We start from the raw sequence: 72,089 nt of genomic DNA, 5'->3' as shown, positions 1-72,089 counted from the left end.
TCCAAAATTCCCCTAATAAACATGTCTGAAGGCTTTAAGGGCCCAAGAAATAGCACCCTAGTTAAGAAATATTCAAAGAATTAAGGCAGATGAAAAATAAAATATCATCCTTATAACTGGTAAATGCTGGGTTGAAGGACTTGCCTAAAAATAAGATTTCATTATTTCTTATGGCTGAGGAGTATTTCTTAGCTATATGTCCCCTTTTGCCCAATCCCAATTCTTTTTCCTCCTTCCTGAACTATTGATCTCAAGAGCACAAAATAACCTTTCTGCTCTCAGATCTCCTTCTCAAAGTCTATTTCCCAAGGAACATGACCTACAACAAGCATATGCCTTAGGCTGGGTCAAAGGAAAACATCTACTAACTTGTTTTAAGTCATGAACATATTTCCAAGGGTGCTGTTTTGCAACAGAAAGTTCATTTTGGCTGGCAATTTTGAGGTATATACTAACTAGCTTGTTACAAAACAGTTGACAGGCTATGACTTCAATTTAAAACATAAATACATACACATTTCATAATATTAGAGACTTGAGGAGATAGTCAATGAACTAATACTTTATGTACCTACTTTTTATCAGGTATTAAGTTGAGCACTACACCAAAAATATGAAAATGGTGATTATACCTGGGTGATGGAATTAAAAGTGATCTTCTTATGATCTTCTTCTTTTTAACTTATTTCCCAAATTTTGTTTTGTGAATTCCATATACAAAATTATAAAAATCATTTTATAAATAAGCATCACATAAATAAATGTTTATTATACCAAACATTTCCATAAACACTAGCTGTAATATTTATATTACATGAATAGCACATGGTACCTCTAATTCTTCTCTCCACTCTCTGAAAAGCCCAACACAAGCAATAATAAGATGAGGCAGTTCAACAAAAGTTGAGCAAGTTTTGAATTTCAAGATTTGGAATACACAGAGTTGTCATTAATTCTGTAGTACTGAAAAAAATAGCTCGAGTATTTTCTAAATCATTTTTGTTTTGAAACTGAGAAAAGGGAACTCTCAGATGCAATCAATACTTCCTACTGACCTCAGAGAGATTACACGACAAAAGAAACTTAAAGTTTTCCCAGAATTGGGTCTTTGACAAAATTGCCATCGACATCAAGAAACACAGAGCCTGGACCTAGGAGTTTGGAACCAAACCCTGATGTTTGTATCTCTCCAATCTCGAATGTGTTATCCAAAGATTATATCTGTTGCTTTTTCTTTGCCATGTGTTTATTTAGAATTCATTCTTAACTGACTATATTTGGTCTTCAATTGAGAAAGAAAAATCAATATATTGTCACTCTCAGGGTAAAAGGACAAAACATAGGCAAAATAATTTACAATGTAACTCCTTTCCCCAAAACATATTTGTTTGGCTTTTTACTTTCTTGGCTCAAATAAATATATTTTACTACCTCTCTCTGGCAAAAAACTTTTTAATGCATTCAAACAACGGTGCCTGAAGGTTCATTGGAATGTGAACATTTTTACATAAGCTTTTCCAGTCACTAATGAATTTCTGCCAAGCGAGATAAAAGGTGAGAGGTAAAGATAAGTCGATGCCTTCCAAATGAGACATCTGGCCATTGGGGTGACTCCACACCAAGTCTCATCCAGAGTGGCACTATCTGGTCTCATCGAACAAGGTGTAACTAAGGAGATGGGTTGTGAGATGCCAGGAGAGTTGACCCCTTTAAACAGTGTTCCCGACTTTCTCTAGTCTTGGACCAAACAAGAGCGGAGTAGGTACTTCCGGGAAATAGCAATTTCATTACTTTCGAGGAAATCATAGATCATTCATTAGAAAATTGTTTAACTTGGGCAACCCTGATTAGGGAAGGTGGAAATTATGGCTACAAATCACTGGAAGCTGGCTGGTTATCAGATGGCATGTGCTGGGGAAGGGAAGGCTTTGGGTACTTTGGTCCCTTGGACTGTGAGCGAAATGAGAGATCACCTTCCTTGGTGCTAATGGGTACCCCAATGGTTTTCTCTTTTACAGGGTCTCCTAGATTTCTCAGTCTATCCTACAAGCCACTGCTAGACTAATCTCCCTAAAGCAGCATTTTGTTTTCCACACATGGATGATTTATTGACACCATGGTTTAAGGATCACAGACTTTTAGAGCAAGAATGATCTTAGCAAACATCTTGTCCAGCTCCCTCATAATAGAGATGAGAAAATTGAAGCCAAGAGAAGTGAAGTGACTCACCCAAGGCCACACAGCCCTTTTCCACTGTACCTCAGTGACTTTTTGAAGTTAGTCTCCACTTATCTGCCTCCACGTGGAGATGTCTAAAGCATAAGACACGTTCTTCTTACGAACTGGAAGTGTTTCTACCCCTGAAGAGATAATGTGTGAAAAATCGAGGGAAGCCAGTGGCCCAAAAGAGTCTCGATGACCTTGTGGAGGGCTGGGAACTGGTTATAGAGAGTTGGCCTTTTCCAGCTAGAGCTGCGTTGGCTGATTTCTTAATGAGATGTGCTTCAGGGAGACAGCTAAAGAGGCGAGGACTGCCTGTGGTTGGGGGTGAAGGGCTGCCCTGCCCTCTCTCCCTTCAAGTTAATTTTTCCTTCACTCTGGACTTTTCAAGATATGAGACTAACTTAGGGATTAGGTGGAAATTAACAAGGAAAAGGATTACTAGGTCTGCATCCTCACTGCACCCAACCTCCATATTCCACAACCTTGGCCTCCCAGGTTTCATGGACTAGCAAAGGCCCCCGACAAGGACATAACAGTGAGATGACATGAAACAACCCAGAGAGAAAAAGAAAGGGAGCATCTGCCTGTGCCCCTGACTAGACTCACAGCTAGCTGTTTGCTGCCGAGGATGTGTCTCATTCACCTCTCTACCCATCGCCCCTGAGCTCCATGCCTGGCATGCAGAAAATGCCTGGTAAATATTTGTTCACTAGAGAGTAGCAGAGTTTGAAAAAGGTCCAGGAGTAGGAAAACGATTCTCTGGTTCATTAGGCCACTGCCCTGCCTGACTCAAGGAAGGCACATGTGTGATGTAGTCCACGTAAGGGCAGCTCGGATGACAACATCTCCCTGTTGAGTGCCCTCTGGTGCCTGCATTGGAACTCTGGGCTCTGCAGTTGGCTCCCTTGACCCTGGAATCTATCTCTAATTTGGGTCTTACCTTTATCAGATAATAGCATTAATATCAAGAATCATGGAGTATCAGAAATGGATGAAGAAATGAATTTGGGAGTCAAACAGACTTGGGTTTGAATGCCAGCTATGCCCCTGGGTTTTATTTTTTGTAAGTCATTTAAGTTCTCAGAATCCCATTCCCTCATCTGCAAGGGGGAGAGTAGCCTGCTGTGTCTGATCACAATGAGGACTGAATGGGGTGGCAGTAAATTTTTATGGGTCAACTTGATGGGGCTGCAGGGTTCCCGCCATTCGGCCAAACAACATTTTGACTGTTTCTGAGAGAGTGGTTTTTGTAAAGGAGATTAACGTTGCAACCGGTGGACTTAGAGTAAAACAGATGGCCCTCTCCAAGGTGGATGGGCTGCATGTAATCGGTCAGAGGTCTGAACAGAACAAAGACCGAGCTCCCCTGAACAGAGGAATCCTGCCAGCAGACAACCTTCAGGCGTGAACCGTACCATCAGCGATCCTGGGGTCTCCAGCCTGCTGGCCCAGCCTGCAGATGTTAGGCTCGCCAGCCTAAGCAATCACAGAAGCCAATTCCTTACATTAAAAGAAAAAATACCAGTATGTGATAATTTCTTAAAAAATATATATCATAAGAAGTCAGATCAAGTTCAGTGTTGAGAGAGAGATGAGAATACAACCAAAAAGATGAGTATATACATCCTGTTGTTCTGTTTCTCTGGAGAGTCCTGGCTGACATGTCATATGATAGGCATGACACATGACAAGTCCTTGACATATAACAGGTAAGTATATTAGCTTCATTCCCCCTCCCCCAGAGGCCACTTCATTGTACAGGTAAGTAGGTGTTGGCCCCAGAAGTCCTGGCCCAGGACTTGTCCACTCTCCCAATGAAATCTTGAAAAGTTCTGAAAAGATAAACCAGATAATTGGCTTCAAGCCTCATAGTTTAAGGGACCATTTTGTTTTCCACAAATAACCCTTACAGGGACTTCAGAGTTCATCTGATCCGAAAATCACAGGGTGTTGGCCTCAGGGCCACATACTGGTATGTTGTGGTTTATGAAATTTAAGATTTGAAAAAAAGTCACACGGAGCTGTATTCCTGGCTCTTCTTGAAGAGTTGAAAGATCAGGTAACCTCTAGCCTGCACACCTACCTGGCAACATTGAGCTGGAGGTGAAGGGTCACTGCTGTCACAGAGAGGACACAAGGCATCAAGCCATTTTACTCTTTTGTGTTGCGCATCAACTCCTGTAGACTTTTGAGTCTGTGATTCTCTGTGTCTTCCTGCTCCTTCAATTTAGAAATGACTTGATCCTGTTGTGTGGCTGGATCGACACGGCAGGTCCGAAGCCAGGGTTCCTTCTCTCCTGGGCAACTTAGAATACTCGCTTACCAAATGACACAACTGCTTGTATTGACAAATGACGTGATTCCAAAGGGCCTTTGATTCTTCAATAAGCTTTTTTATTTCAGAAGTCAGATCAAGTTCAGTATCACACGTGAAGACAGTGCTTTAGGATGGGACTAAAAGGTTGTATATTGACTTGCCTTACTGTGATTATAAGCCCTGCTCCAGGGTCAGGCCAAACCTAGCTCTGCCATTACCTCGGGCAAGTTTGTCACTGTTTTAATAACAATCACACGTGTCACACAGTGTAACAGTGAGGATTAAATGAAATAGATCATGTGAAGTGCTTGGTGCAGTGTCTGGAATGTGCCAAACATGGAACTAATGTTGTTGAATTAGATGTCAGAGGAGTTAAAATAAATATAGCAAAATAGCAAAGTAGCTAAATGACTTTGCACCTGCAAATATGGATGAATTCCTGGTGACCCCCCCCCCCCAATTCAAATCCAACACAACAGTGTTTTTCTCATCAGCTCCCTTTGTATATGTGTGTTCTATGTACTCATTTAGCCTAACCTTCCAGAGGTGAAATATGTCAATACGAACTATTAAGTACAGTTCAGGATTTATTTGTGGATATTTTTGCCCTTGTACCACCATCATAGTGCACAGTCAGGGTGTTATGCTCAGACAAGGCTTGAGTTTGTTCCCTGTGTCTGGGGCTTGAGTCATCAATATGATATGCAGTTGGATTAATTTGCTGCTGTTTGTATTGATTTTAGGATCTGTTTTTTCTTATTCTTAATGACTTAATTTTGCTTTATTAGTACGTTATACTTAAGTTTCAACCAATGATCACTATGTTATTTGAATTAAAGTAATGAAAATAACAGAGCGACTGTCTTCTAAAAGCCTAGACGCCCCAGCTGGTGTGGCTCAGTGGACTGAGTGCTGGCTTGTGAACCAAAGGGTCGCCGGTTTGATTCCCAGGCACATGCCTGGGTTGCAGGCCAGGTCCCCAGCACGGGGAGCACAGGATGCAACCACGCATTGATGTTTCTCTCCCTCCCTTTCTCCCACTCTAAAAATAAATAAATAAAATCGTTAAAAAAAAAAAAAAAGCAGAGATGGTAGAAGAGATGTGTAAAGAGACAATTATTCTAAACGGGGTCTTGGAGGAGGGAACCAGAACTTGCATCCCAGTGAGGGAGGCAGACAATAAGTAAGTAAATGCTGCACTACTGTGTCCCATGTGCTGGGTGCAAGGAGAGGCAGTGAGGCAGAGGTAGGAGGGGGGTGCCAAGCAAGACCCCACCTGACACTAACTCTGGAACTTGGCCAAGCTGCCTACTTTTCTGTCCCTTAGTTTCCTCATCCTCATGAAACTCAAATAACAATAAAGTCTGCCTCATGTGGATTTTTTGTGAGAATTAAGCAAGAGACTTTGAAAGCACTCAGGATTGTATGCGGCACACAGGAAGCACCATGAAAGTTTTAAATTAATAAACATGTGATGCAGAGAAAAAAATGTAATGCAGAGAAGGGCCAGAGGCTGTAGGAAGCATGGAGGGGTACAGCGTATATAGGGTGGTCAAGGAAGACATTGCCTGACAAGAGACATTTAAGCCAAAACATGAGGAGGGAAGAGACCCACCATGTAGAGAGATATCTGGGGAGGCGTTCCAGGTGCAAGGAGAAGGCAGTGCAAGGCCTCGGATGGGGAACATCATGCAGCGAGGAGGCCAGCGTGACCAGAGAAGATGGCTGAAGGAGAGAAGGGAGGAGATGACGGAAGGGAGGTGTGCACTGGGGAGGGAGCAGGCCCTCCCAGGGCTTGTCAACCATTTCAGCCTGAGTGCCCTGGGAGGCCCTTGGAGAGCATTGACCTGGAGTATGTATGATGTGGTGTGTGTTGTGGTTCAAAAATTCCGTTCTTGGCTGCTTTGGGGAAACTATACCACAAGAGGGGAAGGAGCAGGAAACTGATCAGGAGGCCTTTGCAAGAATATGAGGAAATTAGGGGCTTGCCCATGGTGGCGAGATGTGTTCAGATTCTGGGTATATTTTGGAAGTTGAGCCATGGGATTTTCTGTTGGTTTGGATGTGACGTAGAGAGAGGGGTCAAGGGTCGTAGTAGAGGAGATGTGCTGGGCACTAGGATGGCATGAAAGAGTTCTGGAGAAAGCAGAATGGGGAAGAACCCCAGGGCAGGAATTAGTGAAGAAAAGCAGTTGAACTATGGCACTAACATAGGTGACTTACCCATTTAAACAGTGTCCCTTCAAATCAGTTAGTGTTTATATATGAGGTCTGTCTGGAAAAAATCCAGCCATTGTTAATGTAACAAGAACCGTTTGCATGACATTGATGTAACCTGGCAGCCAAGGAGAGTGGACTGGGATGTGCATGTGTGAACAATGATGACTCCATTGTACTATTGAGTGGGAGCAGTAGATGCCACTGAGGAAGCATGTGTACTGTGTGGCCCTCACATTCAAAATGACTGAGTAAAGCAACAAATCTGCATCAAATTTTGCTTTAAGCTTGAACATTCCTCCATGGAAACTATTTGGATGATTCAGAAGGCAGCAGCTATGGGCAACTGATGACTGGCAGCTTCATCACAACAACACGCCCACTTATGCATCACATCTTGTGTAGTTTTTCGACAAAACATCAACTCACCCAAGTGACTTAGCCCTCTATAGCCCTGATTTGGCTCCCTGAGACTTCTGGCTTTTCCCAAAACTAAAATTACCTTTAAAAAGGAAGAGATTTCAGACCATTGATGAGATTCAAGAAAATACAATGGGGCAGCTGATGGTGACTGGGAGAACTGCGTGAGGTCCCAAAGTGCCTACTTTGAAGGGGACTGAGGTACCATTGTCCTATGTACAGTGTTTCTTGTATCTTGTATCTTCTTCAGTAAATGTCTCTATTTTCCATATTGCATGGCTGGATACCTTCTGGACAGACCTTGTATTTAACCCATTGAATCCCAAGAACCCACAGGACATGAATCAGATCCAGCCTATAAATGCTGTAGTATCTATACCTGGTGAAATTGTCAAGTCCGCTCTGGGGAGGTAAGAAAACAGACTACTGTCTCCTCCTGCTGGCTGTCCTTGTGTTTCAGTTTACACACGGGCTGTTAACAATACTTTCTAGGTATTCTGGTATTTTATTGACCTTGAATATATGCTGTAGCTTTCTTTTACATACAGTTTTTAGAAGGGCATTTTAAATAGTCAAGTGTATAAAAGTTCTATTTTTGCCTCAAAATACATGATAATTGAAAAAAATCATAATGTCGTCACCATCACCACACCAATAATTCCCCTTTGCCCCATGCTTCCGCTAACATTTTCTGCATTGTCTCACTCACTCACTCACATATCCTTCCTGTGAGGTAAGTAAAATGTCATTCCCATTACAGGCAAGAGCAAAAGGAAGCTCAGAAGGGTGATGTGACTTGCTTCCTGCAGGACTCAGGTAGAATGTTTTGCCATGAACCCTGTCTTTTTGTCATTGAGAAATATGCCCCATGTGACTAAGAACCTTGGGTAATATGAAGACCAAGCTAAAGATCACCATAACACTTTATATCTTATGTAATAGTTTTCTAATCTCCCCTAATAGTGGGGACAATTTATTGCCTTCTAACCCCACACCAGGTGAAAGCAGTAAGTGCACCACGCCCTGTCCTACGTGTCATTACTAACTCCTTTTTACTTGTGCGTTCTCTGAGAACTATACAGGAAAGGCTGGCCCATGGTCCCCAAGAGCTTCAGTAAATGCCAGAGCTTAGATTTGAACCAAGTTCCAGGGTCCACGCTGTTTTCTTTTTCTTTCTGATTAACTCTTTTTTATTTAAATTTTATTTTTAAATCATATTTATTCTATTACAGTTGTCTCAATTTTCCCCCCTTTGCCCTCCTCCACCCATCCCACCCCACTCCCCTCTCCCACAGTCAGTTCCCACTCTGTTGTCCATGTCCATGGGTCATTCATACATGTTCTTTGTTTACTCCCTTTTCTTTCTTTACACCATTGTCCTCATTCCCCCTCCCCTCTGGTCACTTTTAGTCTGCTCGATGTTTCTGTGCCTGTGGTTTATTTTGTTCATTAGTTAATTTTATTGATTAGATTCCACTTATAGGTGAGATCATATGATATTTGTCTTTCATTGACCGGCTTATTTCACTTAGCATAATATTCTTCCAGTTCCATCTGTGATGTTGCAAAGGGAGGAGTTCTTTCTTTCTTTCCTCTTTTTTTTTAATGCAGATTGATTTTATTTATTTATTTTTTAAATTTCAAGATCCATTATAAAATATTAAAAAATTTAAATCCATTAAAACAACATGACACCAGCACAGAAATAATCAAGTAGATCAAGGAAATAAAATGAGCTTTCTAGAAATAAATATATATATCTAACAATGTAATATATGATTAAATTAATATTTTAAATCAATGGGGAAAATAAGGCTTATTCAACAAATAAGGTGCATGAACCACTATTACTTGAAATAAAACACATATAGAGCCTTATTTCATACATTATACAAAAAACTTCAGGTGAGTTAAAAATCAGTATGTAAAATCTAAGGAGTTTTAGGAGAAAATACAAACTAATGTTTTTCTTTCCCTGAAGTAACATATTCAAACCCAGAAGCTATATAATAAAATATTAACAATATGACTATATTAAACATTTAAAGCTATATAGTAATATACATATAAAAAAAGTTAAAGGACAAGTAATAGAACAGGAAAGTATTTGCGACATATCTAAAAGAGGGTTAATAGTTTTTTTTTAGGGAAAAAAATTCTACATTTAATCAAAAAATGGATAAAAAACACCAAAAAGTCATTTAAAGCTTTTTAAAAATAATAGAAATAGGCAAGAAATACACTAAAACAGGTTTAGTTTCAACAAATAGTAAAGGAACAATTAAAATATCATTGTCACAATCAGATTAATGAGTATTAAAAATATTGGTAATATCAAGTATTGGTGACTGTGAGAGGAAATGGATATTCATAGAAACTTTTTCTTCATCTTCTTAAAGCAGTCCCTTTAGCATATTTTGCAGTGCTGGTTTGGTGGAGCTGTAGTCTTTTAGCCTTCTTTTGTCTGGGAAATTCCTTATTTCATCTTCTATTTTAATTGAGAGCCTTGCTGGGTAGAGCAGTCTTGGTTGCAAATGTTTGCTTTTCATGACTTGGAATATTTCTTGCCAGTCCCTTCTGGCTTGTAGTGTTTCTGTTGAGAAGTCAGCTGCTAGCCTTATTGGGGCTCACTTGTAGGTTACTACCTCTTTCTCCCTTGCTTCCTTTAGGATTCTCTGTTTGTCTTTGATATTTGCCATTTGAATTATAATGAGTCTTGGAGTGGGTCTCATTGGGTTCCTATTGAATGGGACCCTCTGTCCTTCCTGGACTTGTGTGACTCTTTCTCTCCTCCAATTAGGGAAGTTTTCCATCATGACTTTTTCAAACAGGTTCTCTATCCCTTGCTCCTTTTCTTCTCCTTCTGGTATCCCTATCATATGGATGTTATTACGTTTCAGGTTGTCCTGCATTTTCCTCAATGCCTCTTCATTCTTTTTGAGTCTTTTTTCATGTTCTGGCTCTTTCTTGGAGCTTTTTTCTACCTTGTCCTCCAGCTCACTGATTCAATCCTCAGCTTCATCTAGCCTACTTTTAATTCCTTCTACTGTGTTCTTCAGTTCAGGAGTTGTAGTCTTCATTTCCTCTTGTCGCTTATTGATAGTTTGTATGTCCTTTTTCATACTGATATAGCTTGCAGTAATTTCCTTGTGGTTTCCCTGTAGTTTTTGGTGATTCTCTCTGAGTTCACTGAGCTCATTGAGCTCCCTTAGAACTGTAGTTTTGAACTCAATATCTGATAGTTTACTTGCTTCTATTTCATTTATTTTTCTTTCTTGGGATTCCTCCTTTCTTTTTGACTGGGGGCTGTTTCTTTGTCTTCATGTTATTTCTGAGTCTCTTCTTTTTTGCTTCTGCTTCTTAAATTTATCTGTCTTGATTTCCTGACTTTGTGATATGAACTTCTATGGTAGGAGACTGCTGTTTTTATTTTCTGGGTCTGCCTCTGATGTTATCAGATCCAGACTGAAGGCAGTCTGTTTGAGACTTTCAGGAATCTACTGTCTGTGGCTGTCTCCTTCAGTTGTTAATCTAGTCACTCTGCACTCAGCAGTCAGGCTGAGACACCACAGGGCAGAGCAGAGTCCTTCCTTGTGTCCTCTCACACTGCTGCTGCTCAGGGGCGTGGTATGCCTGAGCAAGATGGTTGCTGCTGTCTGGGGGATGCGTCAGCACAGGGATCCCACTGGCTACTCTCTCAGTTCTCTACCCAAATTCTCCTCCCCCAGTCTCTCCTCAGGCATCTCTAGCCCACTCTGCCCCCTCCTCTGCTGGAGACCAGGATAAATGGCTGCAAATAAAAGTTTATGCGTTGGCCCTTTAAAAGGCTCTTTGTGTCTACAGCCGCCTGTCTCTGGCAGAGAGCAATCCTGCTGCTCTTCTCAGCTGGCTGTTATCTGTGTGCTTTTTGGGCTCTGGTGCTGTAGGCTGGGGATCGCTGCTTATGGTTTAGACCCTGCTCTGCTCAGGGGGGACCAAACAAGCTGTTTCAATATCCTTCTGGTGGTACCACCCTTGGGTGCTCTGCCCACCTTCTTGAGTCTCTACCACACTCCTTACCAGTTAGGTTGTACTGAAGCGATTCCTCTGTCTGTCTGAGGTTATAAGGCTCCTCTCTAACTACTGTTCAGTTGTTTGTTCTAGGTGATTTCTCCACAGTTTAGTTATAATTCCAGGTTGGTCCTGGGAGGAGGTCAGTGTGACTTCCACTCACTCTCCCGCCATCTTGATTCCCACACCTTTTACTCCCCCACCCTCCACACTGCTTTCTCTTTCTTTCTGGATGTGTGGGTCTACATCCACCATGACCATTTAGAACATGACCCTTCAGAGCATGACTTGGAGCCTTCCTCTCTCTCTCCCCCTCAGAAAATTATTGTACCACCTCCTTCCATCAGTCTTCAACTTTAAAAACTTCAAATGCCAGTTTTTGAAGTTTTGGGAAGCTTGCATGGACCCATGGGACCTCTTGTTTTTAGTGTACTATGTTCTGGGATAGAAGTGTTACAGTTGTTAGGTTGGTACGTTTGTAAGGTAGATACTGTCTTCTCTTTACAAGTGAGGAACCTGAAGCTCCCCTAACTTCTGGCTGAGAAATTTCCCTCAACTAAGCACCAGAAGGCTCACGTCTCCTTAAATTTCATGCCCTCAGTAACTCTTAATGTACCTAAGTCCTGACTCTGCTGAATGGAACAGACATGGAGGAACATACTTTACCTGGCTCTCTAGTTTCAAATTCTCATTCAAGTTTCTGACTCAAAACACACATGTGTGTGCCCAACCTGGTGACCTCTCATGAACCTAACGTTTTACTCAAGTTACATTAACTGAAGAGGAAAACACCATGTTACCCTACATTGTCAAACACTTTATTATTATCATTTATAAATGATATATTATCATTTATGCAACATTCCATCCAATTCTACCCATTTTTTTCCTTCCATACATAATTTATTCAGATAAAATATATTTCTGTCACGTATTTTTAAAACTACACATTGACCTTTCTTTCCCTTCAATTCAAAGACGAGATTCTATCCAAGAAAAGGATTAATTAGTATTGGTGATGGAATGAATAATCAGAAAATAAGTTATTTCAGAGTGAGGCTGAAGCAGTCAGGAAAGCCAAATATGGAGGAAGGAGCTGAGGTGTAGAGGCAAGAATGAAACTGGGTGTCATGGCGACAGGGGCTCTGGGGACAAATACACTCTGAGCTTCTACTATGCATCTGCGGTTCAGGATAAAGCAATGAGTGAAACAAACCAAGTCTTGCCAGCATGGGGTGGAGATTCTGGGCAACAGTGACTCAGGATAGGGGAAGGGTGGGAGAAGTCTCCTCTATGACCCGTCAGATTTGCCATCCATGAGCTATGGCTTCATTTCCAGGTCTCAGGCTGGTCCTGGAGTTTGTTGTTCATCCAAGGGAAGGAGAAAAGGGAAATCGGGGCAGCGTCTTTGTCTTTAAAGTAACCTGGCACCCTGGCTGGTGTGGCTCATGGATGGAACACTGGTTTACAAACTGAAAAGTCATTGGTTTAAAGTAACCAGAAGCCCTAGACTGGGTTGCAGGCCAGGTCCTCAGTTGGGAATGTGCGAGAGGCAACCAATCGATGTATCTCTCCCTCTCTTTCTCCCTCCCTTCCGCTCTCTCTAAAAGTAAATAAAAGTCTTTAAAAAAATAAAATAAAATAGCCAGGCTATTGCACTAATCATGCTGACTCACATTCCATTGACCAGACCCCACTGTAGAACTGAGAAGGTATTCTCTGGCCTGGAAACCAGGTTTCCAGTGTAAAATGGGGAGTATGATGGGATTATTATTACAATAATAAATATACTATTTATTTAAAAAGAATAACATGAAAATAATAGATACTAAGCAACAGTCAGTAATGTCCACTACTTCCATCTGTGGAATCTTAGGCTTTGTGATATGAAAGAGAGACACCGAGCAAGGAAACCTTCGAAACTGCCACCCACAGCTCAACACCCGCCCTCTGTGACTCCCAGGGGAAGGATTCCATGTCCTCCCCTGTCAAGTGAAGAAGATGAGTTACTGCCCTGCAGCCATAATGCTCTACAATTCTTTCATGGTTCAGTCATAAATTATTACAGAAATGTCTATTTTGTAAATTTAAAGTGAACGTACTTGACATGTTAATGGTTGTGGGTGACACTTAAAAAACAACACATCTCTAAAATAACCCAGTCAGACAGCACACGCGCAAGCCCTCTTGCCCATGTTCTAGAAGCTGGCAGCAGGAGCGATGCTTACCTACGGCCCCTTCCTCCCAGCTCACCAGACCAGGCATGCCGTGCGGGGGAAGCTCGGCTTTCGTGGCCCAGAGGCAGATGGTCATTAACTCTGAGCAACCAAGAGTGATCCGAGACTAAGTGGCTCCCAAAGGGCCCTCTCTCCCTCTCACAGTCACCTTGAATCTGATGACTCCACCCACTCAGGGAAATTTCCTGGGAAGCAGCTCTGTGGAAACTGAACTGATGATTAAGTAGCATCCACAAAGGGAGATTTGTTCTTGCACCAAAGGCTTGGGTTAGCAACCCCATTCCTTCTCAGTCTTACCTTCTTCAATGTTCTTTCAGGGCTGCTTCCAGCCCATCATGTCCTTTGATTTCTTTCTACTCAGGAGAGCTGCACACCTTTACTGTCACCGGAGTGCTGCACCCTGGTCACCAAGCGGGGCTTGGACTGTCCCTGCCAGGGGCAGCTGTTGAACTCATGGTGGGAAGCAGAATGACAACTACAAATGTTAAATTCTTAAATTTGGTGTTGAGGTGGGGTGAGGGGTGAAGGCATCACCTGTGGATAGCATTTGTCAACAATCAGCTTGGAAGAGAAGTTAGCACTTAGTGAGAGGTCTCAGGAGAATACCTGGCCCAATCCACTCAGGTGGGGAAGCCCTAACCATCCAAGGCCATCCAAACCTTGGGAGAGAGCGTGGCTGACCCCCTTGACTGTCAGCAGCCACCCCTTACCCGCCTCTCCATTACTCCCAGGGTCTCAGCTGCTAAACCAACTAAGCTTCTCAGGGAGTTTCCTCTAGAATAAAAACAGATTCCAACATTTTTTTTAATTAAGAAAATTAACCTTAATAGAGCTCTTCCTATGTACCAAGCACTACCCTGAGATTCATATATTTTGCTTAATGTCTGAGGCAACCCAGAGGTGGGCATTATCATCACCGCATTTCACAGGTAAACACTGAGCTCTATTCTAAGACTTTCCATGTATCAGGTCCTGCACATCAGGTGGATCTCTGCAGCCATGAACCTGAGGCTTAATGTGTCATCCACCATGAACTGTGCACCATCTACTTTGCTTACATCTAGTACCAGAAACAGCAGTGGCTATGTCTCACAGTGACAAAGTGACAATTAAGTGTCCTCGGGACAGGAACGACTTCTCTAAGAAGCATCTAAACTTGCATTGCTCTCCTGGAGAACCTATAAGCTCCTGATATTCTCTGGAAAATGTATTTCCAGCTAGAGTTGTATCCTGTCATTGCAGCTGAGGTTGCTGGCTGACACCTGTGTGCAGTGCCTGGTATGATACATGTTAGGTTTCCGTCTTTGCATGTCTGCATTTTGCATCATGACCTCAAATGTCTCACATTTATGTACCAGTTGAGACTCACACTGCATCATCCTAGACTCCTGGGGGGGTCTCAAGGTGAGTTTTCTGAGTAGAGGACAGAGGTGTGTTGTGTGATTCTGAAAGCTGAGATTCTTTAAAAAAAAATTTTATTTATTTATTTATTTATTTATTTATTTATTTATTTTTAGAGAGAGGGGAAGGGAGGGAGAGAGAGGAAGAGAAACATTGACAAGAGAGAGAACTATCGATCAATTGCCTCTTGCACAAGCCCTGAGCAGGGACCAAACCCACAACCCAGGCATGTGCCCTGACTGGGAATTGAACCACCAACTTTTCACTATATAGGACAATGTCCTACCAACTGAGCCACACTGGTCAGGGCTGAGATTCTTAATAAAAAGCAAACAGTCTTAATCCTCCTTCGATGTCTCAATGGATAAAGAGGAGTTAGCAAGAATTTTGGGGTCTTCAATAGACTGTAAGTTTGGGCCATCTCCTCCTCCCGTAAGACATGCCCAGGACAATGACCCGTTGTCTCTCCAGCTGCCCAACCCACTTCATCTTGGGGTCGGGGTAGGTGAGAGGACCTTTGGCCTTTGGCACTTCATCACCAACTTACTTAATTCTTCCTTCAACTCCGGAGATAACTGTTGTAAGGTTTTTTCCCCATCTTTATTGACAAACAAATATATAGTGAAGGTGTACAAAGTGACATTTTCATATATGTATACTGTGAAAAGATTATAAAAATTAAGCTAATTAACATATCCATCACTTCACATAGCTGCCTGTGGTGAGAGCACTGAGATCTACCTTTCTAGCAAATGTCAGGCATGTCGTGTAGTACTATCCACTACAGTTGCCATGCTGTACATGAGGGCTCCAGAACATTGTCATCTTATAGTTAAAACTTTATACCCTTTTGCCAGCATCTCCCCCACATCCCCCAAAGCCTGTAAGTGAGATCATGAGGTATTTGCAGAGACAACTGTTTTTTCTAAATGACGCCACAAAGTCTTTTCATTATTCTTTCATTTTTTTATATAATTCATTTATGTCTATTATAAGCATATTCCAAACTGGAGATTCACAGATGTTAACGAACTTGCCTATTGGGTCACCCATCTTTTGAGCCTGTGGTTTTCACCACCTTGTGCTGCTGGCACTTCGATCAGAAGATGAGAATGGCAACGTGCAACTATGCGAATCAAGTTCAGGAATAAATTCCTTGTTAGGGACCAGTTCAAAGCCTTCTGTGCTTTGTGAGTGTGAACTGAGGGCCAGCTGACCACTGCTTCTCAGAGAGACGCCCACAACTGACTCCTTTATGCATCATTAAAAAATATATACAGTGACATGATGGCTCTTAGTCTGTTGGGAAACGCCCTGCCTGGTGTCAGGAGCTGTAACCCTGCCAACAGGCTGGAGGGCCCCAAGGCTGGAAATAATCAGGAGGCCTTGGAGAAACAGGCTCCTGAAGAGACATGACTTGTCCCCCCCAAGCAGGGGCACAGCTCCGGCCTCTCTGCTTTGCCTTGTGATGGTCCCTGCCAATGACAGGTAAGACCCCTTGGGGGAGGGGCGACATAAGCCAGGCATCAACCGATATAGGCAGCAGACAAGAAATTGGAGGACGCAGAGAAGGGGCAAAAAGGCCCCTGCACCTCTCGGCTTGGCTTGGACACAGCCGGAGGCCTCATTGTATCCGAGAAACAGTCTCCTTATCTCTTGGTGGTTCCCTCCCCACACCTGGCTCAGGCTTGCAGCAGTGCAGGAGTCAGCTCTAAATCAGGTCTGGCGGTTGCCAGGGAAATCAGGCCTAAAAGTAATTTCTTTAAAGTGTGCTTTGTTCTTTCCTCGCATCTCTGGCCAGCCCAGGCTGCGAAGGACCTTCACATTATTTACACCCCTTACCCTTTATCATTAAGGCGCTTGCCCTTATCTTCATTCTCTTTTGTTTATACTGATCTTCTCTTGGACCCATGTAAATCAGGGAATTCCTGTCACTTGTTTTCTTAAAAGCATCTATTCTTTGTGAAACTTAACATGCTAATGTAATGAGTGTATGTATGCATACCTGTTACCTAGCCCCACTGATAAGATTTTCAATAAAAGCCTAGGAACTGAGGGCAACGGGGCCTTCCCCACTACGGCCTTCTCCACTAAGAGGGAAGTGCCCCCATCTGCTCTCCCGGCAAACAGAGAAGTGTTTGTGACGTTTTGTGTTATCCTCTCATCTGTGACAACCCCAGGAGGACTCTGCAGGGTTCAGAGCCCTGCTCCCACCTCAGCTGGCCCCCGCCGGTGTCCCTCAGGTTCAGGGAGCGCCAGGCTCTCTGCAGCGCTCCCCCGCGACAGTGCGCCCCATGTAGCCACAGCGCAGCGCAACATTAGTCATATAAATAGTTAGTTGTTTTTGTTATTCCAAAACTAGAAAATATGTTAACACTGCATTCGTAAAATACCTTCCATAGTTATGTCATAGTCCAGGCTTACTTTCACATTTTACTTTATACAATTTTAACTTGCCATACATAACATTTATCCAGTGCATATAACTTCTAGACTTTTAAAAACACAAAACACCAAAACAGTACCTGAGATTCTACATGAGATACTCAAGTCACAGTCTTAGGAATTGTTTTAAGGAGAACGGAGTGCCAGAAAGCAAGTGGACGCCTCTCCTGCTGCATCCTTTGTACCCAGGGGTGTGAAAACATGGGCTGAGCACGCTTCCAGCAAAAGCTACGGGCACAGAAAACTGTCAAGCCAAAGAAAGACTATTTTTCCCAAATATTTGATATACACCCAGCTTTGTCTGCCAGATATATAAGAGACACAGATATGGCATTAAACAGCTCCATACCTGCCATGACACAGGGAAAGTGACAAGAAAGACCCACTGAAAGCAGAATCACTCTGGATTCAGAGACTTTTTTTTGTCATGAAAGTGTGTATATACATCATAGGCACACACACGTGTGTGTATATGTTTTCAAGTATTCAGCCTAAAATTTCAGAGCTGTATTTGAAAGTGTGCCTCACAAGTAAGGTCAAGAACCACTACAAAAGGAAAATACTGAGCCTTCGGGAATTAGAAAAGGGAAATTAGGTCCTGAATTATATCTAGTCTCTGGGTAAAGTATAACAGTGTGTGTGCATTAGGATAATACAAGGATTTTCTAGAGCAAACAAGAATGCAGTGTGGAGACAAGGGGTAGGAGGTTTATGAGTAAACTCTGAGCTATATGAGCAATCAGTAATTCAATAAAGGTGTCACTTATAGAAAGAGGGATATAGAGGACCTATTTATACATGCAAGCCCGAAAGGCGAAAGGGCTAGAGATGGCTCATCATAATAATGAAGATAGAGCGGTAGCACCGTGAGGAAAGAGCACCCCAGTTCTCAGCGCAGGGCCCCCTGCAGCACATTGTGAAGACCATGGGACCAGCCTCCCTTAGTCTCCACCATCATTGATTTGAACACTCAAATGAGTCTTCTTGGAAGAAGTCTCTTGCAAATTGATTTCTACCCTACCCACTTCATCTTTGGAAGAGGATATAAAGAACAAAATTGTTCTGACATAGGCTGCCACTTCCTGGGGGATCCTGCTGAACCAGAAACGTGCATTTAGAGAGTCCAGAAATCAGCAAGCAAGCCCAACAGAGAGGCAGACATTGTCCAGAGAGGAAAACAGTCTGGTCACCCAGGGGGTTAGCAGGGACCGGAAAGGAATTCCGCAGATGGAGTTTATTGAAATTTGGGGCAACTCTGAATCTCAAGCAGAACTGGTCCGAAGCACCTACTCTCATGTCCAGCCAACACTAAACCCTATGATAACATGTCTAAGTGGAGAAGGAGCTACTGGAGAATTTGTGGCCGCAGTGGCTGTAGCTACAATGGCTCCTGAAGGAAACAGAGTTGCCCACCATTGGCAGGCCAAAAGGAGTCAACCTTGGTTGAGTACTCACTCACATGTAAGGCACAGTGGCTTGTCAATTTTTGTCATCTTCTTCTGTTCTTACCACATTTTAATGGGGCTAAATTTATAATCCTTGTCTGAGTGGCCAGGATATTGAAGTTCAGAAAGGTTAAGTATTTCATTCAAGATCACAGAGTGATACCAAAATATGAACCCAGGAATGCATGACTCCAAAATGTATGCTGTTTTCAACAAACCTAGTGGGTTCCCTCAAGGAGTCTCAAAGTAGTTTAGTAATTTTTTATTCAATGCAACTATGTTTAAAATAAAACTAAAAAATCTCCAGATGTTTGAAAATTAAGCAACACATTTCTAAACAACAATTAAATTAGAAAATATTTTTTAACTAAATGATAATGAAAAGAGACAGATCCAAACTTAAAAGCTGCAGCTAAAGCAGTACTCAGAGGAAAATTTATAGTACTGAAGGTACATACAAGAAAAGAAAATGAGCTGGGGGAAAAAAATCAGTGATCTAAACTTCTATTTCAAGAAGCTGAATTTAAAAATCTGAAGAGATTATAAGGAATCCTATATCTCTAATAATAAAGAGAAGAACAAAAAACAACAGAAAGAGAAGATCAAAGAAGCTAAGGGTTGGTTCTTTGAGAGAATAATAAGAGAATAATTCCTGAGTAAGACTGACCAAGAAAAATAGAGAAAGGAACAAAACTGAACTGCCAGCACCAGAAACAATACACAATTTAACTGCCTACCACATATGTAAGACACGAGGAGCATGAGGAGCCGGAGGAAAAGGAAGAGGAGGAAAAACTGTTAACAGTTTTGAAGCCATCCAGAAAAATTACATTCCAGATTCTGTTTTATTCAATTTAATATAACATGCATTTACTAAGAGAGAACATAAGGCACTTCCATTTAGTATTATAGGCCTAGAAAGGGAAGGCGCATGTAGTTTGGAGTCAGACAAAGCTGAGTTCAAATTGGCCTCTACCTTGAACTCAGTGTATGACTTTAGGTGAGTTACATAACCTCTCTTCTGTTTTTTCCTCTCACAGATGAGAGATAATAATATCAACCTCTTGGAGCTAGTAGAAGGGTTAGAGGTAAAGAACCAAGCACATGAGTAGCTTATATCCTCCAGGATATTTTCCCCAACATGCTCCATAACCATAGCATGGTAGTTTATCTGTAAAGAGGGGGGGACAATTTATCTTGAGACAAGGTCATTCATTTGGAAATGTAACGTTGTCTGAAAAGCTTAGGCATCTGTGTTTCTTTCCTTACATGTTCCAATAAGAGAGGACTGGTGTGATCATTCTTCAAAAGAAAGGATGTTACCAACATATAAACAACACAAAAGCATCACGTGAAAATGACAGAACTTAAGAGAGTATTTGAGATCTTGCTCCCCAACATATATCATCAGGGTTGAAATAAACTCTTATATATTTTTTAAAAACTGAAATAAAATTTACATTTTAATTTTACATTATAATTACTCTTTTCTTGAATGTTAAGAGATCAAAATAAAAACTACTCTGGTAACACAAGTTATTTTAAGACTTTGGGGGCGAGGGAAGTCTTCCATCTCCGGTGTTGACATGATGACAGAGGATCCCCCAGATCCCCAGCCTTCCACCAGCACATCTCCCGCGTCACACACGGCCACGTACGCTGCGAGGGCTCAAAGATCCGGAACCACCGTGCCGATGGCTCATTTGACAGAACTGCAAAATGAATGCTCAGGATTTTTCACGCACTGGAGTAACCTGATAGGCCTATGACAAGAAAGCAAAAAAGAAGATCTAGAAGCAGTGCAACACACTGCTCAATTCATCAAGGAGAGGAGCCATTTCATTAGCAATGAAAGTACACGTGGACCACTTAACATTCCCACGGGGTCCTCTCCTGCAGTGACTACCTGGAGAAAGAGCAAGTCCAGGAGCGAATGACTTAAAGTGGGGCCCAGTTTAGTTTGATTTCGCTTGTAAGGCCATAAAAATAAACACCGAAGAAGGGGTGTTTGATGCTGATATGTGGAGATGAAAACGAATATCTGGCTCTAACATGGCCTAGATATGGGCTATGAGTGTCAGCTGATGACCAAGAAACAGCAGAAGCAACAACCTGAGGAGGGACCCCTGTATTTTCTTCATAAGGTCACTGGCCACAAACACCTCTGGGTTGGGCTGGGGGCAGAGGCAGGAAGGAACAGAGGTCACCATAGGTCACCATCCCAGGTCACCGTCAAGACCCAAGGGAAAATGCCTGAAGATGGCAGAAAGGCTATTTCTTCCTCAAGAACAAATCAATTACCTGTAGTTGTCCTCACAGGTAAATGAAATGTTCCTTGTGCTTAGAATCACTTTCAGATCATTGATGAGGGAACTCGAGCATGTGTGTCTGGGAAGGAAAGAAGAAAGTGTTAGAACTGCAAGATCTCGCAAGCATTTCCCGAGTCAGTTTCTTCTAGGTAGCAGGCCTCATACAAAGAACCCTGGCATAAGGAGGTGAAGCAGAGCTCGCCTCTCAGAGTTCACAGGCCAGTGGCGGGGGCTGACGGTGCAAAGCGGGTTGATCCCTATTATGGAGGTAAAATCGAGAGGTTGTTGGGATAGGCTAAATGTAACATCAGACCCCATCTGTTTCTTGAGCCAGTCTTTCCTCAGTGCATTGTGACTGTGGATTCTTTCGTGAACCAATTCCTAAAATAACCCTGAGAATATATGGGTACAAAGTAGTGACATATACCTGTGAGCTCCTTCAAGGTCATGCATCACCCAGGCTTGCAGTGTAGGAACCTTCTCTGCTTGCAAATTATGGACTTCCACGCGTCCAAAAGTGCTAACACAGAAAGGACAGAGAACGTTGGTAACCCCTAGTCAGACTGTTCAGGTGCCCATGGCCCCCGGGAAAAGCCAGCAGCAGGCCAGGTGCCCTTGGTTAGCACCCACCCTCTGGAACGGATGTACCTTTACCCTTTCAGTGTGACTCTCAATGAATTAAGATCCTCAAAATCAGGCTCTTAATCTGTATGTTGATGTTGATTCTTTAGGTACTTGCTCTTTCAAGAGCAGGCAGTAGACCAACATAAGGACATCTCCTGGGCGCTCGTTAGAACGGCAGAACCTCAGCCCAGCAGCCCCTGCTGCACCAGAGTCTGAGGCTGGGCAATCCCTGGGTAACCCACACACCCAGGCAAGTGGGAGCCTGGCTTTGAGAGACCCCGATGCCCTGCTCTAACTCTGCTCCTAAACTCTTCCCCATTGGTCCCTGACGCCTGGCACTCCTATTGCAAGTACTTGGGTCCCTCATTCCGGGTTTTAAAATTCTGGAATGTTAGAACTTTCACCCAAAAGCCCACATACAAGGTTGAGGTCAAAGGAAGAAGACAAAAGGACAAATGCTTCTTTGTAGAATTAAATGTTAGAACAGGAGAGAAGGAAATTCAATTTGTGGCACCTAGCATGTTCCCCCCTCTCCGTCTGGCCCTGTCCAGGGAAAGGTTTCAGAAGAAAAACTCAAAAGCCAATTCATGTGGTGAAAACTGTAAGTAGAGAGGCCAGCAGAGAAGGAAGGCATTGGTGTGGCCACGGGTGTGGATTAAACGAGAGAATCATAGCCGATAGTCATTGAGCACTGTCTCTTGGTGAGGCACAGAGCTCAGCATTTTCTATACATTATCTCAGCTCATCTTCCTGTCATTGTCACCTCAGCAGGTACATATACTACACGGACTAAGAGGTTAAGTGCCCTGCCTAAAGTCACATATGGAATCCATGGTGACCTCTGGAGTCCTTGCCTTTAACTAAATTGTTTGCTGACGGTGCCTGCAAAGAGATAACAAAGGTCAAGAACACAGCACAGTTCCTGATGCTCCCGACAGGGGTTGCGGTGCTGAATCGGGACTCACATGTTCATGCAAGAGAGAGGGGCAAGGGCAGGTTCGTGGATGGTAAGGATTTAGGCAGAAGGAGGGAGGGGCAGGTTATATGAGGGAACAACATAAACAAAGGCAAGGAACGGCAGCATGGAGTGTCATGGCTGAGAAAATTCCATCAGGCCTCAAACCAGCGAGATGAGAGCTGGACACGTGCAAGGACCATTAGGACCTTTAGAGCATTATATGCAACCAAGAAAACAGACAAAAACATTCGCTGAGAAAGACAAAAATTTTACCCTTTTCTAGCCCAGATCTTTATTACTGATCTTAAATGTGAGATGTATATTTTTCTATAAGTGAACTATCAAACAGGAAGCTGAGCTAACCCTTGCAAATAGAACGCAAAGAAATAAGTACCTGTTTTTATCAAAGGTGTTACTGTGGGACCCATTGAGCACCACCTGGACCACACCACAGGCATTTTCTGCAAACTTAAAAAATAAAAAGAAAGCAAACCCACAATGCCTCAGCATGCACACTTAATCAGCACGCCCCAACAGCTGCACCCCAAACTCCTCTTAGCATTAGCTGGTTAAGGGGAAGAGCCTGTGTGGCTGTAGCGCAGCCTTGCCCGGTCTGGGCGCTGCCACCCCAAACCCCCGAGGGATTATGCTTCCCATGAGAGCTCTGGAAGCAGCTGCTCCAATCTGTGTTTGCACAACAAAGGTCACCATCTGAGCTGAGAAGCCCAGAGTTCGGATGAGTAAGAGGAACATTGCTGGAGGAGGCAGATAAAAGTGTTTTCTTGGTGCCATGAACTGCAGACACTGCGCGTTTCATTTAGGAAGAGGGATAGACGATTCTGGGGTAAGGGAAACAGGGACCCCCAAGAAGGCGACAGTGAGGACTGCACAGGCACAAAAAGAAATGGGGAAGGAATGAATGCACGAATGAATATTGTTGAACGGAGAGTTTTATTTTCTCATGCAACCAACATTCAGCAGGAGTCCGTGCTGGGCACTGGAGAAAAGAAACTGAGCAAAGCCCAGCAGGCCACATGCTTCCTCCAGGAAGCCCATCCCCTGGCCTCCTTCTCATTTCAGGCCACGCTCTCACCGGTGAGGATGAGCTTCAGGTGGGTTTGGTTGCCAGTCCTGCAAGCTCTTTGAGAGCTGAGAGCCCGGCTGTCCTGTGGGCCAGTCAGGTGTGGGGCTTTAAAGCGAATGCATGGTACAGAGTGGGCACCTCGTCCAAATCGGTGCAAGGAGGGGAGGGAGAGAGGAAGCAAGAGGTCCAAACGCTCTGTGATGGAGGTTAGGAAAGTAGAAAAAACATAACAGAGCCAGAGAGCTGGAGGATGAGTAGAATTCCCCCGGTAAGTGCTGAGGCAGCTGCGGACTGGAAGACCTAGGGTTTGGGGGGAACAGTGGTGTTTGGGGGCACCTTGCAGTGGATTCTGAAGTTGGATAGATCAGTTAGTTTACAGAGAGCCGTGCATGCTTTGCCAAGAAATCTAGCCTTTAGTCTGTGGGTGATAAAAGTCCACTGAACAATCTGCAATGGAATTGCCGGGGGTGATGAGCGGAGGCCCGAGGCCCAATGAGTGTCAGCCGCAAGGGCTAACTCCATCGAGAGTTTACAGCGCGCCATGCGCGGACCCCGCGATGCTGTGCGACCAAGAGTCTCTGTGAAGTACCAGGTTCGTTCTCCCCACGGTCACTTGGAAGTGGGAAAGTGGGCTGGGATTCAAACCCCAAGAGACAACGAGTCTATGGCAGGAAAAGGAAGGATCTAGTCTGACCAAAGAAGGCTGCCTCCACGCATCTACGAGCGAGCGTTTGGCCGATAGAGGTGCAGTCCCAGGGCAGCTCACAAGGCGGGGTGCGCCTTCGATCGCCTCCACGACCGTGTGCCTCGCTCCAAGGACTGTATGGGGAACACGAGCTGGTTCTCACCACATGTTAAACATGGCTTGACTTTAAAAGTTTTTTTAGCAACAGCGCTGCCCCTAAATGTATCATAAAGTGATAAAATACATTTCACAGGAAAAGCAAGAAACTCTTCTCAAAAAAACAAACACAAAAAACTATGCGGTGCCTCTGGTTTTTCACAGGGCACAGTAGGCACTCAACAAGTACTTGTTAAAGGTATGCATTCTTAGTTAATGGTCTTTTGGTATCTTTTTAAAAATACTGTGGTAACCCCAGGGGACAGGCACTAGTTTTATCCCCATTTGACAAATGAGGAATTGGAAGGTCAGGCAGGTGTTTAAGGAGTCTGTCCAAGTTGAAATGGCCTCTTTGCTTCCAATGCCAGGCCATCTCCCTGGTCTCTTCCAGGGTTTACCTGAATCTCCTTGAGGTGGGTTGGGCTCTCTCGCCTTACTAGGCCACTGACCTTGGATGAGTCCCTTAACCTCTGAGTCTTCATTTCCTCACCTCTAACCTTCCCTCAGCACCACCTGTGAGGACTAAGTGGGGTGGCACAGGTAAGGCACCTGGCCCAGGACTTGTCACTTAACCAACGTGAGTTTCCGCTCACCCCAACTCCTGAGTGTCTGCATTTAATTTTGGAGGATTCTAGGTGGTGGAGTTTTACTTTCTCCTTCTTTTTCTTTCCTTTACTTCTTTCTCCCTTCTTTTCTTTCCTTTTTTTGTTTCCCTAGTTCATTTGCAAGCAAAGGAGAGACTTCTAAGAAAAAGAGATAAGCACAAAGCCAGCATAGGGTGAAGTCAGAAATAGAGGGAAGGGGGCGGGGAAGATGGTGACTCTTTCCCGGCCTGGATGGAGGATCTGGAGTCAGACAATTTGGAATTCACTCCCAGACCTGCCCCTCGCTCTGACTAGCAGTAGAGTACTTACTTACCCGAAGTACTATTTTGTCATCTGTAAAATGCTGTGATCCTCATGGTCTCTACTTCAGAGGGCCCATGTGAGGCTGAAAGGTTGTAATCCCTGTGCCTGGCACACAGGTGTGGACTAGCTAGATGGTTCCAGGAATCTAAGGTCAGTCAATACCTGGACTGGAGGATTAAACCAACAGGGGATTCCTAGCCACCAAAGTGAAAACATGGGTAAGAGCAGGAACTCTTTAATTGGAGCCCATGGGCCCTCCACGCAGGCCCTAAAATTATGCATGAAAATCTTCTAGAATGTGCTCAGGAATATTTTCCTCAGGGAAGAATCCCCAACTTTTGTTCTTAAAAGGATCTGTGATCCAAAAAAGAATTCAAACTAACCACTGGCTAGATGACCTCATTCTTTGGGCGCTAACATCCTGGAGTTTCACTTTTGGAGCTTACCTGCCTGGACACCGTGTCCCAGAAAACAGAAACAGTGTTGTTGAGGCAGTCTTTCCTCCAGTGTGGACAAGACTGATAGTTCATTTCTAAAAAGAATAGTTTATAGAAAATAATTACGGTGCAAAATCAAAGATTTAATTAGGCTCCATTCTTCCCTGGCTGTTCGATCACAGAGGAGTCATTGTCCAAAGGCTTCCCTGCCAAGGCGGAGGAGGGACAATGGACGCGCCTCGACCCAATTTAACTAAGTGCCCCCTGAATCCCGTCCAAGTCCCTACCTTATGCTCCAAATCCCTGACAGGAACACAGTGACCAGCTTTGAGTCATCGTTCTGGGAAATTGCAGAGAAGCTCGTCTGACAGAGACAAGCGCCCAGCAGTGTCCTGGCGTGCTGGAAACATCGGCCACAGCCCTGGGTCCTGGGGCGGAGGGGGCCTTCTCCCGCCCGCTCCCCCCCCCCACTTCCTGCCACAGCCCCCTGCGGGCAGCTTTGCACTCCGCCCCCTCGACCCACACCCTCAGGTTCCTGCGGCCTCTGAGTCCTCCTCCACGGAGACAGGCTCAGGGGGCCGGCAGCTATGATGGATGCAAGGCGTGAGGACAGAGTTCCTCGTCACTCCTCCCAAGGCTACCTGCCTCCGCGCACAGCTGTTTCTTAGTTATTTTTGACATATAATCGACAAATAAGATTCTAAGATGCTTAATGTGTGCACTGGGATGATTTGACACACATACGTACGTTGTGAAAAGATTGCCCTATGTGGAAAACATACCCACCACCTCACATATTTGTCTGTGTGTGCGCACACGTGAGAGAACACGCAGGGTCTGCTCTCTGAGAAAATTTCAACTACCCTGCCACAGTGTTATCAGCTACAGTCTCTGCTCTGGGCACTAGCCCCTTGGACCTTACTCATCTCATAAATGAATGTCTGTGCCCTCTTACCAACCTCTCCGTATTTCCCCCAGCTCTGCTTCTGGCAAAACTTTTCTACTCTGCTTCTATAAGCTCATTTTTTAAAGATTCCACCGATAAATGACTCCATGCAGTATTTGTTTTTCTCTCATGAAGCTGACCAACCAAGCCACACCCTGCAACACATGGCCTATATTCACTTATATGGGCCACGTGTTCTTCATCCATTGCATTTGAGGGCACAGACATTTGAGGGTTAGGTCCCGCGGACAGAGAGAGGAATTAGGCAGAGCCCTGCCTTCAGAGAACACGTGATCCAGCAGGATCGAGTAGAGCAGAGAAAGATCAGTTCGGTTGGAGGTGGTGTGTAGCACCCGTAGCACAGGAAGGTTGTTGGTGAACTTGATTTGGAAGGATGAATAAGAGTCCTCAGGCCATGAGACAGAGGAAGGCGCTCCAGGCAGGGAAGGCTGCTAAGATGCAGAGGGTGAAACAGCCCCCAGGGCTCAGGCAAGTAGCACCAGGGGGAAGAGGTGAGGGAGGGAGCTGGAAGGCGAGAATCTGAAAGAGAGACCAGGCCCTGCTGAGGAATTTGGGCCTTATCCTAGAAGCAAAAGACAGCTGTTTAGGTTTTAGGTTAGAGGCAGAGCCAATCCCAGTGAGGTGGCCAGTGGGGGCCGCCCTGCAGGAAGACAGGACAGTCAGAGCAAGAGCGAGGGTGTGTTAGTGTGCTGGGCCCAGGGCGTGGGCGAGAGCAGAGGTGAGGGAGGGGGAACGCACGCGTCGTCGGTCTGAAGAACACGATTTTACATCACGCGGAGTTGTCATCAGGGCATAAGTGGCACCAGGGTGGGTACCGGAGGCCCCGTCCTCCACATGGATCTCTCAGGGCCCTGTCAGAGCCCAGGCCTGCTCCCCGCAGCACGTCCCTGGACGATCCCAAAGGGCCCGGATTCTCACCAGAGGAGCCCGCGTCTCCGCACCACGTGAGGCCGTCGGCGATGTAACCCAGCAGCGAGTCCTCCAGCGTGAACATCTCCTGCTGGATCCGTGTGTACTGATGCGCCAGCTCATTGGACTTGCTCCAAAAGAGAGACTGAGAAGGAGGACACACAACCTGTTACTGAGATCAAAATATTGAGCCAAAAACAAAACAAAAAAACAAAAAAACAAAAAAACAAACAAACAAAAAACCCAAAAACCAAATCCACATCTTCTTATGTGAAAGGCAAACACAGGAAATAGAGTAAATCACACAGCCAGGACAGGTGTTGCTCAGTTCGTTGCTGCTGTGTGTGTACGTGTGTGTTCTAGGTCACAATGTAAAATGAGCTTATTTTCCCAGGTTGCAGCAAAACGAAATCTGAAAGCCACTAATCAAAATCTTACACCAAACGTAGGATCGGGACACGTCTGGAGAAGCCATTTGGTAGTTACAAAAATTACTAGAGTTATCTACAGAACAATTGTGTCTGTGTGCTATTTGCGGGGAGAAGGGCGCCTTGTTTCTTAAAGGGCTCCATACCCTCTGCTTCCTTTCCTGAATCTCCCCTGTCCCCACAAAAAGAAAAGAGCAAGTACAGGGAGTTTTTTCAGGGTCCCTTGTAGAGGTACAAAAAGTCCAATTTCAGAGCACTCTCCAGCTCTGCCTCGGAGGCCGTGGAGGGTGCGCCGGCCGCCTGGGCCCTGGCGTCACACTGCCCGACGAGGCCCAGCATCCCTGCTTGCGAGTTGTCTGACCTGGGACAAGCAGAGCAGCGTCGCACAGCCTCCCTTTCCCCGTCTGTAGAATGGTAACGAGGATAATTGTAAGGAGCTCCTGGGCTGCTGAGGAGGTTAAATGAGACAATGCCAACAAAGTGCACGTAGTCCCATGTGTTCTTCATCCATTGCATTTGAGGCGTTTGTCTACCGAGCAGCTCTTGGGTGCCCGGCTGGTGCTTGGTGCACCCAGCAGGGGCTCCTTAGTAGCCCCGGCTCCTCACTGACAGGACCAGCGGCTGTAACGTGGCTTAAGGGCTCCACACAGACGGCTTGGGCACGCTGGGCTTTCACTTTTCATGCTGGCTCTAGAGGAGCTTCACTCCATTACAGACGTCTTCCGGTGCGGTCATTGTATGAAAACCCAGGCCTCTCTGGCCCCAAATCTTACGCCTGTTTAACTGGCCACTTTGCATATCAACACACTGCAGGAGTCGCTGGTCTCCTCAACTCGCCAGGGTCCGCTTTTCTCACCGGTGACGTGGGGATGGTGACCCCTGACCAGGGAAATGCAACGAGGTGTGGTCGCTGTTCCTGTTGTCACCAGAGGTCAGGCGCGAGTTTTGTAATTACATAAGGTCGAGTTATTCTTGTTTGGGTCGGATTGGGTTTCCTGTTCAGTTTGTTTTGCCTGATTTTTAACCAAGTGTCCTTTCCTCCCTCTGAATCGCCATCCCTCTCTCGCCTCCCATCCTCCAACATCTCAAATCCAAATCATATCCCGGTCTCCCTGTAGCCCCACAAACTCCGTCCCTGCCAACACACCTACATTCTCGTGTCCGGATTATTCTTCCCTCATCCTGGTCAAAACTGGGTCTTGTGACCTCTTCCTGCTGGCTTTCAGCCTCAGTTTTAAAAATCAAGAACTTGATCCAGTTACCTTGCTGCAGGGTATGGCTTGACGGGTCAGCTCCATCAGTGGCTGGTAGTCTTGTTCCACAGAAAGACAGGGGTCCTTGGAAAGAAACGCTTTCTGGAACACCTTCGCTATCTCTTGGCAGTCTTTATTGCTGTGAGATAAAACATGGAAAATAAAATAAAGCATGAATGATTAGATCTCAAACATACTTTTGGAGCGTAATTACCCTTCCCCCAAAAAGCTCAAGTAGGAAGCATTTGGTGAGGGCCACGCAGTTCATACTCATGACCTCAGCTAATCTGCATGACATTTTTATGGCTAAGCACCACTGTTCCTGCTCTGCAAAGTCCCTGCCCCTCATGGAGCACACTCTCTGGTTAGAGAGACAGAGAGGACACAGACAGGCAAATAAGTTAACAAAATAAGCACAGACGACTATAACTATGCAGGAAATCAGTGGGAATGGAAGACAGCAAAATACCAAAGCAACAACCACTTCAGGGAGGCTGGTAAGGAACGGCCTCCCTGAGACATATTTAAGCTGAAACTAAGTGATGAAAAAAAATGTATTGCAGACCAAGGGTGTTGTTCATGCAAAGGCCCTGAGGCCGAAAAGAACTTGCTGGTTTTGAGGAACTGAGAGGCGCACAGCAACACCACAGTGCAAAGAATCAAGCGGAGGTGGGGCGTGGTGGGAATCAAACCAGGAAAACAGCCGAGAGGCGGACCACTTACGCCTTCCGGACCGAGGGAAAAATGTCAGATTTTACTCTAATTACAGTAGGAAGCCCCTGGATAGTTCAAAGCATGCAGGGGGCCTCATCTGATTTTTGATTTTGAAAAATCACTCTGGTAAACTTTGAACGGGCCCCACAGAAGAAGCAAAATGTCTGAAACAGGAAGTTTAACTCCAAGTTCCCTCCAAACAGGCCGCTGGCAGCGGGACGGCAACAGGCCAGGAAGAGGCGATGGAGGGGTGCAGACGGTTGGGGGAGGGGTTCTTTGTGAGTTTGTGTTAGACACGTGCTCACAAGCCCTTCATTTTCTGGGGGCCAAACAGCAGGTCTCCCCTGGAGAGCTGAGTCACCACTGTCAGCACAAAGTCCAGCCTTGGGGGCAGCTTTCTAGGTGCAGCACCAGGCTATGCAGCTTGACCTGGGGGCACAAAGACAAGGCCCCTGCTGCCTGGCCCCTCGGAGCCGGTTCTCGCACCGCGGAGCCTGAGCAGCGCAGGCCATGGCGCCGGGCCCCCTGGCGCCCCGGCTCAGGCTGACTTCCCCCGTGAGCCAAGGATCAGAGAGTGAGCAAAGCGCAGGCCCTTCCACAGAAGCCCCCCTGCCCCCCTGCTCTTTTGGGGACAGGAAACAGGGCAAAGCCCTTTGGCTGATGGCAAGGATGAAGGCCCCTGAGCTAGGCTGCCGGTCTGACCTCTGGCTCTGCTGGTTACACTGCGTGTCCTTGGGAAAGTCACTCAAGCTCCCGCTGCCCGTTTCCTCATCTGTGAAGAGTCTACGTAACCCAGGTCTTCTGGGATTGAATAAAACACACGTGGAAGCCTTTCAGAGCAGGGCCCAGAAGAGAACAGGGGCTCCATTAACATCAGCATCCTGTCTCCTTCGTTTCATTTTGCGCCCCTTGCTCAGACCTTCCTGAGCTGAGCAGTCATGCCAGCCAGCAGGGGTGGGCGTGGCCCGTGCCACCATCTCATGCTAACCTGGGACTGTGGCTCATCCCCACAAGGCCCTGGGGGACCGGCACCATGTCCCCTGCCTCAGGGGGTGAGAACGCACGGCTGCTCGGGGTCAGCTCTGGGGCACAGACCCAAGCCAGAGGATGACGCCCCTGCTTGTCTCCTTGTCCGTAGGCAACGTGGGTTTCTCCTTGCTCTCAGTTTTGGATGCCACACACATTCACCTTAGTAAGAATCAGCCTAGGAAATGCCACTGCTTTGATGTAAAACAGCCATAGGACAAAAATGCCAGATCACGACCCACGACCTGGGTAGAGTGGAGTAATAATAATAGTAACACCAACAGATAGCACTTATTGAGGGTTTAATAGGTGCTTTACACACATATATCATTAAACCTTGTAACAGTTCTCTGAGCAAGTATACCATAATTTATTTGAGTTAATAAGACCAAACCTTGCAGGAATTCAAACAGCATAGAATTTTATTTCTTGCTCATATATCAATCTGGAGGTCAATATCTGGGATAGGCATGACACTCCACATGTCAGAGACCCATCTGCTCACTCCAAAATGGCTGCTCCAGTTCCAGCCATCACAACTACCTTCCAGTCCAGAGGAAAGGTTAGGGAAACGAAAAAGGAAGAGAAAGAAGAAGGAAGAGAAGGAAAAAGCAGCAGTAGCAAAAGTCATATGCCAGCTGCCTTTTAATAACAGAAACTAAAAGATGTTCTTACTATTTGCTCTTATTTCATTTGCTAAAATGTAGTCACACAGCCACAACCAGCTACAAGGAAAGATGAGAAATGCAATCTTTAATCACACTGCTAGCATCGCCCCATGCGGCAGGCTATTCAACTGCCCTGGCCTCCATTTCTTCATCTATAAAAAAGAGAGAGTAACACTTCCCTGGTGGGAGCTTTGTGAGGACTAAATGACAACACATGGCAACCGCCTGGCTCCCAGGAGGGCTCTCTTCACAGACGTCCTTCAACTTCCCCACAATCTGCACAGGACATTTCCACTGTATCCCTGCCTGCCTCTCAAAGCTATGCCGCCACCCCATTAACCACCTGGCCTTCTGCAAACATTACACATCTAAAGAAAAAAGTTATCCCATTTTGTACTCCGGTGTCAGTCCAAATTTATGGGTCACCATCATGGGACGTTAAGACAAAAAGTGTCTGGTGGTTATCTCACTTCAGGGGATCATATTTGAATTCCATTCATTTAATTCGGTGGCCTTCCCAGCAAGTCCCTGTTCCGATTCCAACTCCCTCCTCACATTCTTCTTCCTCTGTCCTTAGCCGCCTCTGCAGGACTTGAGGTTGGACAAAGTGTAGAGGAGAGACAGCTCTCAGAGATGAAAGAACAAGAGAAAATTTTCCACAACAACAAAAAATTTGGCAGAAGAGAAATTAGCTTGCACTGAATGCCTACCATATACAGACATTTTCATGAGCCTATTCTCATCAAATCTCCTGAGAGTCGATGGAGTCTCACAGAGAACTCACAAAACTCCAACGCCATTTTTATTCTTCTCTGATATATGGACCCCAGTTCAAAAACATTACCATCGGTGTTCAAAAAGCCTTAGGTGAAAAAGTTAATGAGTCCCTGTTTAGAAGGAGCAGAGGTATAGAACATTAGAGCTGAAACAGTCCTTGGAAGAGTTTATAACTCAGCTGTCTTCCCTTCCTCTGTCTTACAGATCAGAGACTCCTCCGGGCCCCACAAATAAGATAAAATGGACAAAGGCAATACCAAGTTTGGGGCAGACATTATGAAGCTACTTTCTGTCCTTAAAATCAAAAGCAAACATTTCACCCTGGATGTGCAAGTCAGCATGTCTACTGGCATCGATGGATAAGTAGGTAGATAGATGATAGTTGATAGGTGATAGATGATAGATGATAGATGATAGATGATAGATGGCAGAGAAATAAAAAGGAATTAGGATGACAGTGTACAGAGATGTCTGCAGTACTCATTCATACATGTCATCGCAGAAATGGGCCTCAGGATCACAGGCCTGGCCCTAAAAAAGGAGAGGATTTCATTTAGATATTTGCAAAAGTCCAGACGGTCCCCCTGGGCAGAGCGCGGTTCCATCACATCAAATGGCAGCCAAGCGAAAGCTGTCTGGAGTGAGTTGGCCGCGGCCTTTGGGATTCTGTGTCCAGCGGAGATGGAAGCGATCTCTCTGACTGGAGGCGCATCATGGGAGGAGTTAGGCCCATTTCTGCAAGGCCAACATATTGTTTTTCTTCAGTGGTACCTTCCTGCCAAAATTAGAGGCCTTAGTTGTGCCACTTCTATGGAGACGTGTTGCTGAGGACAGGGACTGGGGGACGGTGGCTTTTAGTTCGGGGACTAGTCTCCAGAGTTTAGCGGTGTCTGTGGCCCATCCCCAGGGGTCCCCTGGACCGGAAGGGCTGTCGAAGTCTTTCTGGTCTTGTGGTCCTCAGTTCTGGCCATGGCTGAGGACAACCTGCAGGGCTTTGGAAAAGATACAGGCCCCTGACCCTAGACCAACTCAGTTACAATGGGGACGACGGAAAGAGCGGAGCCTGCTGTTTTCCACAGCTCCCACTCCCACCCCGCCAGCCCCTGGACAGGGCTTTTCTCCTTCTTGCCTCATGGATTTGGCTATGGGAGGTACCTCATATAAATGGATTCATACAATATTTTTCTTTTTGTGCCTGGCTTATTTCACTTAGCACATTGTCCTCAGGGTTCTTCCATGTTGTGGCATGTGCCAGAATTTCCTCCTTTTTTGAAGGCTGAGTAACATTCCATTGCAGGTGTTTACTACACTGGCTTATCCGTTCATCAGTTATGGACACTTGGTTGCTTCCTCCATCCGTTCTTTGGTTCTACAAATACCTACTTACCAAGGGCCACTATGAGCCTCACAACAGGCACAGGGCTGTAAAGAGAAGTAAGAACCAGTTCTATCCTCAAAGCACTCATCTTATGGTACAGGACAAAGAGCAAAATTAATTACAGTGAGAGCGCTGGTGACTTGCCCAAGGCACTGAAAGGAGAAAACAATAAATAGCAGAAGAAAGAAAAAGGATTACACAAAACAAAACCTAAAACCTCCACTAAATGACTCAGTATCCCCTTTATGAAAATGCTTTTCCTTTGCTCAAGCCTCCAGTTGTTGTAACATGTGAAATCTCTCTACATTTGTAACCGCTGTGAGTTTCTATCTGACCACGCTCTGGCTTTGCTTCCTTGGGTGGGGTCCAGAACAATGAAAGGTGTGTAGCCAAGAAGCGGGTGGGTTTCATAGGGTGGCTCTGCCCAATGAAACACAAAGCAGCCTTTGGACAATGTGTTTACACACAGCTTGGAATAAGGTGGGGAATGGTTATTTTCTGTGGAGTGAAAAAAGTAGACTTCAACTTAACAAAAAATAGAAAAAAGAGTGCATATCACATGCGTGCCTTGGGTTCTCTCTGGGAAGAGGAATAAAGGGGAACTTCCACTTTTGCTCCATTTTTCTCTTTATTGTTGGTTTACAACAAAAATGGATCCATGTAGTATCCAAAATGGAGGGTTAATTTTTTTTAAATTTAAGATATAGGATGAGAACAATCAATTTTTAAAAACCGAAGGGAAAAAACCCACAGTAATCAAACCATGTGATACAAATAGTTATATTGAGCTGCTTTGGGACCTGACTTTTTTTGTATTTTCTATAATAAACATATATTACAATCACGGTTCAAAACACAGCTTTCATTTTCTTAAGTTGCTTGAGCTATTAAACCACAAACATTTGAGGATCTTGGGAGGTCTTAGAACAGGGGAACCGCAGACCCAAACCCCCTCGGCTGCCACCTGTTACTTTTGTGCCCTCCCCCACGTCTCTGCCTACAAAGTGTCTCTTCTCATCCCTCATTCAGTGAAAGACAATCAATCACCAGGCGAGACTTGGCATCGGTGCCCCGGCCCCATTTGCCAAAGCCTAATGATGTGAAGGAAGGGTTGGGGGTGGGCGGTAGGGCCACAGGCTTCTTCCAGGGGCGCCTTCTCTCCACTTTAAATGCTTCCTATAGCAAGGCTGCATCATCAGGTCACTCGCTCACCAATCACAGATCACACCCAGAACCAATCTTCGTGAAAACTGCGAAGGAGACAGGTCACTGAGCAGCACAGACAGAGCAAGGAAAAGACGGCTTATCCTACATATGCCCTTGGGTCCTGCCTGCCTTTCTGCAGGGGACGCACCCTGCCTAGCCCAGGACAATAAATGAGGCCACTACGTGAGGCTGTGCGGGGTTCCTCACACAGCTGCAAGGGTTGAAGGGAGGAAGCGTCTCCATTTTATTCCCCAGAGAGCTCTACAGTTTACATGCTTTCCCAGCAAGTCATGTCTCACAGATTCCGAATGTATTTTCTGTAAGGAATCCTTGAACCAAGGGCCTCCTGCTAAGGTGCTGAAGAGACAGGTCTCTTTGTCCTAGCAAATATCATTCGTGGAAATACGTGCAAGTCCAGTGGACAAGAAGACCAGTGCAGCTCACGTGCCTCCCTTTCTTTCCCCGGGATCCTCTCTCTTTCCAAATTAAGTAAAACCATCGCAGGCCAGCTGCTTGCTCCTTCCTCCTTGGGACCGAGAGGGTGCAAGGCGGTACATGGAGACGTTGGCGGTGCAGCAGGGGAATGCAGGTCTGGACACTCAGGAGCCAGCCTGGCACTCACCGTGAGGCCTTGGTGTTGGATGGAACATAGTTCAAGGGCACCAACATCAGAAAAGTCCACCGTGTGACCACAATAGAGCACAATGTCAACAGATAAAAACAACGCCCAAATGACCAAAAAATGACCAAACATCCTTTTATTGCAGCACATACAATGCCTGCTGCTTCTTTAGCAATGACAGCTTCAGCTTTGCTTCATCCCTCCAGACTGGTGGATAGAAAATATTAAGACACCCTATCACAGAATTGCCTGCATCCCTTCTCCTTCTTGGTAGCATCCGTGCAAAACCAGCCTTCTTGAGCCTTCCTCAAAAATCTCTTAAAACAAGCCCAAATCCTGTAAATCCTTTCTAACGTCCTTGAACTGAACCCTCCCCCGACCCTGTGGGTCCCCGTAGTGAGTGTTCAGTCTTCTTGCAAAGAGCCAGAAAACCCACCCTTATTCAACTGCAGTGTGTCCCTGGTGGCCTGGGGTTGGGGGCATTGGGGGGCAACCGGCAATCTCAGATAGGATGGTGCACAATCAAAGGCCTGTGGAAATCAGCATGCTCGGCCCAAGCTCCAGGAACAGCTTTTGAAGGTCTCTATTTGTTAAGTTTTGTTGCTGAGCTGGAGTCTTAGCCTGATAGCAGTTTTCTGTTTGCAGAGTGGGCTGGGCACAAATATCAGGATTCAAAGTCAATGGCCCGTCTGCCCCCTTCTGCTACTCTGCTCCTTCCAACAGACCCCAGATAGTTCCTCTCTTGCCCTATTCCCCACGAGTCATGCCTTCCTGTTCACTTCTCACCCTTTCTCCCTACCTTTGACCTTCCAGGTAGGTTGTTTTCAGGAGCCAGAGGCAAGAGGTAGGAGCAGAAGGAAGAAGGGAGCATGCTGGCCAGGTGCTAAGTGCTTAACTTACGCTCATCCTGTTTCCGTCTCACACAAGCCCTCTGGGGAGGATGCTAGTATTACTCTTGTTTCAGAGCTACTGCAGCTCAGCGAGTTTTGGAACTGGTCCAAAGCCAAGCAACTGCCTCCCATTCCAAACTCTGCTCTTTCTTCCAAACAATGCTGCCTCCCACAGGAAATTTAAACTCAGGGACCTATTCTCCCAACCAGATTGCTCCTAACAGAAATGAAGATCTCAGACCCCAGAGGGGTTGTGATTTCCCAAGGTCACAGGAGAGGTTGAGGACCAGAATAGGACACAAGTATTCCCAGGCGATGGATATAGTGAATGGGGTAAGAGGGGATGGGCAGAAAGGGTTAAAGTCTCATGTTATAACATCTATGCTAAGGTGAAAAAGCAGATGTATTTGGTGGTTAAATCCATTTGATATGTTGTCAGGCTACTTCAGGGTTCAAAACACCATGCAGTCGTCTTTCTCTAAACCTACACCCTTCCCACAAATAATTATATTTCAAGTCCCATCAATAGAACATCATCGCCTTCATAAGGTGTTGCTCACCAGGGAAAGCTCACACACCTTAAATCCTTGTTCCTAAGAGCACTTAGATCTTGAGGGGTAATTCCATTCATTCTATGAATTTTCCTGCTGACAAGTCCTGCAGGGCAGGTTGTCTTGGCCCAAAGAAAATGAGCAAGTTAACTCAATTACCGTTATTTCTCACATTTGAGGCTATCGAGTGGGTATTAAAGGCAAAGACTGCCACCTTGTGGTAGAGGTGAGTCAATGGTGAAGTTCGCTGAGGCACCTGGGATTTTTTCAGCAGCCTTAAAACCAGAAGACTCCTCAGGCAAAAGGAAAGCTTAGAATTCGTTAATTCATTAACATAGAAAATATTTATTGAGAATCTATTATGCGCTAGGCAGATTTATGAACATGTAGGATATACCAGTAAATAAAACAGACCAAGGTCCCTGTCCCTGTGGGAGTTTACGTTCTATCGCAATGAGACTCACAATAAACAATGCTATAGAGTCCTTCAGATGTATTTAAGTTCCATGGAAAAAACTAACAATAGAGTGAGATAAGTGTGTCAGGAGAGAAACAGAAGGAGGCGGCACTAATCAAGATGGACAGTAGATGACATTTGAGCAAAGAATTGAGACATCCAAGGGAAGAGCATTCTGGGCAGAAGGAACAGCCATAGCAAAGGCCCTGATGCCTGATATGTTCAAGAAATGCCAAAGAAGCCAGTGTGGCCGCAGCAGGTTGATCAAGGTGAAGAGTAGACGGAAATGAAGTCAGAGGATAATGTCAGGCTGTGTGGGGCTTCATACGCCATTGTAAGGAATTTGGCGTCTACTTGTGGTGAACTGTGGAGCCACGGAGAATTCGAAGCACAGGAGGCCCCTGATACTGCTGAAGTTTCAAAGGCTTTCTCCGGTTGCCTTGCTGAGTATCGTCTGAAAGAGGGAAAGGCAGAGGCAGGTAGACCAGTAATCTGGGCAGGTGCTGATGGTGATCTCGACCAGCATGGAAGCAGTGAAGAGGGTCAAAAGTGGTAGATTCTGGGTTCACTCTAAATTTCCCAATGGACTGGATGTGGGATGCTAAAGGAATCAGGAGTCAACGAAAATCCAAGGTTTGGGACCTGAGACCATGGAAGGATGGAGTTGCTCTTAACTGGGATGAAGAAGGCTTTGGATGGAGGGAACATCGATTAGTTCAATTAGCTCTGAATTCTCCTCCTAGGGCTGCTTTCACTGTGCCCCATAGGTTTGGGGTTGTGTTTTCATTTGTTTCAAGATAGATATTGATTGCTTCCTTAATCTCGTTGTTGACCCGTTCATTGTTCAGTAACATGCCGGTTAGCCCCCATGTCTTTGTGTGTTTTTCAGCTTTTTTTTTCCGGTGATTGATTTCTACTCTCATACCATTAGGTTCAGCGTAGATGCTTGATATGATTTCAGGTTTCTGAAATTTATTGAGACTTGTTTTGTGTCCTAACATGGTCTATCCTAGAAAATATTCCATGTGCACTTCAAAAGGATGTATATTCTGCTGCTTTGGGGTGAGGGTTGGGGATTCTTAATGATTTTATCTTTGCTTTTGTGTTTTGTGAGAGAGGTCCAGCTGGACATGGGAGTGTGCACCAGGGGCTGGAAGCCTTGGCTCACATGTGGTCCCACCTGGACCTGTTTCTCCACCTCCCCAGAAAGGTTCCCTGCCCCCAATGGCCACTGCCACCATCTCGCACCAGCAGGGGCCCGAGAGCAGGAGGGTGGGGGTCAGGCACACCTTCCTCATGTGCCAAGTTGCAGGGTGCAACCCCTGGCACCTGGGAGGGTCTGCTCTGTCCCTGCCAGTACCCCTGTGCCCAAGGGAACTCGACATTAAATAGCAAGTGAAAATTACTTGGCAGGTGGAGCAAAAGACCTCAGGAAGAAGCAAAAGCTTTCTTCTGAGTTTTGAACAATGAGTCCCACATTTTCATGCGCACGGGCCCCCCCAAACCACCTTGCCAGCCCTAACTCACTGTAGGATATCGCCAAATTTTCTAACCTCTCTCAGGCTGTTTCTCCACCCATAGAATAGGTGTCCAGGCTTTCCTGACAGGATTCTGATCAAATTTTGAAGGAACCAACTATAGAAAGATATTGTACACAGTCTATAAACATTGATTCCCAGCCTTTCTTTCTTTAAAATTTCTCAGTGAACTTCAGCAGCTGTTTCCTGAGGGTTTTCCTTCCAAACAGAAAAGGAAAAAGCAAAGGTGACACAAGTTCTCATTGTGTTAAAGGACAAAAGTTGTTTCCAGGGGAAAACCTCACCTCTTCTTTCAGAGATTAATTATGACACCAGAGCAAGGCTGGAGGCCGGACTTCAGCGGGGAACACCACGGACCTTTCTAGGAACAACACACCAGACCAAAGAGCACAGAAACGACGTTTCTCCTTCTTCCTCTCCTCTCATCTCTGCCATCTCTCACTCAGCCATTGAACGTGCCTGCCTCGACACTTCCAGATAACCTCTCCTTCTAGAGGATTCTATCCCCAGAGCTACATTTGTCCAAATGTCTTGGTAGCACCACAAGCCCCACAGCTCCCAAACTCAGTTGATTGGCATATGCGCTCTGCTCCACCCTTCCTTCCACAAATAACTCAGCCCTGAGGTTGACTTCCTTCTTGAGACCACAATAGCACCCAGGCCCCACACTTGCAGCCTCGTTTTGCTTTCCTTATTTATCTTCCACATTCAGTCAGGTGCATCTCAGACTCTCTGGCCACTGGTCTCTGCCATCGAACACCAGAATGCAAAAGGAGGAGGGCTGGCGCTCACCGAACCTAGCACTGAGGATGCACAGGTGAGCATGAGGCCGGGCGATGCCCTGATGGAGTTCAGGGTCCTACTGGGGATAGATGTTGAGCAGGTGGCCATTCCATCACCCCCAAAACAAAACACGCTGGAGTTCTGTCCTGTGCAGGTACAGCCACCTTCATAGTCCCCTGTGCGCTGAGAAAGTCCAGGTAGTGAGAGGTCCAGACCCTCCCACGAGTGGAACCATCCCACGGTCCCACAACCTTTGAAAAGTGCTGGTCCATCAAGTGGCCCCATCTTCCCCACAGGAGGAGCATCTTATCTGTCCCCCAGGGCCTGTTCAACAGGATATCATACACTGTTCAGAACACACCATAGCTGACACTCGGTCATAAAAGGAAGACCCCAGACGCTCCCTCTTTCATGAAGTCCTTCCTAACTCTGTCCCGCCAGTTGGTGATGCTCGTTTCTGAAACTCTGAAGCCTTGTCCTGGCACTTGGCTCCCAGAAGCTCATGTATTTCCTTGTTTGATAGCTACCTGAGTGTCTGAGACAACCTTACAGGACCCAGCAAAGGCCAACAGCACAGAAGCACCCCCACCCCCATCCCCGGGCCCCTCTCCTCCGCATACAAGCGTATTTGCTGCTACAGATCATGCTGCCCTGCGGTACTCAGTGCCCAGGCCAGTCCCTCCCCCACCACCCCCGCCGGACCCCGGAGAGTGTGACCTGTGTTTTCTTCCTCCCTGAAACCCCCGTGCCTAGCCCAGGCACCAGGCACCCAGGAAGTCTTGACTAAGCGTTTACTAAGTGTGTGCTTTTTTGTACATTTTCACTGGGTAGAAGTTAATAAAATGCTAAGGTCATTAAAATGAGAGGCAGAGGGAAGTAAAAATGAAGAACTGGTCCCAAGAAATCTTGCTAGAAACTTTGAAGAGAAAAGAGAAAAAAAATTGTGAAATGAAGATAAAGGAATCAGAAAGATAGTCACTGTGGGCACAGAAATGACCATGACAAGACAGGATGAGATGGATGAAAAACAGGCTCTTAGAAAGTGTCTCACTGTACATTTGTTTCGACCAGCACGATGTAGACCTGATTTCAACTGAGCAAGCACCTATTAAGAGACTCTAATGTGATGAGCAATGTTCTGCGAAGGGCACAGCAGTGAATAGAGCAGTTCCTGCCCTCCAGGACCCTAGCCCCTCTTGGGGCAGGGATGGGAGAGCTGCCACAGAAAGGCCTACTCCCACCCCCAGACAGACAGCAGCTCTCAGGATGGATGCCTGCAGTTCATGGCGAGGGCTAGTTTTCCCCAAGGGGAGAAAATTCATGGAAATGAAGCCACATCATCTAGGTGTCCCCCTTGAGGCTCGCGGGACGCTGGGTGCTGGCTTTCCATGTCTTCCTGCAGGCTCTGCCCCCGTCTTCCACATTTGCTGGGCCCTGATACTGCCTGGCTCCTTGGCACTTCTCACAGTATCAGTTTGCTCCCAGGAGTCTTGGGTCACATGTCTCTCAGGTTGCGCATGCCCAGCGCCATCTTGGGCAGAGGGTAGCGCCTGTGTGTGAGGCTTCGGCCAGGACGGCCAGGCGTGATCCTGTGAGGAGTTTTCTACATGTAATGCTTCTGGTTCAATTCAAAAAGGGCTCAGCTTGATAACAAAAGACAAGTTTCAGCACTAAAAAGTTGGTAGAAAGGGAGTTCTGTGGGAGTAAGAGATATTGGGAAAGGAAGCCAAAGAAAAGGAACAAGTAAAGGAGCTAAAGTCCTGCAACCTACAAAACAACAACAACAGCAACAACAATAAGACCCTCACAACAAACACACACACAAAAACCAACAAGAAGCTATTAACACAAAATCAAAAACAATAATCCAAAACGGAAATTGATAGATTTCATAGGTGATGGTATTGAAAAGTTTATCAAGGAGATACATTAATTATGTCTTTCTTTATTTCTATTATTTATAATATACTAGCTTGTATATCATTCATTTAATTCAACTCAATATTTCTGCTTATTATACTCCAGGCTTTCTTTTAGGTTCTCCAGACATTATCATTCAACAAAGAGCCCTTAGACTCAGGGAGCTTACATTCCAGGTGGCATGGAGTAGATAGGTGTCATTTGTTTGTTTGTTTTATCATTTTTAAATTTTTTTATTGTTGTTCAATTACAGTGGTCCCCATTTTCCCCACATTACTGTCCCCTGCCCTCCCCACCCCCACCTCCCGCATTCAATCCTCCCCCAACCCCGCTGTCCTTGTCCATGGGCCCTTTATACATGTTTCTCGGTGCCTCTTCCCCTTCTTTCTCCTGTTGTCCCCCTTCCTCCCTCCCCTCAGGCCGCTGTCAGTTTGTTCTTTATTTCCCTGTCTCAGGTTCTATTTTGCTTGCTTGCTTGTTTTTTTAATTAGGCTCCACTTATAGGTGAGATCACATTTTTAAATATAGTTAATGGAAAGTAATCAAGTAGAAAGAGCAACAGAGGTAACAGAAAATGCCAAATGAAACTGAGAAAACAAACGTGAACATATATGAAGGGTTAAGGCTACCCACAAAAACCTGTGCTGCTTCCCCGGCCCAGGGGTGGTGCTTCCATACCTTTTGAACCCGGGCTGTTTCAACCACTTATGGGTCTAAAGCTTTAAGAAGACCTGCCAGCCCCCACTTTGAAGCGTTTAGGGACTCCGAAGGCAACCGTGGAGAGGCCATGTGGCGCGGTCACAGGCCGGGGGGAAGCCCTGAGAAAACCCAAAGAGAAACAGAGGTACGGCCGTCAAGATGAGCCCAGGGACCATGGCTCCATCCTCTAAATGTAATTTTTTGAATGTTCCAGCAAAGTCAGTCCTTCAGGTGACCACTGCCCCACTGACCAGGGTGTGAGGCAGGCCACCCTGCTGATTCCAATCAACACACAGAATCATGAAAGATAATAACTGTCTGTTGTTTTAAGTCGCTACATTTTAGGGGAGTCAATGATGAAGCTATAGACAACCAAAACAGGAAGCTGTGCCTGGGGTGAGGCTACATAAGAGAAACCTAAAACATGTGTATGATGATTATTGTATGTGTCAACCTGGCGAGGCCATGGCACCTAGATATTTGGTCAAACATATCTGGATGTCTCTGTGAAGGTATTTCTAGATGAGGTTGACATTTAAATCAATGGAGTTTGAGAAAAGCAGATTATTCTTCATAACACGGATGGGCCTCACTCAATCAGCTGAAGACATTAAGAAAAAGGCTGACAGCCCCTCCCTACGCCCCGCTTCCAAAAAGGAGAATTCTGCCAGCAAACGGCCTTCAGACTTGAGCTGCAACATCAGCTCTTCCCTGGGTGTCCAGCCTGCTGGCTTACCCTGCAGATTTTGGACTTGTCAGCCTCCACCATCACAGGAGCCAGTTCTTTAAATTCAATCACTATTTCTCTCTCTCTCTCTCTCTCTCTCTCACTGTCACTCTGGAGAACCCTGACTACTACAATGTGGCAATACCATTGGGGACAGAGTGGCAGGCATGAACAAGGCCTCAAGGATGCTGCGTATGAAGGCTGGACAGACACAAAGGAAAGTGTTATCAGAGGCTTGGAAAAAGATGACCCATGTTACGTAGTGGTGGAAAGTTTAGTAACACTGTCGCCTGCGCTAATGTTGCTAATAAAATTTATAAATTTGGCTAAGGAGGTTTCCAAACACATTGTTAAAAGTGCCTACTCATTGTTTTCAGCTATGTATACAAGGTACAGAGAAAAAGAGAAAAATGAACTAAAAAAAAAAAAAAGAATTGTTCTTTTTTTTTGTTTGTTTTAGCAGAATCAAGAGAAAACATTTCCAAGTCAGGTATTACTGAGTTGGAAAATAAAACTGCTGGTCATCCCCCATATTTTGTGGTAAAAGTATATCAAAATAAGAAATGGCCTCAAGGCAAACATCACACCCAGGGCAGTGAGAGGAAAGCGTGTTCACAGAACCAAGATGTCGAGGATGTGACTGTGAGGCTCTAAGGCAACATGGAGAAAGAGAGAGACCCCACCTGTGCAGCATCCCAGGTGACACCAGCCTTTCAGCTCACCCCTCCCAGGTGTCATTCGTGTGAGTGACATCTGATCTACCTGGATATTTCAGCTTAGTTGAATGCTCAGATAACTTCAGCCGCAGTCCACATCACAAAAAGCAGAAGAACCACCTAGTTAAGACAAACCAACCTACAGAATCATGTAAAATCATAACATGGTTTGTTTTAAGCCACTAAGTTTTGGGGTGACTTTTTATGTAGTAACAGACTGGAAAGCTATGAAATATGAATCATTGGAAACTGAAGACTAATGAGGAAGGAGACCTACAATAATTCTATTATTAACCCAGCAGTGCCATAGTTTACTATCTTTACATTCAGCTTTACTGCATGTAATTATAATGATTATATGTGTAATTTTTATGCTGGTTTTATTTTGCTTGGTAATATATAATATATCACATTTTATATGTTAATATATAGTTTAAATAGAGACCTGTAAAGGTTAAAAGAACTGGGTCAAAGTAGAAATATCAGGTTAAATAATTGACATAAATTGCTTTAGCCCAATATAAAAAGCCAAGCAGGAGAGAGTAATCTGGCAAGGTATAGATTTCATAATTTATCAGGGAAAAGATTGTTGATATCAAGAGGGTATAATAAGGGAAATAGGGTTCCAAAGTTTCAACAACATAGAAAGAAGGAAGAAATTATTAATCAGTCATGATCTTGAGGTTAAAGTCTCCCAGGAGACAACAAAATAAATTAAATTCAAGGACAACAGACAGAAAGAAAGAAGGCACCATATATATAATATACAATATATAAAGAACTTTCATAAAAAGAAATAAACAAGCAGCTCAGTAGAAATTAGTAAGAATCTGAACAAGAAATTCACACACATGCTATACACACACACATGCACATATGACCAATAACTGTATAGAACATACTGAGACTCAGTGACAATCAGGGAACAATTAGAGGTTACTTTTTTCATAACGAAAAAGAGTTAATACTCTTCAGCGATGATGAGGTTTTGGGAGAGCATGTCCTCTGACAGATGGTGAGGAGAGTGTAAAGTGGCCGAGTCATTTTGGAGGGAATACTTATCAAAATTTTAAATATGCATTATTCTCCCCTTGATCCAGCAATTCTACCACTAGAAATCTATCCTACAGAAACTTAAGTACACAAAAATATCTGTACATGGACATTCATTGAGACATGACTCTCCCAACTAAGATGGCAGCTCCACGAGAGCCGGACCTTTGTCATTTGATCTTGTATTGTTAGTAGCTACACCACTTCCTGGAACATAATTGATGCTCTGCAAATATTTGTTGAATCAATGAGTGGGACTGATAAGTGGAAATTAATTTTCTGTCACTAGAAAATGTTTACATCCACCCTATGGAATACTATGAGCTATTTTTAAAAAAAGAAAAACAGGAGGTAAGTCTATATCCACCAGTTTTCGAATGTCTCTAAGGCTAAGTGTTAAATTTTAAAAAAAGAATAATAGTAAAAAGTTAAAAATAACATAAATTCCATCACTAAAGAGCTCATTTACTAGACTGTGATTTAAATAAATGTAATTACAAGGCAACCATTTTGATGTTAGCCTTGATCTACATTTATTGTTGAAAAATGTCTGTAATATCGCATTTCCAAAAAATTGTAGCATTTTCACCACTTAGTCCATATCGGGATAATTCCTCCTAATCCTCGTAACCTCTCTGTGTGGTAGGTAGTCTCATTCCATTTTATAGTTAAGAACACTGAGGCACAGAGAAAGTAAGTTCATTGCCCAAAGGTCCAGTGTGACAGAGCTAAGCCATGTGACCCCAGAGTTCCTTCAGTAAGCCACACACTGGTAAGTTGACCATATGTTCTAGTGATTCAGCGTAATTATGAAAAGCACCGTCTTCCTTTTCAAATTGCCTCCAGACAGGGACAATGAACTTTATGTCCACTCTACCGTAGCAGAGACTGAGTTCACTCTTTGGAGCCGATTTCTTGCAATGTACTCAAACTCCTGACTTCAGCCGGCTCATATGGAAAAAGATAGCAACAGCCTGCCTCATACAGCTGTTAAGGATAAATGATTTGATATTTTTAAGTGCCTGGCACATAGTGCCATATATAATTACTAACCCACTTATAGTATGCGTACATGTATGTGAGATATCGGGATGTTCACAAAATACTAGCAGAAGGCATCGCCTGTTAATATTTTAAATATATGTGTACGCAAACATGTGTATATGCTGAACATGTGTATGCATATATATATATGCACTTGTGTGTTTAATAGTGAGCAAGCATCCTGACAAACATTAAAGAGCCATGTGGTTTCTATGGTGCATCCTACTTGCCATGCAGATATGCCAACTAAAGGTGATTGAACAACAAACACTTAAAAATGGTAAATTAAGGTGAAAATAAAAAGGTTGCTTTTATCATTAACAATTCAGATCGGATATCACTTAATTTGACTAGCACAGTGCCAAAGGCTGAAGGAACACCTCAACTTCTCGTTTCTCTATCGATTAACTAGTTAATTGTTTGTAAACAAAACTTAAAGGGCCCTGGCAATCTTTGGACTTGAACCATTTGTGATGTTCAGGACACCTCGGGTATCTGCATTAGAACCCAACCCTCGGGCGCAAGCGGGAAGGCGCGGACGCTGGCGGTGAGGGCAGGGGGCGGGAGGGGGGGCGCTGGGGCTGAGGGTCGTCTCCCTGCTCCCAGCCCTTAACTGCGGGTGTCCTGGTGGCGGAATTGTGCAATCTCAAACTCCCAGCTTAAGATCACGGCTCTCCCTGCCGCCTTCGGCAGCCTGAGAAGTAGCTTTACCTCCCAGCGCGTTCTGCTTTCTGTGCCACTTCGCAAACGCGGCCCGTTGCCGCGGAAGCCGCCTCCTGGGAATGGCAGTCAGGAAAGGGGTTCACTTTGGAGAGAGAGATTGGTAGCTAGCTGGGCGGGGGCACGAGGGACCTTCGGGAAAGGTCCCCTAGCTAGATGTGGGCGGTTGAGGGATTGGACAGATGCGTCGAACTGATTAACATGATCATCGTGTAAATAATAGCTCAATTTTTGAAGTTGCTACTGCTCTGTTTTGTCTTGTTAGTGAGTTCTCGAGTTACATTCATGGCACGACGCGCAAGCGGAATCCGGGTGCGGTTTTCTGAAGGATGAAACTCTTTTCAGAGGTCTGGCCCATCCTGCCGCCGCGGGCGACAGAAGCTACTTACGTAGGTGGGCTCTGTAACGGGGTCAGAGACAGGGAACGGAAGCCCCAGCAAAGCAAAAACTGCCACCAAACCCACCCGGCCTCCCAGGCGCCTCTGCAGGGTTTCCGTCCCTGCGGGGCGGGGGAGGCTGCGAGCGCCGAGGGGGCTGCGGGTCGGGGCTGCTGGGCTCTGGGCACCTTGCCCAGGGGGCGGTCATCTCTGCCAGGTGTTCACAGCTGAGCTCGCCGGGCCTCAGAGCCGCGCTCTCCGCCGCACGCTCGGGGCCGCCGTGCCCCACCCCGCTCCCAGCTCCTGCAAGGGACGTGCGGAATCGCCAGCCGGGTATTGCGTGAGCAGCACTGCCCAGCGGGCTCTCCGCTGACCCAAAACAGAAGGTGCTTTGTTCCGGCAACCCAGACGGGCCCCCGGCGCGCCGCGTCCCGCGTGCAGTAATGGCCGAGCGCAGTCACCGCCGCGGGGTGCCCAGCGGAGCGCCACTGTTGCGAACTCACCTCAGCTCCGGCCGCTTGACTTGAGTGTAGGTGTAGCATCTTCCCAGAACGATCTCGGGAAAATGGGGTGTGGTGCCCTTCCCGTTCCACTCCTTGTGCTTGCGCGCCTGGCCCCATTTCAGAACTCCTACCACCACCGCGACGATCGTCACCACAACCACGACGCAGAGAATGCCGACACAGTTCTTGGCATTCTTGGAGAGGTTGCAGCAGGGTTTCTCCTCAGGCACGGGGTTCAGTCTGTGTTCGGACATGGGGTCCATTGCGGGGTCGGCCGGGCTAAGCCGGAGGACAGGACCGGCCAGAGGCTGAGCAGGAAGGGTGGCGAGAACTGCCCCTCCAGGAAACCTCACCTCCCCGTTTATCTTTCACTTGCCTTTTCTGGGCTTCCTTTCCCACCCCACCCCCTCCTTCAAACTTCCCTGGCCAGCTGGACTAATAAGGACTTGAAGGACTTTAGAAGAGTTTAGCAAAAGCGGAGAGGCAGCCTCCCTGAACCTACCCTGCAGATGCCCGGGTTACACACTACATTCTTGCACCTCCTGGCCAGCCCCACCTGTCAGATGTGGACTTCGCACTTTGGCTGCACTGCTTCCTGGAAAAGATGAAGGTTGGCTGCCTTCCTATGTACCTATGTAGAAGCAGCACCTTTCACCTGCAAAGCCATGTTCTACCTCTACTTCTTAGCTCTGACCAGGCCTGCTCAGTCCCTTCTAAAGGCTCCACCTAAGTTTGACCCCTTCTCTCAAGGGGCATCTTGGTAAAGGTCTGGGTTCAAATTTAGCTCCATCCCCGAGTTGCTGGGAGACGTAGGGTAAGTTACTTGACCTCTCTGTGCTTCATGGGGTCAATTGCATTACCCACTTCACAGGGCCGTCATGAGGATGAAGTGTGTTCATATTTACAGCATGTTTAGCGTCATGCCTGGCACAGAGTTAAGCACTGAGTAAATGTTTGTTATTCTTGTTCTGTGAGCATGTGGAGGGAAGGCCATTTTATCACCCATGGACCATGCTTAGAAAAATGCCTGGCCCCTGCAGGGAGCACTCTCAGCAGTGATTCCATAAATGATGGCGTGGCTTTTCCCACACTTCCTCTGCCCCTCCACTCTCAAGGTTCCTAGCGCTGGGGACCCCAGGCGCCTGGTGTGGGGGCAGGGTGGGCGGGGACAGGGACGGGTGAAGGGGATGGCGGAGAACTCTACAACCTCACAGAGCGAAGGTAGAGCACGCGGCTTGAGGGGATGGTAGGTTAATGGCTTTGCTGACGGTAACATGTGCGCATTCTCTTTGGATTGTGTCTTGGCAAAATGAGAAGGTCGCCTGCCGAGCATGCAGGGTGCAGGGGAAAATGCGGGAGCCCAGGAGGGCAGACGGAGTGGGGAATAAGAGAGGTTCCCCGGATGTCACAAGGGGGTCAGGGAGTTTAACAGAGTGAGGGTGTGGTTTTGGTCCAGCCACCTCTGCTTAGGAAGAAAGGTAAGAAGAGGCAGAGAGTTGATTTTCATGGGATTGGGGTTTGCCTGCTTATTGGTTCACCAGGGCTGCCATACAAAACCACAAAGTCTGCCGTGGCTTAAACAACAGAAGTTTATCGACTCACAGGCTTGGAGGCTAGAAATCTGAGATCAGGAAGTCAGTGAGGTTAATTTCCTCAGAGGTCTCTCTCCTTGATAACAGATGGCTGCCTTCATTCTGTGTCCTCACGTGGTCTTTGTGTGTCCGCACATCTCCGTTCCAATTTCCTCTTCTTATAATGACACCAGTTATATTGGATAGGGCCCACCTAGAGACCTCATCTGAACTTAATGGCCTCTTTAAAGGTACTATCTCCCAATCCCGTCACATTCCGAGGTCCTGGGAGCGAGAACTTCAACATGTTCTGGGGGCAGGGACACAACTGAGCCCATCGCGCCGGGGAGGAACAACGCAGTAAGAGAAAGGCAAGGGGGTTGGAAGTTCAAGCAAAGATGGAATTTCAATAATGAAACGTAGCACCTAAGTCACCCAGAAACTGAAGTGAGGACAAAAGGAAGGTGACAGTGGAAGAGGAGGAGGTCCCCAGGGGGCCAACAAATCGGTAGAGGAGGGAATATCTCCACTTGCAAATCACTCCGTCCAAAACTGAACTGCTGATGTTTCTCCTTCAAACCTGATCTTTTCCTGGCCTTTCCAATTGCAGTAAAAAGAACCCCCATCCCTCCAGTTGCTCAAGGTATGAACTCCCAAGTGGCTGAACACTTTCTTCTCCCTCATCCCACACACATCCACCTTGAAGTTGGTTCTTTCTGTCTGATATTAAAGATATTTGATATTTAATACAAATGATAATTAATGAGATTGAATATTCATTAAGTATCCTCTTTACTCACCTCCACTGCCACCAGCTATTCCCAGAGAAATTCACCCTCTTTCTCACCCAGGCAGAGCTCACCTGGGCCAGAACTTTCTTTTATATTAGATAACATGCAAGGGCCAACATCAGTTACTGTGTAACAAAGCTTGTCACCCACTTCTTAATGAACTGAGCTATGGGATAGGAATAGTTTCTGGCTTGTAGAATGAAACATTTAAGACATGCCACAAAAATAACCCCTTTAGAAAGGGTATTTGTTTTTGATAATAAATGTAATAAATACAGGTGGAGTAAAAAAGTCAAATAGAACAAACTAAATATGTGGAACATTATTCTTTCTCCTGCCCCAGACTCCCCTCGTACCTTATTAACGAACAGGCAGCCTATATATGTGTACAAATGAATGGAGAGATAAGCTTTTGTTCCATAAAAATTACAGCAGATTGTACACCTTGTTGTGTACCTGGCTTTCTTCACAAAGTGATACATTTACAAGACATTACCTATCAGCACATATTGTTCTACCTCAGTCTTCTTAGTGATTCCTGGTACTCTAATGTCTGTACCACGGCTTGTTTAATGAGACCCATGTCGATGGGCACCTAGCTTTTCCACTCCTTTGTTACCACATTAAATACTGGAATAAGTATTCCTGTATCTACATACGTTTCCACATGTCCAAATACGTACACTCCTCAGAGTAGACTTCCTGGGTCAAAGAGCCCAAACTTTTAAAATTTTGCAAGAATATAGACAAACCAAAGAGGTCACACCAAGAGACATAGCCCCACACTGCTTACACTTTTAGTTTTGTTTTCATTTCTGATTATGAATCAGCAGTAACTTGGAAGCACTTCAGCTTTTACTCTCTCCTTCCGTTCAGTGTAACAAAGACTTGAGAAAATAAAATCTCAGAGGACCCCGTAACCCTTTGCCTTGACGAAGTCACTTGGTTGGCGAGCCCTCTCGCTGCGCTCCGTCCTTCCGCAGGTTCAGCTACAAATGCTCAGAGTCCTGGTATGCCTTGGTAAAGAAGGTTGCAAATGCACAAGTAACCACACTCCTGCACTTCCTCTGGTGGTGGTATGACAAAAAGTTCCATTTGTAAGTTTGTTTTCTCGTCTATCAAATGAATTCAGTATAATGCTTCTTCGACAGGTTCCCGTGGGTTTTAATTGGGATAGTGTACACACCGAGCACAGATGAGGCACTCGGCACGTGGTAATGTTATTGTGGACTTATTTGTGCATAGCTACAATACACCGAGGCTCAGGAAAACGGCATATTCTGGTATACATTCAACACATATTAAGACCCAGGCACCATGGTAGCTTGCTGGGGGCACAGAAGGACACTGTCCTCGAGGAAGCCCGTGTAGAGCGGTTAGAACACAGGCTTTCTCGTTGCGCGATGGCAAGATGGGGCGTGTTGCCGCAGGGAAGCGCCCCATGTCCCAGGTCCGGAATCTGAGGGTCACCATCAGGGGCCCGCTGAGATGGGAGCAGGGCTCCGAATCCCACAGAGCCCGTCCCGATGGTGTCACAGATCAGGGAAATAAACACGAGTCGCTACAAACACGTCTCTGTTTGCCAGGAGAGGGGACGTGGCACATCCCTCCAGTGGGGAAGGCCCCGAATCCCTTTGTTCAAAGGCTTTTATTGAAAAGGTTCTCAGTGGGGCCAGGCAACAGGAATGCACAGGTGATCTCATTACATCCGTATGTTAATGTTCACAGAGAATGGGTGACGTTTTGAAGAAAATAAATGGCAGGAACACACCGATTTACATGGGTCTGAGAAGAGAGTAGTAAACAAGAGAGACGACTAACATGAGAGCGTAGTAAATGTAAGAGTGTCTAAGGGTATAGGGTTAGGGTCTGTGAATAATGTAAATTCCCTTCCCAGCATGAGCTGGCTGTAGCTTCAAAGGGAAGCTCAAAGCACACTTTAAATTAGAATTTACTTTTAGGCCTGATTTCCCTGGGAACAGCCAGATCTGGTTTAGGACTGACTCTTTTCGAGCCTGAACCAGCTCGGGGTGCTTGGGGGGGGGGGGCGGTGCGGCGGGGGGCGGGGGGCCAGCCGCCAAGAGACAAGGAGACTTCTTTCGGATAGAATGAGGACTCCAGCCCTGTCCAAGCTGAGCTGAGGGGTACAGGCCTTTTTGCCCTTTCTCCATGTCCCCCAATTTCTTGTCTGCTGCCAATATTCGATCGACATCTGTCTCAGGTTGTATGCCTCAGCTCAAGATAACTTACCCGTCATGGATCACTGATCATCCAAGGCAAAGCAGAGGCAAGGGCTGCACCCCTGCCAGCGGGGACAGGTTATATCTCCTCAGGAGCCCATTTCTCCAAGGCCTCCCTGATTATTTCCAGCCTTGGGGCCCTCCAGCCTGTCGGCAGGGTTACAATTCCTGAAACCATACAGGGCGTTTCCCAAAACTTTCTGGTCAGGTAGCCCCGAGTGGGCTCTGCCACTTGGGCCAAGGAACAAACCTTCTCCAAAGGACAAGTTTCTCTTCTGCAGAGTGGGCTTGAAATTCTCTGCGGGCATCACTGAATGACTGAGGATTGAGTCAGGTCACACACACAGAGAACGCAGTGGAGTGTCTGACTGCTGACTAGTATCCAATGAGTACGGCGATGGCTGAGTGCAGGCCGGAGAGAGCCCAAATGCCAGAGTGGGTTTCAGAAGGTCCTGGAGAAGACGTGGCAGGAGATGGGCGGGGGAGCGGGGTTGTCGGCGGTAGGAGGAGGGGGCGGGCAAGCAAGGATTGTAAAAAGTGGGGAAAGGCATGTAAACATATCAGTAGGAAGAATTGCACATGGCTGTTGGGACACCTGGGCCACAGCGAAGTGACTTCCTCCCAGTCACACAGCCGGTTCGTGGAAGTGCTGGCTCTAGGATGACGTTTCCTCAGTCAAATTCATTAGTTATTTTCAAATCATTCAAGTAACACAATCACATCTTAAAATTGCGAAACAGAGGAAAGAAGAAAAATATCCCCCCCACTCAAACCCGACTACCATTTAAATTTTGGATATTTATTTTGACAGTCTTTTTTCGTAATCTTTGACAGCTTTACAAGTAGTTACATCATATACTATTTGATAATATATACTTACTTCATGCATATATGGCAATATGTACATTATGCTTTTTCCACTGTCCTGTGCATACCTGATCCTTGCCAGGACTGGTCTCCTTTCCTGGAACTCCGAGCCCAGGCCCAAAATCCAGCTCTCTGCTCTTTGGGCTGGAGCATCTTCTCCTGCAGTCTCCCTGTGTCGGGAGCCGACCAACAGCCGACCCTTGACACAGTCGGGACGGATGAGGCATGACTGCACAGCAGAAGCAGCCGCGGCTGGGTCTCTCGGTCGTCCCTCCTCGCGTGCCTGCTGTTATTGGTGGTTGGTGGTGGGGTTTTACGGCGCTTGTACCCTACTGCTAAAAACTTGCACAGTTCCTCTGCTACTGCTCAGAAAGAATTGTTCATTGCAGGGTAAAAAGCCCCTGACCACCCCGCTGCTTCCTGCTTCACCTGTCAGGAAAGTTAATATTAGACATTGGGCAGACCAGCTGCCAGAGAAGTGGAGAAGTTCTGCTGAGAATTCCCCCTGGTAGGACATCACCTCCCAGAATTATTACAACCACTACCCCTCCCATACCCTGGGCAGGAGCACGGCTGGATGAAGACATATGGGTGAAAAGGCCAGGGAAGTTAGTTAGGTATTATGATTTAAGTACTTGGGAACAAATGCATAGAAATCCTCCTCTTTGTGTATGGCTTAAAGCTAAACCTCCACAGAACAGCCACGAGGACTGCTGAACCCTCTGTGACCTTGGTTGGTTCTAAAGACCGCACACCACACGACACAGGAACTGCACCTAAACAAAACAGATGGGACGCCGATCATCTCCCCAGACAGATAGCCACCAGGGGCTTAAAAGTAACTTTTATAGAATAACTGCTCTCTTGAACTTGTCTTGGCCTTTGTTGATTTTTGAGAATCATTGATAAACATTTAGCAGGAGGTGGTGTTCTGTACTTCTCGCTCTCTTTGAATGTCCGAACAGCCCTCCTGGTTGGAATGACCTTTGCTTAGTGCTGTTATGTTTGAAAACAATGGTATTTTTCCAATCAACGTAACTGTTGCTAAGAATGATAGTATTTGAGTTTCCCTGTACTACACTGTGCTATTTTTTGTAATGATCTTTTATGTAAGTATCAGTTCCTTGTATTACTTCTATAAAAATAAAGTTCCTAAGTTTAAAGGTGTCAGTCCAGACTCCCAAGTCTGGCCGTCCTCCCGCACCTCACCCTACTGTCTCCTTCCATTTCTTCGCCAACACCATCTCTCCTTCGGGGACCCTGAGACCCACCAAGGCTGGCCCCCGGCATCCGGATGTCTCAGGCTTGTGGTTAGCATCTGCGAGTGTACGTATGAAACACAGAGCTGCCTTAGCAAAGCCTGGTAAAGACCTCCCTGGTAAAGCCCTAGAAATGGGGGTTCCTCCTGTTCTCACTCCTCCCACTCGAAGGCAAGTTCCATGAGAACGAGACCGCTGCCCATCTCTGTCCACGGAGGCCCTAAGCACTGGTCCAGTGTCTGGTATGCAGTTGGCGCTCAGACAATGGCTGCAGATTGAACAACTCCCTCTCCCACTGTTCAAACCCAGGAACTACAGACTGACTACCCACCAGAAACTAGATGGAGGAACTAATAGGTTCAGGGTCTTCATCAGATTCAGCAGCTAGAACCCAACCATTAGCAAGCACCTGTTATTCATGTGCTGAGCAGTGAACCACAGTTTTGAAGGGAGAAGAGGACAGAGGCACAATTAATTCTGTAATTCTTCTTTTCCCTCCTGCCACAATACTTGCTAGCATCACTGAATGTCAAATACTTTGTGTACAACACCCCACAACATTGCCATCATGTAAATACTTTCTTATTCCCCTATTGCAGATGAGGAATCAGAGGCTTACATTGGCCCATCAAGGGGGTTTTGAAGCCCAACAACCTTATTTCAAACCTGTCCCACTAACCCTACCTCTGTGCCATTAGGCAACAGAGAGTTAGTGGGCACCCACCACGTGCTAGCCAAGAGTTGACAGACTAAAACTGTTCTTGCAGAGGGTTTATGGTCCAAAGCAGAAACTTCTGGAAACATGTTCTTAGGCATGAGTTCCTGGCAGCCTTGAGGCTCTGAGCATCACTAAGGAGGTGGGGGTGGACTTGTTTTCCTAGGACCTTGTTTGTCTTCGCAATATACCTTGTACCTCTTCACAACAGAGCGCCATCAACGAGAAGGAGGTAGAATAGATGTCGAATATTAAAAACTATAGAGAGATGTACTCAGTGATATCAAGGCTATCACAGCCTGCAAATAGCTTTTTGTTTCTTTTTTTTTTTTTCTTCTCGCGGTCTTTTGGAAAGGAAAGCTGCATGATTTCTCCTCCCCCATCCTGAAACTGAGCAGGGCTGAATCTTGGATTCACTGGGTATTCCCTATTTTCAGTGAAACAAGGGTTAAGGGGACTGGCAGCCTGTCTTGAAGTGTTTTCATTCACTGGGGCTGCCTGCTCCTCCCCATAGTGCACTGCTGGCTCGTTTACTCAGCCGGGGAAGAGACCTGCGTGCATTGGCCTGCGGTCCACTTCTCAACCACATCCTCAGGGCAGGCTAACCTCAGCCCCTTCATCTAGTTACTTGTTCTTCCTCAACTTTTAGGTGACATCTTAGACCCTTTAAGTCTGGGATCTCTTTTACAAGACTTCACGTCTGGGTTACAAGCTCCTATCAGGGGCTCCCATATGCACCCTCTACTTCCTGATATTGGGGAGGGGGACAGTTTCTTTATTCCCCTGTGCCCCACATTAGATTGTAAATGGACATCAAAAACTGTTATTGATAAATATCATACTTTTATGCAAATCTTTGTCTTTCATTCATTTATTCATCCATTCATTCATTAAATATTTACTAAGCACCTACTCTGTTCCATGAACTGTTTAAGTACCGGATAAACAGCAGTTAAAAACTATTCAGTACTTATGGAGCTTATGTTCTGAGGGAGGGTAAACATATTTGTAACAGACAAGGTAAATAAGTGAACCCTAGCATATATGAGGTGATGCTGAAGACTAACAAAGCAAGCAGGAAATGGGAGAAGGGCTGGGGAGAGGGTTGCAAGGTTGGAAAGAGGTCAAGGAAGGTCTCACGGAGAAAGTGGCATTTGAGTAAGAATATGAGGAACATGAGGGATGTGAAGAACGTGAGGAAGCCACATGACATCTGGGAAGACAGAGTTTCAGGAGAGGAAAGAAAAATGCAAGAGTTGAAGATCTGATGTGTTAGAAGAGCAGAGGTACCTCGTGCAGAAGGAGCAAAGAGGAAGGAAACCGGAGGATGTCGCGCTGCGCAGGCTCGACAGGGCATGGCGCTGCGGGGGAGCGTCACTGGGGTGGCCTCTCGCCCCTCCTGGGCGGCAACTGCACCCCGGGGGGCAGGGAGCGGGGCGCTCCCTGAACCTGAGGGACGTGGGTGGGAGCCAGCTGACGTGGGAGCAGGGCTCTGAATCCTGCAGAGCCTGTCCCAGAGTCGTCATGGATGAGGGGGATAAACACGACTTGTCGCAAACACTTCTCTGTTTGCCAAAAGAGCAGACAGGGGCACTTCCCTCAGTGGAGAAGCCCGTGGCACATCCCTCTAGTGGGGAAGGCCCCTTTGCTCTTTGTTCCAAGGCTTTTATTGAAAATCTTATCAGTGGGGCTAGGTAACAGGAATGCATACATTATCTCATTACATTAGTATGTTAAGTTTCACAGAGAATGTATGATCCTTTGAAGAAGACAGGTGACAGGAATACACTGATTTACATGGGTCCAAGAGGAAACTAGTATCAACAATAGAGAGTATAGGTAAGGGGAAAGTAGACATAAAGGTGCCTTAAAGATATAGGGTAAAGGATGTAGATAATGTAAATGTCCTTCGCAGCATGAGCTGGCCAGAGATCTGAGGGAAGAAAAAGCTACACTTTAAATAATTAACTTTAAGCCTGATTTCTCCATCAACCACCAGATCTGATTAAGGGCTGTTTCCTGCACTGTTTCAAGCCTGAGCCAGGCCGGGGGAGGGAACCACCAAGAGATAAGGAGGCTGCTGCTTGGCTGCAATGAGGACTCCGGCCAGGTCTGAGCCAAACCGAGAGGTGCGGGGCCTCTTTGCCCCTTCTCCATGTCCCCAGTTTCTTGTCTGCTGCCTGTAATCAGTCAACGCCTGGCTTAGGTTACCCCTCCCCTGAAGGGTCTTACCCATCATTGGCAGGGACCATCGCGAGGCAAAGCAGAGAGGCAGGAGCTACGCCCTTGCCAAGGGGGACAGGCTAAGTCTCCTCAGGAGCCTATTTCTCCAAGGCCTCCTAATTATTTCCAGCCTTGGGGTCCTCCAGCCTGTTGGCAGGGTTACAGTTCCTGAAATCAGACAGGGCGTTTCCCAACAGGAGGGGGGACTAGAGATGTAATGGCCTGTGTTGGGGTCAAGGGGATAGATGGGCACTCTTACTGCAGAAGAGTGACGTTTTCTGGCTTTGTTTTACTCGGCTCGCTCTGGCTGCTTGTTGAGAATAAGTGGGTTGAGGGCAGGGGCAAGGAGACCATTGAGGAGGCTATAGGGCCGTAATCCACACAAGAGAGGATGGTGGCTCGAACCAGGTTGACACCAGTAGATGTTATTGAATTCTGGATATATTCTGAAGCAGAACAGATAGAATTTGTTTATGGGGTAAAGAGACAAAGAGAAAGATCCAAGACAAACCCAAGGATTTCACCTTGAGCAACTAGAAAGATGGAGATGTCGTTAACTGAGCTGATGAAGACTACACAAGGAGAATTCATCTGAAGCACAGTGTATCTGAGATGCTCATTCCGTATCCAAGTGAAAACATCATGATAGGCTTTAGAAGTATGGACCCCTTCAGTCTCCACAGCAACCGCACGAGGGAGGAGGTAATCTTGGCCCCGTTTTACAGGAGGAGATTGAGAGCCAGAGAGAATGAGTGTCTTACCCAATGTTACCTGGCACATAGGTGGTGAAACTTGGGAACTGGGATTCGGACCCAAGCAATGGACTCCAGGATACTTTCTCTTCTCAACCACGCTGCCTCTTGGTTGAGCAAATGCATTCCACCGAATTTCAGGCACTTAAGAGAATGTTTTCCATTAGCTCTGAGTTAGTCACTTTGGTCCAGAGCTGGCTTGCTCTGATTAGATTACTCAGTCTCCTGCTTCCTGAACTGGGGGGGTGGAGCCCCCATGGGCTTAGAGTGGTGCAAAGGAAGTTTTCCAGAGAAAAATCAAGACGTTATTACCCAAAGAAAGGTAAATAAATGCTAAATTTCAAAAACAACAGAAAAGCACACTCACTGATGTCAAATTCGACCCATTCATAGCAACTTGAGCCCAATTTATGTATGTTATCTCATACATACATTTCAAACAATCCAGAACACCCCAAAATTCATGTTAAGATTTTCTCAACAGCTTTTCTTTTTTAAATTATTTTTATTGATGATGCTCTTACAGTTGTCCTGATTTTTCCCACTTTGCCCCCCTCCACCCAGCACCCTTGACTCCCTCAGACAATCCCTCCACCATTGTTCATATCCATGGGCCATGCATGTAAGTTCTTTGGCTGTTCCATTTCCTATACCGTACTTTACATCCCCATGGCTGTTCTGGAACTACCTATTTGTACTTCTTAATCCCCTCACCTCTTTGCCCCTTCCCCCACATCCCCTGCCCACTGGCAACCATTTAAACTTTGCTCTGTATACCCATGATCAACAGCTTTTCATATGGGATGTTTACTTGACTCCCTGGGACATTTGTGCTTTCCACTTTTATATTCCAACACAAAGAAGCTAAAGATCAAATATTTCAGCTGGGGGGAGGAACACATACTTGAATATCTAAGAGGCAACTTTTCAATGTGTTCCCAGCCCAGCAGTCTTCAGAACAGACTAACAACAAGACAAACAAAAAACTCGAAAGAAAGCCCCAAGGAGAATTTATTGAAAAGAAGGATACTGAATATCATTCACGGATTTTATTTTGTTTTTTAAAAAAACAAACAAGTTTTTAGAGCAGCGTTAGGTTTACAGCAGAACGCAGAGACTTCCCCTGTCCCCTGTCCCCACTGTTGACATCCCAAACCACAGCGGCTCATTTGAGATAATCGCTGAACCTGCACACACACATCATAGTCAACCGAAGTCCATAGTTTTCATTAGGGCTCCCCGCTGGTGTTGCACATTGTATGGGCTTTGACACATGTGCATGGCCTGTGCCCACCATTGTAGTGTTACACAGAACCGTTTCACTGCCCTGAATGCCCTCTGTGCGCCATCCATCCATCACGCCTTTTCCGCTAACCTCTGGCAGTCACTCATCTATTTACTACCTGCCTGGCTTTGCTTTTCCAGAACGTCATAGAGTCAGAATCATTTAGTATGAAGCCTTTTCAGGGTGACTTCTTTCACTTGCTAATGGGCATCTGTTTCCTCCATGTCTTTCCATGGCTTGCTAAGTGATTTTCATTTATCACTTATCTGAATGTACCACAGTGCTTTTATCCATTCACTTGCTCATGGCATTGGGAATATTTTGTTTTGTTCCTGAGACTAAAGTTATTTCAACCTAATAAATTTTAGAATTCTGCTTATTTTGCTAGTTAATTAGCAATCAAAGCAAAAGTCAAACTTATATTTTAGAAAGATACCCCTTTTTGCAAAGAGCTCTACAAATAATTTTTCAAGTTATAGAGATTTTGTGCTCATACATAATTTTAAAATTACTCATAACTTCATCACTCAGACATAAATGTCATAAGTATTAATAATTTGGTATAACATATGCATTTATCATTTTCCCAGAATTTGCACCTGAGGATTTTAACTTTATATTACATGATATTTTACCTACCTTTAAGTGCTTTTCATATATAGTTTTCTAATAATGCACATCTTCCATATTATCATTATATCATAGTTTATTTCATCATTATTCTGATTTAAAATATTTCCAATCTTTTGCTATGCTTTGATAACATCCTAAAAATAAAATCCACCGACCACAGCTCTTATGATTTGTTTTTACAATAAATTTCTGGAATTGAGTGAAAATATTATTATTAGTTTTAAAAGAAAAAGGACAAAAATCAAAAGAAATCAGAAATTGAAACATTCTAAAGCTATAGTCATCAAAACTCATACAGAACAAAAGTAGCTCAGCTCTCCAAGTTACATTAATTATTGAGAACACTATCAAAAATCTAGAAATAAGTTATTTCATTGTTTTTTCAGATCAAATGCGTAATATGTGCCTTTCACAAAATAATTTGAAAATATACACAATATACAAATATGTACTTATATTTATCCTTCCAAGCATATATATATACACATGTATACATACAATAATAGTTGCAAACATACACACATATATAAATACATAGTTTAGATTTAAGTTCTAAAAAGCATCCACATGAAAGAAAACAGTTTACTAGCACCAAAATGACGTTAACAGAAGTTCACTCATTCATTCATGTACACACTCCAAAGCTAGGCACTGAGCCAGCGCTACACACCCAGCTATGGGCTAGATGCAGGAATATAAAAGGCCTTCAAGATACGGCATCTGCCCTGCACAGGCCTATAGTCTCTTCTGGAGAGGGAATTCTTATTAACTCAAGATAATTGATTGTGATGCGTCATGGGCAGAAGTGTGGAGGCGCGAGTGAGGGAATGGTGAAGGAACTAAAGCTAAAAGTGCACTCAGGTCCTCACTTACAAATTATTTTCTCATATTTTAAATGCAGTCTTAAAGCTTGGTTTTTCAGCTACCAACCTAGGTACAGCCTACAAGGTAAAGGTAAAGAAATTATTTTATAGTACTTTAATGCATAGCTGTTTTATGCTAAACATCTATTATTGTATATAGTATATTCTCATTGCAATTTCACACTCAGTTAATTGGTTTTTCTTTTAGAGCAAAATGATGGCACAAGACACCACTGAAAGAGCTCTTTCTCAGGATTACATAAGCCAGAACAAAGTTTCAAAACCCACTTTTAATAAGCATCCATTACCAAGAAAAGAAAGAAAGAACTCTTTGTCATATGGAATGTTCCAACAAAAAAATTTTATGCACGTTTACATGTATAAGAAAAAATCATATGTTCACTGGACAAGTATATTCATCTATTCGATTTGTTCAATTAACATTCATGTTGGGTTCACCGTATGCCAGCACTGAGTCAGCGGTGAGCAAACCAGGTGAAAACCCTTGCCGTGAGCCTGGCTGTCCTTCAAAGTGTCAGAGTTACTACATGACTGGACATTCCAGTTCTACGCATCTACTCAAGAGACATGAAAGCATACATCCACACGGAAATGCACTCAAGTGTTTGCTGCAGCATTATCATAATAACCAAGGCATGGAAACAACCCAAAAGTTCATCAGTGGATGAGTGTGGCCTACCCACAGGGTGGAATGCCATTCAGCCACAGAGACCGGTAAGTGGATTAGCAGTTGTCTAGGGCCACAGGTGGGGAGCTAGGCATGGCTGCCGGTGGATGTGGGGTTTCTTTCAGGAGGGATGAAAAAGTTCTCAGCTAGATTCTATGGTGGTTGCAAAGATGTGAATGTTCTAAAACCCATTGAATTGTATATACTTCAAAAGGATGAATGTTATGGTATGCGAATTATATAGATGTATGTGAATTTATGGCATGTGAATTACATAGATTTAAACAACAAAGAATTTTTTGAAACCCCTGCCCTTGTGCAGTTTACATCCTCTGGTGCAGTTCCCTCCCATTTCTCCTGGATCTGATATGAAGACGGCCCAGTTCTTATTCGATGCCACCGGGGAAGGACTGGGGGGAAAAATGAGAGAAGAAAGACATGTATTTAAGAGTCACTATTCTGTGGACATGGTGGCCTTTTGGCTCTGTACCCTGTAACTCCTCCTGGGCCCAGAAACAGGGAAAATTATTTCCATTGGCTGAACTGTTCGTATGCTGCCTCTTATCACTTAGGAGGAGAAGGAGCAAAAGAGGGAGAGAAAGAGGAGAGAAAGGAAAAGGGAAAGAAAAAAAGGAGGAGGAAGAAAGGCAGTAGAGGAAAAGCACAAGAAGAGGGAAGGGGAGTAAATAAAGAGGCAACATGAACTGAGCACGACTCCATGCCCAGTATGGGGGCCTCAAGGAGTGAGGGGGTGTTTTAGACGCTGCCTTTGGAGCCCTGGAGTCATCTGTCAATGGCACAGCCCCTGCGCTGGTCGGGGAATTCAAGGCTCTCAGGTTGCCTTGCCTTTGTTGCCTCAAACATTTGAACCACTGGGATCAAAAGCTGGAATCTGCAATGACTAACTAACTTGTTTCTTCAGAGGTGGGGTAGGGTGTATATCTGTGGTGTTAACCAGATGGTTAAATTCTTTTCAGATTGCTTCTTAGCTCAAGGCACCATAAGTACCCAGGGACACTCGTCATGAGTGGGAACCAACGCCCTACATTGACTGAAGGTTCTATCTGGACTCGGCATTTATTTCCCTCTTTGGAGCTTTTTATTTGGAAATAATATTTGGTTGTTCAATTCATGGCTAGGATATAGAGATCCAGCAAAGAATCAATATATCGATACATCAGTCTTACAAATGTATTGACTCTTTGACTCCCTGGCCCTATTGCTAGGAATTGATCCTATAGATCCCTGCCCACATGAAAATGTTGAGTATGTCAGATTACTCATGGTAACATTGTTTATAAGAGAAAATGATTGCAAACCAACCAAATGACATTTCCGACAGGGGATGGGTAAAATAATCTCTCCTGTGGAATATTATGAAGTGGTAAAAAAAAAAAGTGGAGAATCTCTCTAGGATATATTAGTAGTGGGGGAAAGGCAAGATGCACAGTATTGTATACTGAATGTTCCCTCTTGTATACGGAAAGGTAAGGAGTAATAACATTTATTCTTAAATGTTTGCATTGCCACAAAGAAAAGGGTGGAGGGTAGGGGACAGGAAGCCTGATGGGGCAGAAGGGCAGCTTTTCACATTGTTTTTATTTTCGACCCATGAGTATGTTTTGCCTTTTCAGAAATGACATAAAAATCACCAAACCTAATCTAAACCAAAAATAAATACTTGTATTACAAAAAGGGACCGTTGGAGACAGCATGTGCTTCACATCGTATCAGACTCACTTATCAAATCACCCTTCAGTTGAGAAATAACAAAATTAAGTGCATGTTCAGCCTCATCCTATGTTGTTTCTTGCACTGCAGATTTAAGAACTGCAGGGGGTAATGAAAACACCCTCCCTCTCGCATGGGCCTTTCTGCAGCCCCCAGGGGTCCTGAGAACAGAACCAGAGACAGGAAGTGCAAACATTTATCTCCTGCCCCTCAGAGAGGAGCAATGGTAGACATGCACACGCCTTAGAAAAGTTAGGAAATTCAGAAATATTTCCAAGCTAAACATACCCGCGTTTCGGGTCCCTTTAGGCTGGAGTTCACAGTGGGGTCACAGTAACCCCAACAACCTCGTTTTCAGTGGCTTTTGAAACCTTCCCTTATTTCTGTGTGTCATCACAGGAAGTATTTCATCGCTGGCCACAGAGGCTGCCCACGAGCACATGTGGTTTCCATCGGGATTCTACTTTCTTGCTCAACCCCCACAGATGACGTCACCAAAGAGGCCGCAGGCGACACATCTGGATGACCCTCCAGACTTTCTGCTTTCCATTTGACTTTCTGCCCTGATCCTGCCCCAAGCAGCCTCTCCCAGAGGGAAGGAGAGCTCCAGCTGGGGATTCGTGTCCTGCTTTAATGGGGATGGGGAGTAGTGGGTGGCTGCTATAACAAAGCACCGCAGACTAGATAACTTACAAACAACAGAGATTTCTTTCTCCTAGTTCTGGAGGCTGACAAGTCTCGGATCAAGGCACCAGCACGGTCGTGTTTTGGTTTGGACCCTCATCCCAGTTTGTAGCCAGCACTAGCTTTCTGTGGGCTCACACCATAGAGGGATGAGGGGTCTCTGTGGGTGGGGCCGCTTTTATAGGGGCAGTATTTCCATCCAGTAGGCTCTACCCTCATGACCTAAGCCCCTCCAAAAGGCCCCATCTCCTGACACTGCCATCTTTGGGGGTTAGGATTTCAACACATAAACAGAGGGGTGGAGGGGACAGTGCCCGAACATTCAGACACAGCATTTCCATCCCTGCAAGGGGTTGCCTCACGCCTGCTTGATTCATTGACAAGTCACTGCTCCTCTCAAGGTGGCCTGTGCACGAGGCTCTTTCTTTCCTGATTCCCATAACCACTTCATTCGTTTGTCCCTTGAGGCTTTGGTGCATTCCTGCGCATTGTCACTTTGTTAAACCCTCCTCAAATGATGCTAATTTGAGTGTGTCGACTGGCCTTGACTACAAGGCAGTCTGATTTTGTTCTATGAAAATTAATAGAGGAAAATCTCATTTAAAATGGAGTCCAGAAGCCCTGAAGAGGAGCTCTCCTGCACTTCCGCGCTTCCTCTCCTCACAGCTGACTTTACATAGGCTGGCCAGAGATGACTTTACATACTCCAGCAGGAGGAAGACTTTTCTCTTTGCCCGGCAACAACCCAGCCAATGAGAAACTGCTACATCTCAGCCGATGAGAAGTTACACAATTCTGAGCCCTACTCCCTTCTAATAGACTTTCATTAAAAACAGCCCCTCTAAAAATAATATTGAATGTCAACTATAATGGGGGGGGGGGAACCAGTCCCTGTTAACTCCCTTCTGTCCTCTATAAAGAAGGCTCCATTTATTTGTTCTCCAGACTTCCTGTCATTCCCCAAGGGTTGCATGACCTGATTTCCAATTCCTCTGTTATTCCAGAATAAACTCACTTTGCTGGTAAAATAACTGGCTGTTTTATTTTTTAAAGATTTTTGATATATTTATTGATTTGAGAGAGATCGGAAAGGAGAAAGAGAGAGAAACATCAACAAGAGAAACGTCTGTTGGTCGCCTCCCATGTGCACCTTGACCAGAGGTTGAATCCACACCTAGGTGTGTGCTCTGACAGGGAATCCCACCCTCAGTCATTTGCTGTACATGACAACACTCCAACCAACCGAGCCACGCCTGCCGGGGCCGGGCTATGTTATTTTTAACGTTGACAGTCCCATCATTATCTTCAGTGACCACCTTTGCTCGGCCCCTTGTCTGTGCTGTGCTTGGTTACTCTTTGACAGCTGGGTGCCCTCGCAGTGCTATTTGTGGCCCTGTGTCTCACAGTGCTCTTTCTCCCTAAAGCAGGGGTGCCCACCATGTGGCCAGCAGGCCACGTGCAGTTCAGGATGGCTGTGAATGTGGCCCCCCCCAAAAATCATAAATTTACTTAAAATATTATGAGACTTCTTTTCTGTGATTCCGTGTTGCGACGTATTTAAGGTGTGGCCCAAGACAACTCTTCTTCCGGTGTGACCCAGAGATGCCAAAAGTTGGGGCACCTCTGCTTAAACCTTCCCCTAACAGAGAAAGATGCCATTAATAATTATGCTGGGACACAGGACACCAACCAGACCAACCACCATGTTTGGTCTCTACCCCGAATGGGTGTGCTTGCCCACCCAGTCTCAGTACAGATAGAACGATGACCATAGAATTCTTCTCCGCTTTCTAGAACCCTTTCTGTTATCTACCAATTTCTCCTGCACATGGACTTCTGCGAGCTCCATGGCATCAGCCCAGGCTTATCTGAACCCCAGAGACAGACACAGCTTTGTCAAAGGTTGGAACACGGAGCATGCCTGAGACATCCCCCAGACTTGTCCCATTTTCCTTGCCTCTCTCCTTCCCCTGAGGGCCATTTTTTCTTGGGGGAGGGCCTCTGAACCTTGTTTCCTGAGCCCGCATCTTCTATGGCTCACTTCTTCAGTCGATGTCTCTGGGACTTTCCAAGTGAACTTTCTCTTATAGTTTGAGTCTTGGCCCTGAATTCTTTCTCCAGAGCTCAAGTACCAAAGTGGCATATTTGGTGGTGGTATAATCTGTCCTCGTTCAGGGTACTGCAGAGAGCTCTGGATCTCATTGACATTTCAGCCTGTGACCCAGGAGGAACCATGGTCCTGGCAGAAGAACCAGTTACATAATTTGTGCAAATGCAAACTGTTCCAACAGCAAGAAAAAAAAATGCAGCTAAAGTTACTAAAATTAAAGCCTTTTTTTCTTTAAAGTATATTATTACTAATAAAATATGGCAATGAGTTAGTAACATAAAACACGTTGCAAGAATGTAATATTTTGATATAATAATTTTATATAATTTTATGTGATACAACATATACATAATTATATATAACACAATAAATATTGACTTACCTCTTTATTAATAATAAAATATATAACAATAAATAAATATTGACTTTAACATCTCTTTATTAATGTGATATTTAGATTGACCATAAGATTTCTCTTCTCACTTTTCTGCAAATTCATTTGTTAAGTCATCAAAATTTATACTTGTCGCAACTTCATTTTCAGTCAATATAGTTGCAGTTTGCCAGTCACTCTTGGCAAATTCAAGGTTTCAAATAATTTTTGATAATTTATGCTTTGAGAAGGATTTTCTACTGATACAACTGTTCCTAGAATTGTGAAATACATTTTGTAGACTTTGACAGCAATGAAATAAATATGATAAATTATTTCTTTTTTTAAAGAGTTTATATATTTATTTTTAGAGAGGGGAAGAGAGGGAGAAAAAGAGGGAGAGAAACATCAATGTGTGGTTGTATCTCACGCCCCCCATACTGGGGACCAGGCCTACAACCCAGGCATGTGCCTTGACTGGCCATTGAACCCACAACCCTTTGGTTCGCAGGCCAGCACTCAATCCACTGTGCCACACCAGCCAGGGCTATTTCCTAATATAAATTGTAGTACATCCAGAGCTGATAAGATGCAGAACAATTTTTCTAAAATGATTTATATCTTACACCTGTCAGGGTGGTTATCATCAATAAATCAATAAACAACAGGTGGTGGTGAGGAGGTGGAGAAAGGGGAACGAACCCTCTTGCACTGCTGGTGGGAATGCAGACTGGTGCAGCCACTGTGGAAAGGAGTATGGAGTTACCTCAAAAATTAGAGATGGACGTGCCTTTTGACCCAGCAATCCCAATTCTGGGACTATATCTGAAGGAACCCAAAACATTAATTCGAAAGAATATAAGCACCCCATGTTAATTGCAGTATTTACAGTTGCCAAGGTCTGGAAGCAGCCCAAGTGTCCATCAGTAGATGAGTGGATAAAACAGCTAAGGGACATTCACACAGTCGAACAGTACTCGGCATAAAAAAGAAGAAAATATTACCCTTTGCAACAGTATGGATAAACCTGGAGAACATTATGCTAAATGAAATAAGCCAGTCAGAGAAAGACAAATATCATATGATTTCACTCTTATGTGGAATCTAATGAACAAACTGAACTCACAAGGAAAATGAGGACAGACTCATAGAGAGCAGGATGGCAGCTAGTCAGGGGAGGGGGAGGTTAGGAGGAAGAAAAAAGATTATATTTTAAAAAATAAATAAACAGACTTAACTCTTTATACAAGTCAATTCTGAATTTGGCTTAAAATGGAAAGTAATACAATGACATTTTGATGTTGCCTCTGATGTTTTCTGTCGCTTGTGGAGGTCATGCAACAAACCAGAAGTGACTTCATAATTTTTCTATAATTCAAAATGTATCTTTACATATTCTTTTTTTGTGCCTTCATTTACAAAGAAAAATTCATGTTAAAGTTGTCTTCCTTGCTTATAATTGGCTCATCCAAAACTTGATACGAAAATGTCATTTCTTTTCTGTCCATTGCGACATCTTAAAGTTCACGTTTAGCTCTAAGCCTGGGGATACATGCTTTGCACTGTTGCAGCAGTTTTCAAAACCATAGATTCTAAACTCTTTGAAAACGTTCAATAACTCCCTGACATGCTTCGTTGCAATGTCTCTGTGTGTGTGTGTGTGTGTGTGTGTGTGTGTGTGTGTGTTTTGTAATAATTTTCTGACTGAATTGACTGCCTGAGTGCTGGAAATTTCTGGCACAGATCTCAGGCCAGAGTTAATATTTGCGCAGATGCCACAATCTCAGGCTTGGGGACAAAAGGGCAAGTGATGTCCCGTCACTGCCGTCATCATCCCAACTCTACTGCTGCTGGTGGTGGCCTCTACAGTGTGGGCCAGAGGCCCTCACAGGATCAGCCCTCAGCCTCTGACTGGTGGGTCGATAAATCCGCCAACCACCTCCCACCTCAGGTGCAACAGCTCCGAAGTCTCTTCTATTCTCTCTGCAGGATTAGGCTCCACTTGCCTTCATTGATAACCCCAGATTGGCTTCCTGCCTTCTGGCTCTCACCTCCCACTTCTAAACCAGTGTTCCCTGGGATCACCTCCTAAATCAACTACCTGGACTATCGTCTGTCTTGGGGAACAATCAGACCAAGTTCTATGTTGTTAAGTCAATCAACGTGATTCTTTGGCTCTCAACTTCTCAGGGAAAAACAACTCAACAGAAACCTGGGGAGAAAAGACCTCCTCCCCCTTGTCCCTAAGAAACTGCTTCTCACAGGCTCTTCACAGCTGTGCCTGCAGGGCTGAGGACGTTAGAAGAAAAAGGTAGTATTATTTGCTCATATTGTGCATCAGCAAAGCACGTGGCACCCCCATGCACCAAGCACATCACCATCGTTCTCCCAGTGTGGCCACTGACTTCTGCGGACTTTTGAGTCATAGGTCAGCAAACATTTTCTGTAAAGGGCAAGATAATAAAAACTTCCAGCTTTGCTGGCCATCTGATCTCTGTCACAACCCGTCAACTCTGCCATTGTAGCTTGAAAGCAACCACAGATAAATGCATGGACATGGCTAAGTTTCAATAAAGCTTTATTTAGAGATACTAAAATTTGAATTCCCTATCTATCCTCTTTGACTTTCCTCTTTGTATTTCCCTGCGCCCCCTCAACCCCTTCCAGGAAGGAAAAGCTCCTGATAGGATCGCTAAGTGCAAGGAATTCTTGGGCCACTGCTACTTCTGGGCAAGGTTACCACATTCGGATGTGACATCCTCTGGGGCCCGTCCCCCTCCAACTGGACAGGGTACACCCCTAGTGGGAAGCCTGACAACCTGACTGTTAAATAAGCGTAGCCGATTTCCAGTCTGTGCTAGCATTTACCTATAGCAGCCTTGTTTGGCAACTTCCTTGGAGGAGGAGGCAGCCGCAGGGCCAAATTCAGTCTTGTGTCCTTAGATGTAATACCTCGAAGAGGTGCTGCATCTCCTATGACTACTAGGCAAGATGATCAGTGACTATGTACATTTTTAAAAAGATTTTGTGAGAGGGGAAGGGAGGGAGAAAGAGGGGGAGAGAAACATCAACGTGTAATTGCCTCTCAAGCACCTCCTCCTGGGGACCTGGCCTGCAACCCAGGCATGTGCCCTGACTGGGAATCGAACCGGCAACACTTTGGTTCTCAGTACGGCACTCAACCCACTGAGCCACACCAGCCAGGGCAATGTACATTTGTTTAAAAAACAAAGTGGAAACATTTACAACAAACTCAGTAGCTGAGAACATAAACTTTAAACTTTTGTACATCTAGTCAATACTTCCAACACACCTCCTTATATTCTGACTAAATAACCCTTATCTTTCTGGTCTCCACTTTGTTGTTCCCTGAGGCTAGAATGCTAGACTCCCTACTCTGTATTCCCAAAGTACCCTGTGTCTCCATCACACACATACAGAGAACAATTACTGGTTTAATGATCAGTCAATGAGGGTCAGAAGTGAGCCACTCTCTCCCTCCCTCCCTGCCTCTTCCCTACATTCTATTAACCACGGCCATTGGAAACAAAAACTTCATTCTAATTATAATTCTGTACAGATCTCTGTGTTGCACAGAATCCAAACAAGTTTATTGTGGTCTTCTGAGAGCTTTTAACCATGTGCTTGCTATTCCCAAACAGTAAACTGCTACAAACACCAACTTAGAGTTGTGGCACATTCTTATAACAAAATCATGCAGAGGAAGCTGGTACAAGCCAAATTAACCACTTCGACTTCTGCGCAGGATGGAAACATGCGTATTCACAATGGCTTGTCAACATGCTTTTTTCTCCAGTAAGACATGTCAGTGGAGAGTATGGGTAATTGTGTCAGCTATCCTTAATAGCTACGTAAAAATAGGACTTTCAAAGGACCAAAATAGCATAACAATGAATAAATAGACTTTAGAGAACCTACTTCAATTCACATTTTTGGGGGGAATGAAGCAACTCATTCCTAAAATGCTAATAAAGTGATTTAATACTTACACACTTCTTATTTTCGGGACATATCTTAAATAGATACTACCAAGACAATGCAAACACATAAAGCTGTAAGTAATGAATAACTGTACTGATATTAACATAGTTCAGATTCTACAACCTGTTTTCTTCATTATTATTTTATTAAATTTATTGGGGTGACATTGGTTAATAGGGTCATAGAGGTTTCAATCGTATATTTGTATGATACATGATCTGTATATTGCGTTGTGTGCCCACCACTCAAAATCAAATCATCATCATCATATATTTGACCCTCTTTACTCTTTATGACCCTGCCCCACACTGTTGTCTGTGTCTATGTGTTTCAGTTTTATAGCCCACATATGAGTGAAGTCATATGGTACTTAGATTTTTCTAACTTGCTTATTTCACTTAGCATGATATTCGTGAGGTCCATCCGTGCTGTCACAAAGGGCAGTATTTCATCTTTTCTTATGGCTGAGTAGCATTCCATAATATATATGTACCATACCTTCATATAGATAGATAGATAGATATAAAAAAGTGTTTTATCTGTTTCATATATATAATGTTTTTTTATTGATTTTGGAGAAAGAGAGAAGCAGGGGAGAGAGGGGGAGAGAGAAAAACATTGATGTGAGAGAGAAACAGCAATCCATTGCCTCTCAAATGTGCCTCAACCGGAAATCAAACCTGCAAACTTTTGGTGTATTCAACAATTCTCCAACCAACTGAGCCACCCAGCCAGGGCTGTACCAATCTTCTCTAACCAGCCCTCCGTCAAAGAACACTTTGGTTTCCTCCATCTTTTGGTCACCGTGAATAATGCTGCAAGAAACATATGGGTACAGATGTAGGGGAATGTCTTTGCCAATAAATGTTTTCAAGTTTTTCAGGTAGCTGTCCGGAAGATGGATTGCTGGGTCATATGGTAAATTTATTCCTCATTTTTTGAGGAACGGCCACTGTTTTTTTTGAGGCACTGTTTTCCATGGTGCCTGTACCAGTTTAATTCCCACCAGCAGTGAATGAGGGCTCCATTTTCTCCACAACCTCTCCAACACTTGTTATTACCTGTCTTGTTGATAATAGGCATTCTAACAGGTATGAAGTAGTTTTGGTTTGCATTTCCCTAATAGATAGTGAAGTTGAACATCTTTTCATATATCTGTTGGCCATTTGTATGTCTTCGTGGGAGAGGCATCTGTTCAGGTCCTCTGCCCACTCTTTAATTGGATTGTGTTTGTTTGGTGTTGAGTTGTAAGAACTCTTTATGTACTTTGGATATTAACCCCTTGCTGGAGCTGTTGTTTGCAAATATCATCTGCCATTCGGTTGGTTGCCTTTTTGTTTTGATGGAAGTTTTGTTGTGCAGAAGCTTTTTAGTTTGATAGAGTCCTATTCACTACTTTTTTTTTTTTTTTTTTGCCTTTACTTCCCTCGCCTCTGGGGTCAAATTCATAAATTGTTCTC

The 72,089-nt window shown here is 45.1% G+C and overlaps 1 protein-coding gene across 1 annotated transcript; it reads right to left on the bottom strand.

Moving 5' to 3' along the window:
* Positions 1-19,448: 19,448 nt before the first annotated feature.
* CD38 (CD38 molecule) lies at positions 19,449-48,352 on the bottom strand. Its single transcript, XM_054582240.1, has 8 exons — positions 47,843-48,352; positions 29,483-29,612; positions 27,802-27,937; positions 25,926-26,011; positions 23,041-23,114; positions 21,492-21,584; positions 21,057-21,143; positions 19,449-20,518 (listed from the first exon to the last, which is right to left on the bottom strand). Exons 1-8 carry the CDS (start codon positions 48,103-48,105, stop codon positions 20,455-20,457), a joined length of 933 nt encoding a protein of 310 aa, XP_054438215.1. The 5' UTR covers positions 48,106-48,352; the 3' UTR covers positions 19,449-20,454.
* Between the last annotated feature and the right edge of the window lie 23,737 nt (positions 48,353-72,089).

The sequence above is a fragment of the Pteronotus mesoamericanus genome, unplaced genomic scaffold (assembly GCF_021234165.1).
Source record: "Pteronotus mesoamericanus isolate MK-2021 breed Mesoamerican mustached bat unplaced genomic scaffold, CSHL_Meso_final contig_68, whole genome shotgun sequence".
Taxonomy (NCBI): Eukaryota; Metazoa; Chordata; class Mammalia; order Chiroptera; family Mormoopidae; genus Pteronotus; species Pteronotus mesoamericanus.
Note: the sequence above shows the minus strand (reverse complement) of the source record. Positions and strands in the feature narration are given on the sequence as shown.

What these genes read in the sequence shown, in the direction of transcription:
- CD38 (XM_054582240.1), bottom strand. Translation starts at nt 48,105, where the DNA reads ATGGACCCCATGTCCGAACACAGACTGAACCCCGTGCCTGAGGAGAAA. An exon ending in AAGCCATACCCTGCAGCAAG is followed by an intron (nt 27,938 to 29,482) that starts GTAACTGGATCA and finishes CCTCCTTCTCAG; the next exon opens with TCTCTCTTTTGGAGCAAGTC. An exon ending in ACCTGTGAGGACAACTACAG is followed by an intron (nt 20,519 to 21,056) that starts GTAATTGATTTG and finishes TTCTTGTCATAG; the next exon opens with GCCTATCAGGTTACTCCAGT.